The following is a 72089-nucleotide window of genomic DNA, read 5'->3' as shown; positions in this document are numbered from 1 at the left end:
CATCCTTCATACCGTGCTCAATTTCCAAAACTGGCGTAGATACTTCCGGCGGTGGATGGATCGATGAATTCCCAAAAACAATGGCTACTCCCTTTCCATGGGGGTATTTCACCATTTGATGCAAGGTAGAAGAAACTGCCTTGACTTGATGCAGCCACGGTCGCTCCAAGAGCAGATTGAAAGTGGCGGGAACCTCTAGGATGTGAAAGTCAATTTCATGCAGCCCTGGCCCAACCTTGGTCTGAATTTTTGCTGTCCCCATGACTTCTCTGCTTGTGTTGTCATATTCCCGAATCACCTGGACAATTGGCACAAAGTCCGCGGTCTTCAAGCCGATTGCATAGGCAGTCCTTGCTGGATATACATTGATGGCGGACCCTGTGTCGACAAGCACCACGGGTATCTATTTATTTCTGCACTCCACCGAGATGTAGAGTGGCTTGTTATGGTTCGCACCCTCAGGTGGCAGTTCTTTTTCAGAAAAGGTCAACATCGGGGTAGCTCCTCCCAGAAAAATTAAGCCCACCAGTTGTTCGGGCGTGGTGTCTATAGAGAGCTTGGCCTTGTCCATGGCCGATAAGACAGCTTGTCGATGCACTCGCGATACCATAAGCAGTCCCCAGATAGAGATGTCTGCTTGTATCTTCTTTAACTGCTTCAGTAGAGCCTCTTCTTCGACTTGTTTCTCTTTCTATCTCTCAACTTCCTTATCCTTTCCAGATGCCTCCGGCTGGTCTAAGTGTGGGGGCTTGAAATACCGTCCGCTTCTCGTCACATAATCGACCTCACCGATATACCAGGTATCATCTGGCTGATTACTCCCCCAATCCTCATTCGTGTGGGTAAGACATAAATCAGCGTCCTCCCACCACATTCCGTTGGCAACCAACAGACACCTGTCTGGCTCCAGTTCAATTGCACCCACAGTACTCTCCGTCCACATGCTCACAACATTCTCTATCTTCGTGCACACAGCACTCTCAGTCCCCTCAGGGCCCTTAGCTTTCCTAATTCTCTCGGCATCCTCCAACCTTTCTTGTTCCAGCTGCGTCAGTACAGCTGGCTGTTCAACAATCCCCGCATTCATAATGCCCAAGTCTCGAGCGGAATTCTTAGCACCGGCGCTCTCCGGCGATTCATTCTGATTTCTGGCCCTTCCAGCCACCACTGATATACTTGCCCCTGCTGGGCCCTGTTCTAACTGCGCTTCGTCAACAACGTCTGGCAAGTCATCAAGCCACCCAGTAGCCTCTGCTGATTCCTCATAATCAAACCAGTTGACTGCCACGTCTCCTGGATCTTGGTCGTTGAAAAACTAGAGGTTGGCCAACTCCTCTTCCACAACCGTCAAACCATCTGTCCCCTGCTCAAATCCATCTTCTCGGATCACACACAGCTCTGCCCTATCTGGCAATTCAATATTAGGCTCAAACTGGCCTGCTGGCAGAATGTAATCACTCGGATCGTAGGCTTCCCCAGCGACACTCTCAGACTGCTTAAACCCTGATTGAACAATTCCTTCCTCTTTTGAAATCTCCTCTGTCCTATCTTTGCCAGTCACCACCATTGGCTCGGGTTGGGTTCTGGAGATGTCCAACATGCACAAAGAGTCAGTGCAGTCAGGAAGGAGCACCTCCAACTTAGGCAGGTAGGAAGGAGTGATATATATGCTGGGATCGTAAGACACGACCCCAGTCTGGATGAAGTTGATTCTTTTGGGAGGTGGAGCTTGGTTGTGCGGTGGAAGAGGGTTTGTTGTGACATTGGGTTTTTTTGGAGGTACAATCACCTGCTTGTCAATGAGGTCTTGAATCTCATGATGCAATCTATAACATTGGTCAGTGTCATGACCCTGTTGTTGGTGATATGCACAGTATTTTGCCAGGTTATGAGAAGGAAGGAGTGGATTTGGCAATGGCCTCGGCTCCAGGGGCTTTAAGTGCCCTTTCTTGATTAATACCCCTAGAGCCTTGGACAGGGGCATATACAGTAGGGTGAAGGTTCTTTGGCCTCCGGGTTGGAATCGAATGGTTTGTGTGTTGCTTCCGGACGTGCCACTTCCAGACATGCCGGAGAAAGGTGTAGCTGCCATGGGTCTTGGAAGGGGAGGAGGAATGGTGGTGACCATGCTCACCTCCGAAGCTCTTGCAGTTGCAGCGCCACTTGGGCCTGTATTCTTGTTGCGGTTAAAGGTTCTTCTGGGTTGCTCTCTATCTTGGTCAATCAGACCTTGTTTCATTGCATCTTCGATTTGTACCCCCATTTCATGTAGATCTGAAAAAGTGGGAAAGGGGAGCACAATCATTTTTTGCATCAGTTTTGGCTGGAGATTGCGCACAATCATCCTGATTTGGTCTTTGTTAGTAGGCCTCAGGGTCATCATCGAAGCCTTCGCCCTCCACCGAGTTACGAAATCCGAGAAGCTCTCCTTAGGCTCCTGCCTTGTTGTTTCGAGATCTCGGGTCGTAATCTCGATTTGGGTATTGTAAGAGTATTGCGCGACAAAGGCCTCGGCCATTTCATCCCAACTCCGCTTGACATCATCCTCTAACTTCGCATACTAGATAGCGGCCACACCTGACAGGGTCCGGCCGAATAGTGAAAGCTTTTGTGGTCTGGTGAGGCCCATTGGCCGTAGTATATCTGAAAATAGCCGGAGATGCACCATGGGGTCTCCAGATCCGTCGAAGCGATCAATTTGCGGCATTTTAAACCTATTCGGTAGCGTAACAGCCACGTCGGTATATCCGTCCTCGATATCCGGGATAGCCTTTACCCCTTGGGATTTCTTGAACAACTTCTCAGCTTGCTCAATTTCAGTGCTGTATGGTCTACCTCGAACTCGAAGGGAGAGTCCGGTTGATTGACAAGCATAGGTGTCTTAGATAGCTGGGGCAGAATTGGGGGCAAAGCTGGCCCCGTTGGTATGTCTGTATCTGCCTGGACATTTGGTGTCTCCCTGGGTGCCGGGACTCCTCGTGGGGGAGGAACTGGGTGTGAAGCAGATGCCCTAGTTTGTTATTGTAACCTGGTAATTAATTCTGCCTGCTGGGCCATGATTTCGGCCTGTTGTTTGGCAAATTCATCTCGGCGAACTGCATCTTGCTGCATGGCTCTCATGGTGTCCTGCATCTGACGCATCATTTCCTCAACTCCTGTCGGTCCCGCCATATTGCCCTGATCTGTCTGAACTACTGGCAGGTCTATCTCTATAGCAACAATTGGGATCTTAATCCGACTGTCCACTGATGGGGTAATCCGCTGCTCTGGCAACCTCTGTTCGGATACATTGCATCTTTTCAACCTCTTTCTGATAACCGGGGGCAGAGAGTGGAACACTGGTTGTCCGTCGACCAGATCCTCAGATCGATTGAGAGTGCTTGGAGAATATCTGCTTGGTCTGAAGCAATTGTGCTAAATTACCTAGCAAAAAGATAAATAACGCAATAATAAGGAAATAAACGAGCAGACAAACGGACAACATAACGGCGTAAATAAACACAACACACAGTCGGGTATAATTAATACGCAATTGATACACTGTTCTCAAAGACCGATCATTATTCCTCAAATCACTATTCCCAAATCACTGTCCCCGAAGCTGAATCTGATACCCGCAGATAACTGATTCCGAAAATACTGAACTAGTGCCCGCAGGCCTGATACCCAGAAATACTGGACTGGTGCCCGCAGGCCTGATGCCCAAACTTGCAAACTTGCAAACTGATACATGCATTCGTATAGAGACGCACTCTAAAAGCACATAACAAACAAGTAAGAGGCAAAACACCCCTATGTTGGGGTAAGGTTTCCCTGTCCTATTTTGTCAGGAACTAGGGTTTCACTACGCATGCAGCGATTTCAAACAACCTATAAACGGGTAAGCAACCTGTCCTAGTTTGGAATGGTCGCTATGGATTCCGAATATGCACTAGGTCGAATGGTCAAAAAGGGTGCCCCGGTAAGACCGGGGTTTGTGTTCCCGTCGTAGCAGAGCCCGCAACCGGTCAGCCTTATGGCACGCTTCTCGAAGTGAGCCTCCGGCAAACCGTTCAGGAATAGCATATGACAAACACAGTGTCCTAGGCGCACCAATGCAAATGTAATGCAAAGAAATACATAAGTGTAATCAAAACAAGATATCATGAGTTCGATTCAAGTTCTCTAATTCCCCAGCGGAGTTGTCAGAAAATGTAGACGTCCCCGAACGTCACGGAAGGGAAATCCCGTGTTGTTCATTTGGGGTCACTACAGTTCAGGACTCAATGTCACGGTCCTGTATCTAATCTCGCAGAGTGCAATGCAAGACCGATGAATCATCAAAGAGTCTAAATCCGGCAAATCATTTTTTAAAACAGATTTTCTGAAAGAAGTGCCAAACATGGACTGCTTTGCCAGATACAGAGTCGCCACCTAAATATTTTATTTTTGGGAAATTTAGGAAACCCTGACTCGTTGCCTAAGGCCACGTGTCCGTCATCACCAAAGTTGCCTCGGCTCGGGAACTTGGGTACGATTGGGGAAGGTCACTTCGTGAGCACCCCCGCTCGCCCGATCAAAGATCGGCCTCTACTAACCATGATATCAAGCTTTGAAAACATTATGCGTTCTTATTCCGGTTATTAGCCTAGATTTACTATGTGATGCACACAGCATACAAGTATAGACTGGGTCGCCTGAATTGGAACGAAACATCTCATGTTTGTTTTAAAAAAACGGTTTGTACTCGCAAGTAGGTTAAAATGTGGATTTGCCACCCTCAGGTGGGCTTAGAAAACAAGATGATTTGCTACTATCTAGTGGGCTTAAAACTCGCATTTAATGAATTGTTCCAATTCGGATAACCCAACTTTCACCCACAGGCATTCAGGCAGGTATATCATATAAGCACATAGCCTCATGGTAAGCATGCTATCATGGCAGTCACTCACACACATGCAAGGATGCTAAAGCATAAAAGCTTACCTAGTACTCCAAGCCAAAACAGAAACTATGTTAGAAATCAATGCATGATCCTAACTATGCTGAAATGTCTAATGCAACACATGCAAAATGCAACTAAGATAGGCTCGGCTATTCTAAACATGGCATATGATGATGCTACAGCTAGCACATATTCAATTTGGAATTTGAAATACAAATGCAGTTAGTACGATGCGCCGAGCCCGGTGCATGCAATATAGATGAATGATGCAAACATGCTATCATACAGTATGCTAATTGAAACATGCCTTAATCTAACCATCATAAGCTGGTAAATAAAAAGGAGAAAGACGTGGGGTTAGAAAACATACATCACACACACGCACACTTATTACAATTGTTCCCTCACTCGGAGGGTCCGAAAGAATAATACAGTCCGAAATGAATAATTAAATATTACAAAACCCTAATTAATTAACAAATTAATCTAGGAAAGCGAGTAAATTAGCATGCAAGCCTATGGACTGCCTCAGCTCTGTTCCGAATGATGGGAGATGCATGCTTGAGTTGCCTGGCGCGGAAATCCATTGCGATGCCCGATTCGCCTCTGTTTGCAATTAATGCCGGAATGCTGTGCAAGGCTTTAGAAAGCTACTGATTTCTGATTTGCTGCAACAGAGAGCAAGAAAGGGGCATGGCAAAGTATTTTTACATATGTATGCATGACTACTCTTCAAGGAGTGTAGTCCTCGATCCTCGTGCCACCAATCACGCATCTTGATGCATGATGGCCGAGAAGTCGAATTGCACGACTCGATGTGAAATGAATGCACATGAAAACATAACAAGACCTAGACTCCATCATGGGTAATCCGGAGTGTCGGCGACCGGGAATTGAGACACGTTCCGTCACTCAGAGTACGAAACGTCCCTCGTTTCCCGTGCTTGGGCTAACTCCTATCCCAAACACAGTGCAAATGAGATGGCATATACAATGCGACTAACATACAACCTAGTATACGCAATGCTATGAAATGGCATACACAATGCTCGATGTAACATGGCATACACAATACTCTAACATGCAACCTAGCATACGTAATGCTATGAAACGAAACGGCATACACAATGCATGATGGACTTACACCAACATGAGTGGACCTCGGCTACACTCACATCAGTGGCCATTATATGAAAATGAGACGATCGAAATACGTGCACACATGCACGCATACCGAGGACCGAACCTAAGACATCAAATGCCACTCTACCAAAGCATGGCAAGGGATGAAAGATGGCCTATGAACATGTAATTTCCACCACTAAAATATGATGCTAAATGATCCCGAAACATGGAAATATGGCACCCGATGCATGGAATAAGCCCCGAAACTCAATACTAGGCACATGCATTGAGCCACAAGTATACAAATCAAGCATTATTTGATCATGAAGTCAAAATACAGAGCCAAGGCAATCCCAAAACATACACATTTATAGTTTAGAGCATGGCCAAAAGATGCTAACATGATGGACTAAAATAGCATGTAACATTGGCTAGTAAGCATGGTTCACATGGCATGTATATGAAGCAAATGAGAACTCATCAAACCAGCCAAAAACTGTGAATAAAACATGCCAAAATATGCCCAAATAATCACTGAAATGCAGCCAATGCATGCAAAAATGAGGGGCTTCTTTAGAAGGCCATTCAAGGGGTTGTTAAGCACATATAAGATAGACACATAGCATGACCAAACCAACTCTGGAAATGAGTTATGACAGCCCTAAAACTCACAAAATTGGCCCTGAAATCAGTCAAGGAAACATGCAAAGAAAGGCCCCTTTGAAAGGCCTTGGATGGGATTGCTCTACACATGCATTGTAGACATAAAACATGGCCAAAAGGGCCTTGGACAGAGCCGAGGTAGACCCCAAAACTCACAGAATGAGGCCTGAAACATGACTTCGAAGCATGAAAAATAGAGCCCCTTTGGAAAGCCAATGATGCTAGTAAAGAAAATGAGGGGTGAGAGGGTCACCCCTCTATGATTTTAAAGCTCAAAATCTCATCAAAGCCACTGAAAATCCCCTGGATTTTAGTGGCTAAGAGGCCAAAACAAGTCCAATGCGAATGCTCTAATGCATAGCCCTAAATATGAAGGAATGAAGCATGCAAGGTAGGAGATGACTCCAAACAGAAAAGTGACCTCAAGAAAACTTAAAGAGGAGGTCAAAACAAGGCTTTTTTCAGTTTATAACAAATCTCGAAAAAGTTCACAAGTAAGGCTAAAGTATGATGCAAAAATGGCCCTAAAAGAGAGATAGAGAGTAAAGGGAAGTAGATGACCTCAAACAGCAAAGTGACCTTAAATAAAGTTGAAGAGGAGCTCAAAATATGACACTTTCTAGTTTATGACAAAGCCCAGAAATACTTGCAAGTGAAGCTAAGTAATGAAGCAAAAAAATGCAAGTTTAAGGGAAATAGACACTTACTTTGAAGGGCCGACCTCCAGCAGCTTTTGGACCAAGTTGGTGAGCTTTCAACCTCTACAAATGACTTCCAAGGTGCTGGAATGGATGATGGAGGTGTGGTGCTAAGGGTTGTAGTGCAAATGGACCAAGAAAATTAGGGTTTTGGAGCTTTGAGTAGTAACAATGGAGGATGGAGGTTATATGCCTTAAGAAATTTTGTTCAACCCTTCAACAAGAAGCCAAGCCTCTCTTTTATAGAGGAGAAGCTTCAAAATATCCAAAAAGGTCCCAAGTATCCTCCATACACGTGTATGGAGGATACACCAAATGGTCTTCAGCTGGCACAGTTGGACTACACTCAAAAGAAGCAAAAAGCAAGAAGCAGGCTGGCCAGTTCAAGTGGCCGGCCGGCCACCCCCCCTGGTCGGCCGACCAGGGGTTAAAATGGTCAACAAAATTGTTGGTCGGCCTACCCAGAAAGGTGGCCTCCTAGATGAGTAGAATACAGCTGTGCAGAGAAAAACCAGAAAAAGTGACCTAGAAGAGAGAAAAACTAGGTTTTAAGCAAGGTTCAAAAAGGTCAAGATGAATTTCTGGCCGGCCTACCCATATTGGTGGCCTCCCAGATGAGCACAACACAATGGTGGTATGAAAAGCCAGAAAATGTGGCTCAAAAGTAAGAAAAATCAGTTTTCTGTCAAAAAAACTGACTTTTGGAGAGAGAAAATGAGAAAACTGGCTTTTCAAGGGAAAAGGTGGCCAGCCACCATCCTACCACCTCCCTAGCAATGAAAATAGGGTCCCTACCAAAAATGGACCAAAACGGGTGCAAAACGAAAGTTCGGGGCCCCGAAAACAGGCTGTTAGGCACCGGAAGTGGCGTATGACCACGAAAGTGGTCTCCCTGGCCACAGTGTCTCTCTAAAGGGAGGAAATAAAGTGTGTGCCAAAAATCGGAGCAATCGGAGGCAGTTAAGCTGTCCCGAACCGAGGCACACGGCCGACGACTCCGAAAACCAGAAACTGGGCTCCAAACGGAAAAAATGGCCTACGACCACGAAACGTAGCCTACGGCCATTGAGAGATGGTCTACGAGACCTCTCCCTCCCTTCGGGAAGAGAAAGCAAAGAAAACAGGACCTGGTTCGCAAACCGAGACAAAGTACAAAAGAGCCTCGAAGTCCGGAGGCAAGGCTCTCAGCCGAGACTCTGAAACCTCAGATCGAGCACAAAATGCAACATCACCGAGCGCTCAACTGGTGACGTCTGAGTCTTAAGGTCGGTCAAAAATGGGGTGTCTACACCTTCAAACTCCGAGGTGCCAATCGCCGAGAAGAATTTTGATCAAACTTTTCGGGAGATCGATGCTGAGCTCGAGGCCGAGAAGGCTGTTGAGAAGTCTTCCCAACTGTCTTCTATATCCTGCCATTGATGCCGAGTAGTTTTGTTTCCTTCTTTTACTCATTGTGCCTTGTACCTTGTCCTTCTTTGTATGCTTTTAATCCGGCCGACGTGCCATTTTTGTAGTCTGAATAATTTATTTTTTAATATTCAGGCCGAAGTGCCTTCTTTCTTCTTTAAATACATTTCTCTAATTTCTTGTTTGAATGAATGTCTTCTTTTTTCTGCTCTTGTATGATTCTACACTTAGAATAATTTGCATGTCTTCAAAGTACACCTTGACTGTGCAATCTCTTCGGGTAAAATACCTCTGTCACAACTTCTAATCTTGCTCATCTCGGCCTTGTCCAAACACTTGAAAATATTGTAACAAATATTTTCACAAGTGTTGCTTAGGACTTGTCACTTTCTCAATGTCTTCTATCAAGACTTCAGTTTTCCATATTTCAAGTTTTGACAACCTGGTAATCTCGGCAAGTACGCAGATATTGCTTGAGCTTGACTTTAACTTGTAAATTTTTCTCAAAAATTTCAACAAGTGTTTTAACCATCATTCTTTATCATAACCTCGGCTTAACTTCAGCTTGTAAATTTTTCTCAAAATTTCAACAAGTGTTAAACCATCTTCCTTTCGATACGACCTCGGTTTAACTATAACTTGTAAATTCACACAAAATTTCAACAAGTGTTTAAACCAATTTTCTTCCAATACGACCTCGGTTTAACTTTAACTTGTAAATTCACACAGAATTTCAACCAGTGTTAAATATCACACCGGTTTAACTTCAACTTGTAAATTCACACAGAATTTCAATAAGTGTTAAATATCACATCGGTTTAATTTCAACTTGTAAATTCACACAGAATTTCAGCAAGTGTTAAATATGACATCGGTTTAACTTCAACTTGTAAATTCACACAGAATTTCAACAAGTGTTAAACATCATCTCGGTTTAACTTCAACTTGTAAATTCACACAAAATTTCAACAAGTGTTAAATATCATATCGGTTTAACTTCAACTTGTAAATTCACACAGAATTTCAACAAGTGTTAAACATCATCTCAGTTTAACTTCAACTTGTAAATTCACACAGAATTTCAACAAGTGTTAAACATCATCTCAGTTTAACTTCAACTTGTAAATTCACACAGAATTTCAACAAGTGTTAAATATCACATCGGTTTAACTTTAACTTGTAAATTCACGGAGAATTTCAACAAGTGTTAAATATGACCTTGGTTTAACTTCAACTTGTAAATTCACACAGAATTTCAACAAGTGGTAAACATCATATCGGTTTAACCAACTTGTAAATTGCTACAAATTTCAACAAGTGGTAAACATCATATCGGTTTAACCAACTTGTAAATTGCTGCAAATTTCAACAAGTGGTAAACATATTCTTTTTCTCTCTGCCCCTTGCATGGCTTCCACATACTCCTTTGCGAACCTTATAAAAGGTCTTCAACCTGGCTAGCTGCAGTCCAACCTTATGTGTTTTCTTTTTTTATCTTCTGGGATCTGAGATCTGCTCACTGAGCTCTTCTCTTCTCGGACTTAAGTGTCGAGATCTTGTCTGCTAGAATCTTGGATCTGCTCACTCAGGTTGAGCTCTTCTCTTCTCGAACTTACTCATCTAGGCCGAGATCATGTCTTCTAGGATCCGGGATCCAGGATCTGGAATCCGGGATCTGCTCACTTAAGATGAGTTTTTCTATACTTGAATGTTATCTCCTTAGGAGCGCTCATGCCCCCTGTCTTTGCATCCCTTCTGGAAGGGTCTTCGTTCCTCCGCAGGTATCTATCCTTCCATACCTGGAGGTCATCTTTGTTGTAGTATCCGCTTCGATCTGTTGTCTTTGGTGCGTCACCTTTCTGGCCGACGTCTTTCATTCCGTGACTTTGGTCACGAGTTTCTGTGTTGCGGTCGTCCCCTTCAACGTCGAGGTTGATAGGTCTCCCACTCCCAGCAGGAGCGTTGTCTCCAATCTCAGCAGGAGCGTTGTCTCCAATCTGATCTTTCTGTCCATCATTGGCCATCTATTATTCTTTCTTTCATTGGCCATCTATTCTTCTTTCTTTCCCACAGACAGCGCCAAATTGTGTGAGTGATTTTCTGACCACACTGCCCGCTTAGTAACCAGCTGGAGAGCACTGGCAGAATAGATGGCGCCTAGCTGACCTGCAACAGAAAGAGAAGATTCCGGTGGTGGTTCGTCCACCCGGGGGTACTCCGACGATCAAGTCAGTATATCTCTCAAAGATAAATCAAGTGCTAAACTCACAAGCTTGAGTATCAAAAGGATACCTTAGACCCATGGGGATACCTCTCTTTTATAGCCAACATAAACCTAGTCCCAATAGAAGCCTAACTTCTACGGACTCAGGATTGCTGCTAATCTTGGACTCCCAGTAAGATTAGGATAAACTCTCTAAGAGTCTTATCTTAATACAAACTGAAGTCTTCTCTCATTCTAGGACTTTTGCCCCTTATCCGCTTATCTCGGATTCCGATATCTTCGGAGGTAACCTCGACCTATCCGAGATGACCTCGGCATAACAATCAGGACACGTGGCACCTCGGCTGACACGTCGGCGTCACATTGACCACGTATTGATACTTAAAAAATATATCCTCACATAGGCATATATATAGACATAGAGATAGAGAAAAAAAATAAAAAGAAAATATAGATGGAGACAAGATACATACAAATTTATTACAAAGGTCAAGAGGGACTGCTGCTTTGATCCCACGACTACAGCTAGCCTTTGTTGTTAGCATTAACTTGAGAAAAAAGGTTTGAATTTGGTCAAAGTCAAAAAAGATCTCCAAATTGCACATGTTGATAATAATGAATACCATAACTTTAGGAAAGGAGCAAGTCACCGTGGGCTCCTCTCAAAAAAAAAAAAAGTCACCATGGGCTATATTTTGGATTTGTTGAAGAATTGAATTTTGTTCGTGAATTTTTAAATTTTTTTTATAAAAACACCCGTGAAAAAGTAAGAAGAATAGGTTAGCCTGCGTTTGGTTCTCTTTTTAAATTATAATTATAATTAAAAAAATTAATTTTTTTTAAAAAAATTTATAACTACGTATATAATTTAAAATTATTCAAAATTTAATTTAAAAATTATTTTAAAATTTACAATCGAACACATAACTTAAAACTCTTTTCAAAATTTAAAACCAAACTCTTTTTAAAATTTTATTTTAAAAAAATTCAAAAAATATATATTTTTTTAAATTATTTTTAGAATCATAATTTGAACGTGGAGTCGTATTTTGAGTTATGAGTTTTGAGTTAAATTTTGAAAAGAGAAATATGGTTACGTTTGGTTCTCTTTTGAAATTATGATTCTAATAAAAAAAATTTCAAAACTCATAACCAAATACACAATTCAAAACTATACAAAATTTAATTTAAAAATTATTTTCAAAACTCATAACCAAACACGCAATTTGAAACTTTTTTCAAAATTTTATTTTAAAAAAAATTAATTTTTCAATTTTGTATTTTAAGATTATTTTTATAATCATGATTTGAGTGTAGAGTCATGTTTTATGAGTTTTGAGTTGAGTTTTGAAAAGAATTTTGAATTATATTTTGAGTTTTGAGTTGTAATTTGAAATTTTTCGGATTTATTTTTAAAAATTTTAACAAATTTCGTAATTTTATTTTTTAGGGTAATATTTTATATTTTAAATATTTATTTATTTATTTTAATGTGCACTATGTTTCATACTTTTGTGTGATGTGTTGTTTTAAAATGTTAAAAAATTGAAAAAAATTTATTATTTTTATTTCAAAGATATAACTTTTATTTTATAAATATGTTTTTAAATATTTTAATTTTTTTGCTATGTGTTTGGTTACGATTTGATTGTGGAGTTTTAAAAGTAGTGTGGAGTTTCGACTTATGTGTCTGGTTATGAGTTTTGAAAATAGCTTTTGATCATAAGTTTGGTTACGATTTGAATATGAATAGGGATATAAATTTGGCCCGACTCAACCCGGCCCATGTGGGGCCTCGCTGGCTCCTACCAAAATTCGGGTCCGTTCGAACCAATCCACGGGCCAGAGACTTAGGCCCAGGCCCAAGCTCAGGGGGTATTCGAGTCTTGGGCAGGGCATCGGGCCTGGGCCTAGGCTCAAGCTTGGGTGAGTCTGAACATTTTTTTTTTCATTTTTTCTATCAAAATTTTATTATTTTCCACAAAAAAAAAAAAAAACACTAGGCCTCGGGCCAGGCCTTACGCGGGTCTGGAGCCGGCCAGAGACCGGGCCTACGGGTTGAATTGAGCTTCAAAATGATGGGCTAGGCCCAAGCCTAGGGTCTCGAACTGGGTTTGGGCCTAAACGGGTCGGGCCCACCCAGACCGTAGGCGGGCTTCAAGCCGCCCACAATTTTTACACTCCTAAGTGTGGAGTTTTGAAAGTAAGTTTCGAGTTATGTGTTTAGTTATGAGTTTTAAAAATAATTTTTGTATTGAGTTTTGAGTTATATGTTTGGTTACGATTTGAGTGTGAAATTGTATTTTGAGTTTAAAATACTAAAATTAAATTTTTTAAAAATATTTACAAAATAAAATAAAATATTTAAAATAAAAAAATAAAAAATATTTAAATAAAAATTATATATTTAAAATAAAAAGAATTTAAACATTTTCTAATATTTTAAAAAAATAAATCCAAAAATTTTCAAAATACAACTCAAAATTTGGAAACTCAAAACTCAGAATACAACTTAAATTTTTTTTTTTCAAAACTCAAAACTTTTTTCAAAACTCAAAAATTCTTTTCAAAACTCATAATCAAATAAATTTTCTCTTTGCAAACTCAACTTACAATTCATGCTTAAATCACAACTGCACACTTTATAATTCCAAAATTAAACCAAACGAAAAAAAAAAAGTTCATTAATTTTTTGATTAAAATATTTAATTCCTTAACATATCCAAATGTAGCCAATGTACTCCTAAAACATTAAGTAGGTTTGACATCACCTAAAAAAGTTAAAAATTCAATAAGTCACAAAAAAAAAAAAGCAAAAACTTAACACTATTCATATGTTTAGGCAGGAAATAAAAGTTTGAATAGACGGAGGATAAAAAGACATGTATGCCCTTAGTACACTCCCTTTCTAACAGTGCACTTTTTGGTGGAAAAAAAAAATCAAAGTAGTGCAGCACAGTGCACTGATGCGGCTGACGTACAGTGCAGTACATCACACTCACTGATGCACGGACACTGCTCAGAAGGGTATCAAAGTAATTTTGTTAGTTGATACAATATTTTAATACACATTTTTTCGTAAAAAATCAAAAAGTTATTCTAAACATACATCTTTTTTTTCTCTACTTTTTTAACCAAAAAGTTAAAAAGTACACTTATATAGTTCATCACAAACAACCCTAAAGGTTGGATTTGAATTAAAAATTTATGTAGAAAATAGTGGAAGAAAAGGAAAAGAATTTAATTTTAATTTTAATTTTTGTTTTTTTACATATTCTTCCAAAATTCTTAGGGTAAATTACATTTAGCACCCCTATACTTTATACTAAATATCACTTTAATCCCTATACATGAAATTGTGACAATCAACCCTCTGCAATTCTATTTAAGTGTCATTATTCCCCTTTTTTGTTACTCCACCGTTATATGTATTTAACAGATATCAGTAATGTGACAAGCATATGACTACAAAATAAGGTAAAAGAGGAAAATCACCACCATTTGTGCCTATACACATTTGGTCTCAAAACTTACATTAAACTATAACTGTTTTTGGCTAAAACAAACGTAACTGGTGAACGATTAAGGACTAAATTTTATAGAAATTGGAATCACAAAACTCTATTTTTCATATTAACACAGTTTTTCATCTATTCTTCTTATTCTTTTCCCTTCAATTTCTCTATTGCCCATTTTTTTAATATTTATTTCAAATGCTCCATTTTCTTACTTTTTCATCCCTATTGTTAGCATATCAACGTATACGTTTGTGTGTGTGTATATATATATAATCCTTATATATTTATCACGCAGGATAAAGTATGTATTAGTGGAAAATGGGAATGGATTTTCTCTCTTACTTTAATTTCATAATTATATACTTGTCATATGACTAAATTTTGTTAAAGACTTAAACAATAGAGTAACAGAAGGGAAATATTGACACTCAACCAAAAAATGTAAGGTATTGACTGCTACAATTTCATGTGTAGAAACCAAAATGAAATTTGGTGCAAAATATAGAGATGCAAAGTATAATTTACCTAAATTCTTAATATAAACACATCTTTGTGGAACAAAAAAATAAATAAAAAAACATGGGGCTAACATGTTTCCCTTGTCCCATAATCCTTTTCGACACATAAGGTAATGCTTTATTTGTCGGAATGATGGCAATGCATCAAAGAAATTCTTTCACATACTCACAAATCTTTTTTTTTTTTTTTTGGTGAATAACATACTCACAAATCTCTCTCCAACAACAACCGTATCAATACAAGGAATGATCTTATAATGATAAATAAATAAGTAAAATCTTGTAATAGAGAAAGGATCAATTTTTGTCATGATTGATCCTTAACCTTTGAGTTAGAATGAATAAAATTGTCTAATCTTGAGTCAGTTCAAACTCAAGCGCTGCCATGAGAATTTGGGGTTGGGCCAATGGTGGTGGTCTAATAAGAGAGATTATAATGGTTCTTAGATTGCTGGTTGAAAAAATTGTAAATTTGTATGATTAACTTGAATTTAAAGAGAAAGATTGAAGTGAAAATTGATGCAAAATTTGATATAAATTTATTGGAAAAGCTTATGCATATGCATCCTATTATAAATTGGTGTAACGTTACACAAAATTTCATAACATTAACTACAGAATGCATAATCTCACCATAAATTGGGGTAATAAAAAATATCATAGCAAAGTCACAAATTTTTGTAATCTCACTACAAATTAGCATAACAAAATGTCTACAATTTTGTGATTAATATTTCACAAGTTTATGACATGGTTACAATATTTTTTATTACGCCAAGTTATAATAAAATTAAACATTTTATGATAAAATTACGCCAAGTTATAATAAAATTAAACATTTTATGATAAAATTACGCCAATTTATAGGCAAAAGATATGTATACTTAAAAGGGGTGTTCATAGGCTTTCCCAAATCTACTAAACAGGGCATATTTCTTATCATATTAGAACAACTCCAATCATTTCACTAGTTAAAATATAAAAAAGATATATTCTTTATTTTGTCTAAATTATTTATTTATTTATATACTTTAACTCTACTCTTTATCTTACCTATCTATACATAAATTGTTTAAAAAATCTGCCAAGACTCTTCAAATATAGTTAGCCTTGATTTTATTTATTTATTTGTTAAAATAACTATTAAAATAGCTAACTTATTAGAATAACTAAAATATAATAATACTAATTATGATAACAATATACCTTGTGTTTAAAAAATCCCCTAGAAATACTCTTAAGCCTCGTTTGGCAAGTGGCTGTTTTAGCCTAAAAGTAAAAAAGTTACTAAAAAAATCAAAAATTTAACTTGTACCAAAAAGTCAAAGATTTCCTTTTCTCTCTACCTTTTTGTACATCTTTTCGTAAAAAGTTTAAAAATCATCCCAAACATACTATTTTTTTTACCTCATATTTTAACCAAAAAATTAAAAAAATTCTAAAATAAGCTGTTAGTAAAGCGTCATTCTTAACTACAAGCACCTTACGGAGGACAAGCTGGGCATATCCAGGTATTAGACACTACACTACTATCCAAAGGGGAATCATGCACAAATTTGATGGCCAACCCAATGTGTAATTCCTTGTATTGCTAATCAACTAATACTTGGGTAATGTTTGGTTAATTAGAATAAAATGATTATTTCATCAAAAATATTCATTTTAATATTTAATTGACTAAAACAATAATAAAAAATACATTTAAAATAAAATCATCAATCACTATTGTAAAAAAAATATCATTCCATAGGAGAGTTTAAAAAATGATCATTCCATTTCATTCCATCTCATTCTACTAAACTGTATAAAATAGTAAGTAGATGCCAGAGGCTAGACTTGTAATGGTCTTTCACCACATAAAAGAGAACCATATGAAAATATTGAATGTTTGATAAAAAAAAGAACAAAAAAACAAACACACAAAAATATATTTTAGAAGTCCTCAATATATATATATATATATATTTAAAAAAATTATTTTCACCTCAGAAAAGAAAATCATATGAAAATGATGAAGGTTTTTTATTTTTTCATTTTACTCACCAAACAAGGGTTTTTTTTTTTTTTTTTTTGTCTAAATAAGAAAAAAGAAATAGAAACTGATTCTGAACACAAAGCCAAAGAAGCAATATCTCCATTGAGTATCAAGCATAAAAATAAGACACTCGAGTAAATAGTGTTACTTGCAATCAGCCGGGATCCTCAACATGGTGCAAAACTGAGATTGACAACAACTAGCCAAAGTTTTGTACCCTTTATCTGCAAATCAAGCCCGACTCAAAAGATGGTACACAAGCATTTTGCCAAATAGATATAGCAACTTGGACATCAAAATTATTGAACAGGAGCTATTTTCAACCTTCAAAATACAATACATACATGCACGTATTTTTTGGCAAACTTGCCGAAAGATTTTACTTGCCACAGCAGCAACAGAGCCTTCTGTCAAAAATAAGTGCCACTCGCAGCCCATTTGTGAAGTATACAGACAAAATTACTGACTTTTTTTTTGTTCTCATTATAAAATTCTTGCCAATTTATGAGGTATACAATTTTGCTGGATGTATACTACCATATACATTGAATGAGACCAGGCTGCAAAACTTGCTGCACCAAACAAAATCAAATATCACATCATTTTGTATACTATTAATATAATGCATAATATGGCCCTTTCACGGAGAGAGAGAGCAGCCAACCTGCTATAGTCGACAACTGAATTCTATCTCATCTTCTTTCCACTAAACTTTGGATTTTTGCACATACGGATGCTTAAGGGTGTAACCTCCACAAGTTCATCTTCCTGAATGTACTCTATGCAGTCGTCCAGGCTATAATCCAATGAGGAATCAAGAACCACTGCATCCATCAAGGTGAGAAATTTCTCGTTATCAAGTCTAAGAAAGCAAAGCTTACTGCTCCAAAAATTACTTTTTAAATGCACATTTCGCTTCTGTTTCTTGGGCTTCTGAATAAAGTGCAAGGTCAATAGAACCTCTGAGGTGCTTCTCAAAAAAGTTGAATTTCAGCTCACTCCAAACTGTTTTCAAGTTTAACAAATGCCTCATTAAAAGCTTTTGCTTCAATAAGCTATGGCACTGCACATTTGGGAACCCCAGATGGGGTTAAAGAGTGGGAACCAACCAGAGTCTAACCAATTTAATATATAATTAAACCTAACAACTTTATGACTAACACCATTTTCATGAATACTAACAATTACAATCAATTCATTTTTTCATATTTCTGTTTTCCTTTTACACGTTTTTTTATACCTATAATTACTAGTCACTACCTATGTTAGGTGGATTCGAGTACGTGTGTGGAGGTCGGGTACGTGTCCAAGTGTATGATTCATCTAACTCAAATTACCACGTTGTGTTTGGATCTTGAATTTCTGGAGGAAAAAAAAAAGAGGAAAGGAAAAAAAGAAATGCAGAAGCATTTTTTTAATTTTTTTTCCTTTTTTTTTCTTCCTCCACAAATATAAGATCCAAACATAACATAAAGAGATTTCTGAATTTGATGATGAAAAGACCAAAATTAGAAGCTTAGATTGTATATAAACTAAAGAAGCCACACGAAGCGATTTGCCAGTAATTTGATTGAGCGACATTTGTTTCCAAACAAAAATTGAGCAGTGTATTTGAGCAATTCGTCACCTGTTTGCTCTTTGTTGGAACGAACATTTGTTGCAGCCTTTTTCTTGCACACGTTTAAGGATAAGTCACCAGGCCGCTGATGAATGCCTATTATTTGGCCTTTATAAACATCAACTCCAGGACCAACAAACATTTGTCCCCTATCTTGTGAACTAGATAGAGCATATGATGTTGTGGTTCCATCTTCAAATGCAACCTAAAATCAATCCACTTTGTAAACTTTAGTATAACCACTGCGGGTGAACATAGCATCCTTAATGTAATAAATTCATTCCAACTGAAAACCATTTTTGTTAATGAGCAAGTCTGAAAGTATAATAAGAGATCATCTTCCAATAGAAATAACTATAAAGCCACTCTTGAGCTAAAAGCAGATCCCTCAGATAATGCATTAAAGAGATTTATGAAGGCAGAAAAATGTACCTGTAAAATTCTACTATATATAAATATATATATGTCAATAGTGCTTTTAATATACGTAATATGTTTATAACTTAAATTATTTATCAAAATGATAAATTGAACCTAAACAGGGATAATATGGAGGCCATGTAACTACCACTTTCATGATTATGACAACACTGGCCCAGGGCTTTCATCATCATGACCAGTGAAACCTGGAAAAATTAAATTCAATTGAAGTGAGAAATTTACCAGTGATCCCTGATCACGGGTGGTAATGTCACCAGCCCAAGGTCCATAGCTATCAAATATTGTATTTAGAATTGCTGTTCCTCGAGAAGCAGTTAAAATTGCATTCCGCAAACCAAGGAGCCCACGAGTGGGTATCTTATATTTAAGGAAGGTTGTTCCTTCTGACCTAGTGGACAAGTGAAATTAAGATTGTCAGAAAGATGCGAAAAAGAATAACAATAATTAAAAATTATATTAAATTAAAGAGTAATAAAGAAAGTGGCATAGCCCAAAAAGAACTTCAAACAACTCAATTAGATTTAACATTGTAAGAATGATAAAGACAATTATTGATGCAATTTTTATAAAAGGGGTCACAGAACCTTAAATTTAACACAAGAAAAGTTAATATTGAATGCATTTGGAAGTCAAGGAAACATCATTGATTCTTTACATTTATGTTGTATTATGCCATCACAAAATTCATTAGAAAGTTGGAACAAACAAGAACCACATAAATGCACATTGGCAACAAGAGCATTTCACATACCCTAGCCCTTGCATATCAAACATCTGCCCACGCCTTTTACCAAGAAGTTCAACAACTGGTCCCATGTGTTGTTCTGGCACCTCCACAGTGGCAATCTGTTCAAAACACATGCTAAGTTAGTCCTTTCATCACTAAAGCCTTGAGACCAAAGTTGATGACATCACAAAGGCCAGCATACAAGATTTTGCTAGGATTGGAAGATCATGTCCTCTTCAGCTAGTGTAATCAAAATTGTTGCTTTGATTGGTTGATTATACAAGAATAATCATATATGTGCAGAGCAATTGGTACGTTCAGCCATTAATAGGCCATTAGATGATACCCGATTACTTAAAAAAAAAGGCGATTAGATGGGCCTTCAGAGATATATAAACACTACTGACTTGAAGGTGCCAGCCAAGCACTCTCTTACTAGTTATACTGGACACTTGGGATCAATTCTGCCTGCCTCCATCTAGGTTTTGAAATAACAGAGAGAAAAGAGATAAGAGAGAACTCTCCGGCCTGTTCCCTAACATTGAACATAACCATTTGAAGTATTCTATAAACTTTTTAAAGAGGAAAGGAGGGAAAAGACAAGCAACATGAACACACAAGCATGCCGTTAGAATAACATTAAAGCATATCAGTATAAAGTTTGGGAGCATACACATCTCTGTCCTTTTTTATATTATTACAAAAGAGAGAAAAGAAGAAAAATCACCTCATAAGGTTCCAGCAACTTGTCATCCACCCTTTTATTGATCACTTTTGGTGGGCCCACCATGAATTCATAACCTTCCCTTCGCCTGATAAGCAACGTTATTATACAAAATATGCGAGTTCAGAACAATACAAATAAGAGTCACAGCATAGCTTATACTTAGAACTTACATGTTCTCTATCAATATAGTAATATGCAAAGTACCCCTTCCACTAATAATGAATGTATCTGCAGTTTCACCATCTTCAACTTTCATGGCCAAATTTCTCTCAAGCTCACGATAGAGACGATCTCTTAAGTTTCTACTAGTAACATACTTTCCCTGAGAACAAACATTGAAAATACCAAACTGTCAATGCCAGACCACAATGAGGAAATGCTTATTAACTGCAAATGTTGATAATACAACCTAAGTAAGGCACATGAAGCAGTTGGGTTCTTATTGCCACAGAGAGAAATAGAAGAGTTAAAAATTGAGAAAAATGAAGTAAAACATGATTAAAACACACATAAGGAATGGGAACCACCAAACCAGGAAGAAATAAGAAATTATATTAAAAGTTTAAAAGAACCTACTGAAAAGGTTTGATAAATAAAATGGAACACACAAGAACTATAATGATAAGTCCAACTAAGGGAACAATTAAAGAATCTTGTAAAAAATGTCATGTATCATCTTCTCAAAAAAGGCTTCAAGACCCTAGAGAAAAAGAAAACCCCACTAACTACATATCCCATAATTTTTTTCCCATCTTTTCCTAGCAGGTCTTTTTTCTTTTCTTCTCAAAAGTTCCCAATGAATTTTCCTGAAGGTTCTAGACATTTCTAAAATGTTCCCAGTGGTTTCCCCTAAAAATTTTAGGATGTTCCATTATATACAAAGGTGAAATAGTAAGAGAGTTTTGTACAGTCCTATGTAACTGTTAAAATCCACCTACTCTCCACCTACTTCACCCACTTAAACATACTCCACTAAACCTAACCCACTACACCACTACCACCTCACCTACTACACTAAACCTTCACCCACTTAAACCTACTCCACTAAACCTAACCCACTACATCACTACCACATCACCTACTCCACTAAACCTAACCCACTACACCACTACCACCTCCACTTCACCTACTCCTTACCTACTACACACTCACCCTCTTCTATATATAGGAATCATGAATCATTGTAATAGATATCAAAATAAATCAATCAATAATACAATTCTCTATTTCTCTTTATACATTAAATTTCTACATGGTATCAGAGCAAGGTTAACAACCTAGTCATTCTGCTTCACCGGCGGGCGGCAGTCTCGCCTTGGCCGCCCGCCGGACCTCAACACATACCTCCTCTCCTTTCACCTTGGTCTCACCTTTCCGATGCTCTAGTCTATACCATTGAGGTGCCAAAGGGCTATCTGGTGGAACCCTTGTAGGCACTTCATTCATGTCGAAAGTCACTTTTGCTATAATATCATCACCACCTTCATCGGCGTCATCCAAGTCGGCAACGGCAGCTTCGAAAGCGTCCTCTTCACAATCATCCCTCTCTACTACCCTTTACTGGGTACACTCTGGGCACAGTACCATGCCTGACCGGTTCAGGCCCTTGACCAAGGAAGCCCCAAGCCCACTTGTTAGGTGGCCTTGGTTTATAGCTCTTGCTTTCCTTTTGTATGCCTGGAGAACAGTCTTGTGGGAGTTGTCCAACTGGAAAAAGGTTTTATCAAGTATTACCCAGTTCGTGGGATACCTCTTAAAACTTGCACTGGCCCTTATTTTCCATTTCATTGGTGATCCAGTAACTTCTCTGATCAGAGGAATAGAAACTACACTTTACACCATTCGAGCTTTCTACTCAGCAGTGATAGCATATACTCCTATTCCAGAGCTGACTCTGATCATCGTGCTGGTGTCTTCCGTAATTGCCATTGCTGAAGCTTCTGTTCCAGACTCTGTAGACAGCCAACCATACCTTCTTACAGTAGCTGGCTTAATCGGTTTTGCAGCCGTGAGAGACTTCATCTCCGAGCTGTCCTTCTGGACGCTCCTATTGGGATTGTTTGGTTTTGCTCGGTTTGTTAAGAAGAGGGATTATGTTTCTCCTGTGATAGCTACTCCGAATCCAGATGTTCTCATCTGTACACTGATGTTTTCCATCGCTGAAACAAAGTTTGGGACGTAGATTTTGCTGTACCACTTGGCATATACCACTCCACTTCCTTTTCCTCTCATCTTCTCCGATACTCAGATTCTCCAACCAATATTTTTTCCTTTTTTCTTTCCACACACTCTTGTTCCCCACTCAACTTTCTTTTTCTTTTTTTTTATTTTATTATTTTACTCCATCTTTTGAAAAGAAAACGAAACACAAATTGATTCTTTTTCTTATATATATATATATATATATATTTCTTTTTCTTCTTTCCACCGCCCAACTTTTCCTTGAACCTCAACTTTTTATCTTTTCTTTTAAAAAAAAATATATATATATATATATATATATATTCATTCCCTCTCATTTTTTCTGCTGAGTCTTGTAGCTTCCAGCCATTCGGATTTGCACAATACACCCATATTTTATTCATCTCAGGGATCAACCCCGATCACAATTTTACACACACACAAAAAAAAAAAAAACAAAACAAAACAAAACAAAACAAACAAACAAACACCCACCCACAGTGGGATTTTTCTTCTCTACTCTGTCGCCGGTCTTTTCTTCTTGCCTCCGTCCTGGGCGGCCCTTGCCGGTGTTGCCTCCGTATTTCCCACTCCACTGGGCATGATCATTACTCCCTGCTCCTCCACTGCAGAATATGGCGGACCTCCAAAACGGAACATCACGGTGGCCTTCCGCTTCAGCTCCTTATTTTCCGCCTTTAGCACACTTATCTCTGCTCGCGCATCCTTATACATGCGTTGGAGCAGAGCCAGCTGGGAGTTTAACTGCTGCACCTCATTTGCCCTACTCTGCAGCCGGTTCGACAAGTTTGTAACCGCAGGTCCGCAGTCATGGTTTCCACACATGACTTCAGAGTATACTGATTGGCCTCAATATCAGTTTGCACTGCCATTTTTTGCTCCACCGACCGCATCGGAAAGTTCAACGGAGCAAAACCAGAGGTGTTTGGTTGAGGTTCACGGGCCACCGCACCTGTTATCTCTCCTGTTGACTCGTTGAGGTCGGGAAAGAGAGTGAGCAGACCACGGGAAGATGAGGCCATGTTCTGGGTAGCTGAACGGGAAGAAGAGGCCATGTTTTTTGGGTTGCTGAGTGTTTCCGAGAAGGGTTGGATACAGAGTATTTACAGATTGTTTCAGAATGACAAGTTCAGAGGTTTCAGTCTGGTTTGGTTTCCTCCGCCTCCGCATTGGTTTATATTGACACTGACGACGCGGCCGACACGCCGCTCTGTCGCTCACGTGCCTCGCCGCGTCTCCGGCTCACCTTTTGATGACTCGACGCTTTCTGTCGGGCACGACTTTTGATGAAGTGGGCGCGCCTTTTGAGGGCGCAACTTTTGATAGCACGCCTTTTTATGGATTGGACACGCATTTTGATGGCACGCCTTTTTATAGATTGGGCACGCCTTTTGAAAAATTGGGCACACCTTTTGAGGGTGCGACTTTTTAAGGGTCCGACAAGACTCTGTAAACTGTCCCGACATTGATTCCGGTTAGCTCCTTTATGGGTCCGACAAGACTCTGTAAACTGTCCCGACATTGATTCCGGTTAGTTTCCACAAGGGTCCGACAAGACTCTGTAAACTGTCCCGACATTGATTCCGGTTAGTTTCTACAAGGGTCCAGCAAGACTCCGTAAACTGTCACCACAACTGTCACAACATTGTCTGCTACAACGGTCCGACATGACCCCATAAACTGTCTTCTACATCGGTCTGACACCGCCATCCAGTGTCCTCTACACCGTTATGACACTACCATACAGTGTCCTCTACATGGTTCTGACACCCCCATACAGTGTCCTCTACAACGTTATGACACCACCATCCAGTGTCTTCACCAATGGTCTGACACGACCATACAGTGTCTCTTATCCTCTTTTATTTTTATGTATTTTCTTGTTTTGTTACTCTCTCCAAACTCAAGTTGGTTAGTTCCTATCCCCCTTGAGTTTGCGGGGGGCTGTTAAAATCCACCTACTCTCCACCTACTTCACCCACTTAAACCTACTCCACTAAACCTAACCCACTACACCACTACCACCTCACCTACTACACTAAACCTTCACCCACTTAAACCTACTCCACTAAACCTAACCCACTACATCACTACCACCTCACCTACTCCACTAAACCTAACCCACTACACCACTACCACCTCCACTTCACCTACTCCTTACCTACTACACACTCACCCTCTTCTATATATAGGAATCATGAATCATTGTAATAGATATCAAAATAAATCAATCAATAATACAATTCTCTATTTCTCTTTATACATTAAATTTCTACAGTAACGTTACATCAAGGCTGTGTTTGGATCAAGCATTTGAGGGAGAACTTGTGAAGGGAAAGGAAAAAATAAGGGAAAGTGAATAATATAAACTCAATTTCTGGATTTGCTGTTTCTAGATGAGTCCCGTAACTCTGTTTTGTTGGTTTTGCACCATATGCATTTCTGGATTCATCAATATTTATTATGTAATTGTTAACTAACATCATAGTAGATGAGTGGCCCTCATGTTCTTTTTACAGTCATATTTTTATAATTGTATATTTGATTTATTTTATGGATCCATTGTATTTTGCTTGATAATTCGAATTTGTTAAGATTCTTTCTACTTTTCTTGAACCTCAATCATACCAATTGCTCCTAGACATTGACCAAGAGAGAGACTTTGAACCATGATGGCTGTAGCATGTTTCAGCTCTCGCCGTGGCATGAATTGGAAAAATTGTTTTCTTGTGTCTATGCCGTCTAATTTTCCAAAATCTCAATCACAGTAGTGCTTTGAACTGCTGTAGCATTTGTTAAAGGGATAAGTATTAACAAGAAGTGCCCTTCTGTCCAGAAAAAACTTTGTTCTCTATTAGTTACCAATAGATATAGTTGCTTTAAAAATTAAGAAATCATGACGCTTGAGCTTCACTCATGCAGAGATTTCAATAGCGCGATTCACACATTCATGCTTGGTTATTCTTAGGACACTGATGCACACTGAAAAGTTCAGATCTAATATAAATTTTATGAATTTGTAAAGTTGAAAAAGAAATGTGATACCAGGTTTTGAGGATGACACAGAATATAGTGTATCAAGAATATCTTATATTGTTCATAACATGCAACAATACACTTAGGGCATGTTTGAATGACATGATTAGATCATGGAATTGGGATTATTAATCCGTGAGCCCAATAATCCTGTGTTTGTTTTGAAATTTTGTTTCAGGATTACTAATCCAATGGATAATTAATCCAACAAATTTGTAAGATTATTAGTAATAGGGTAGGGGTGGGATTATATATCCTGAGTTGGAAAATAAAATAAAAAGACTCTTTTACCCTTGACTAAAAATTAAAACACTTATTATTTTTATATAATTTTATATTTTAGAAGGCTAAAAATAATTTTTTTAAATTTAAAAATATTTTTTGATATTTATTTTATCAAATTAATTTATATTTTAAAAAAAAAATTAAAAAACAAACCAAACATGGCCTTTGTATTTTGTATTTTTCTTTTATTTATTTATTTATAATTTTTTTCAAAACCACGTTTATGAAGAAATTTTGATAAAGTAAAGATTGTGAAGAAACACTGATGGAGGGTAATCGAAAAAGAAGATAAATATAGTTGTAATCCTACATTCATATATTTTCTTATCCAATGCAAATCAAACAATGGACAAGGGGATAATTTATCCTACTAATCTAATTGGATAGTAAATACCACACTAATTTGATGAGATTATTAATACCTTCACTATTAGTCTTGTGAATCAAACACGGCCTTAAGGTACTGTTGCAAATTCTCTGGGCTTGTCGCATCATTATCAAGTAACATTACAAAAGATCCATCCAGAAACAGAGGAACACGAAAATTTCAGATTTCCCAACTTGTCTTTGACAGAGGGACATGACCCATGAATTAGGAAGAGGTCACATGAACACGAGAATCATGCAGTAAAGACTTACTAGTATCAATGGCTACAAACTTCAAGATAAAATTGTTTTGATGATTCAATCAGTACTAAATTGTGAATCTAGGGATCAAAATTTCTAAGTCACCATTTAATAACATACCTCTCTTACCCAAAAAATAAATAAATAAATAAATAATTAAATAAAAACATACCTCACGGCCAACAAAAGGTGAAGTATTGATAGAAAAAGCCATTTTCACTGTAGGTTCTTCCACCTTAATGGCAGGTAGTGGCTTCCCAGAAATTTTGTCAGCAATTGTCTCACCAATCTAAGAAAAATAAATCAGTTACCACGATTTCAACAAAGAAAATGATTGATACAAATATTCATCTTACAAGTACCGTTAGAGAGAAAAAAATTGATCAATACAAAACAAGTTTTTTTCTACCTGAATATCATCAATACCACAAACAGCACAGATATCACCAGCCTCCACAGCCTCTGCAGCAACCCTACTAAATTTCTCATACACAAAAAGTTCACTGACTCTTACATATCTGCATGTCTCCTCCGTTGTGCATACCTTCAAAGATTCAAATGATTAAAATTGTTAGATTTTTTTCTATTTCCACAGAAAAAAACCCATAAATTATGGCAGAGGCATTTGCTTACTTAAACATGGATTACATATCCAAAAAAAAGAACACAATAAGAACTTCACTCTATACTATAAGAAAACATAGAAATTCTAGAGAAAATCTTCAGATTATAGAATGAAACTCATCTGAGCATGATGTTTCTTATCACAATATCTAAAGAGTAGCTTCCCTTGTCATGGATCCTTCATCATTTCACAAGTCACAAATTCAAGAATAGCGCATACAACTTAAACATCATAAGAGTCATGGAACAGACACACACACTATGTATGCATGTGTGTGTATGTGTGTACTATGTATATTTGTAATGCAAAATCATATGTTGATATAACATGCATGAGAATCCGTTAGTTTCATAGAGCATATCAGGACAGACAAGAGAAACATATGACATCATCCATTTTGGTTTCATAATATGAAAGTACGACCTAATATTGAATAGGAAGATGGGTAAGACAAGAACTGCACCTCCTGTTGCAACAAAGATAATTAGTCATCATCAACTTACACTTACTGCACCAAAAATTGCAAGTGCTTACTCATCACACCACTATGAAATACACCCCATTTATGTAACATTAGTCCTGAATAGGACGAATTCCTGATTAGTATTTAACACATATGTTTTCCATTTCTTTTTTTATTCAAATAAACATAAATTTTATATAGGATCTTTTCAATTGTTTGAGCCTTTGTAGATCATTAATAAGGTCTCTCACTTATAGACCATTACTCCACCTAGCACAGCCCACCTTGCACAACCCGGCTACATAACATGGCAAAAGTCCAGATAGGAACTTCAAGGGAAAGCCAAACAAGATAACAAGAGTGTGTTTTCTTTAAGAGACATCATTTCAAGAAATTCAAATTAATTGATAATAGTAATCTCATATAACAGTGATGATGATCAATGATTGTCATGTTAAAGTAATCAGAATACATAACACAGTCCGCCCTTAATATGATAATTCTAAAAATTGAATAAATGCCATATGGAACAGATGTTAGCTCCAAAGCATACTCACCTGCACATCCAATCCTCTCCGCAAAACACCAGCATGCAAGCGCCCAATGGCTATCCGTCCTTTATGTTCCTCGTACTCAATATTTGTCACCTAGAAGTATGTCTAGCAGCAATCAACTATAGCATAATAATATGATATTGAAATTTGACAAGATAATACAAAAGAAAAGTTCCTTCACAAGTAAATATCTAACATAACTTTTTTTTTCAAATTACATGACCAGATACCATGGAGCTATAATATATCATGTCAAATAAGAACTTGAATTCACATATGTAATTTCTCTTATTGCAGGATTATCTCTATCTTTCAAAATAGGGAAATTTGGCCATAAACCCCTCCTAACCTCCTTTTCTTGTTAAAAGGACAAAAAAAATTTAGTACTTTCAAAGACCCCCTTATAATTATAAACTTCTGTATGAAGGACAAAATTTGTTATTTGAATATTTACCCTCTCTTTCTTCTCTTTCTTTTACAACACACACACTCTCTCTCTCTCCACCAACTCGATGGTTGTTTATCATCTCCACCATCTTCATCGTCTACTGGCGTTGCTCATCCTCACCGTCGTCCGACAACCACCATTTTTACCGTCAAACCACCACCATCTCAGATTTGATGCCTACGAACTCATATTTGAGATCAATAACTTTAGATCTGAGATAATAAAAATAAATAAATAAAACTTAGATTTGATAGAAAAATGAGAAATCGAGATATTGCAATGAAAAATCAAGAGTTTTTTATTTGTTTGTTCATAGATCTAAAAGTAAAATTTGACTCTAGTTCGTTCATTTATTATGTACTTTATTTTTTGTAACAGTAAAATTTTATTCTGGTTAACAACATATTGATTTGCTTAACGACAATAAAAATCATAATAAATTTTACTCTGATTAAGTAAAATTTTACTCTTTTTTTATTTATATTTTTTATTACAGAGTAAAATTTTACTCTAAATTAGAGTAAAGTTTACTATAATTCAAAGTGAAATTTTACTCTGAAACAAACTGCGATGATAGCTTTATAGAAGAGTGTTGTATTATGAACCAGAGTAAAATTTTACTATTCGAAGAACAGAGCATCATGAGAAGAAGAAAGAAAATAAGGACACAAAGTTAGAAAATAGAGGATCATGAGAAGAAGAAAAAGAAGACGAAAAAGAAGAAGAGAGGGAGAGAGAGCATGAACCATCAGAACTAGAGAAAGAGCGAGTGAAGGATCTCAAATCTCATATCTCAGGTTTGCGAACCGTCGGGAATCGTCATTTTCCGGCGACGACAACTATGAATGATCTCAGATCTGAGATTGTGGATACAACAAGTGACGGTGGCAATGAAGACACTCAAGAAAGAGTTCCATGGTGAGCGGCGGTAGTGCTAGTGGATAGCAGCAATGGCACCGATGGAGAGCAACAGTGATAAGAGCGAGATAGAGAAAAGAGAGATTGAGATGAGAGAGAGTGATTGCAATTTGATACACATACACACATATCTATGAGGGTATTATAGTAAAAGAAACAAGTTTTAAAATACTAAGGGATTTTGAAAGAATCCATATAATTCTTATCCTTTCGAAGGATAAATTAGACACTGAGGGTTCTATCACCAAATCCCCCTTCAAAATATATATATCTAAATGTATAATATGAAATTATAGGATCAGTTTCACATTGGAATATATGTAAGTTTAGTTTACAATTTTAGAGTTTAGTCCAAAGTTAATTATGCTTCCTTTTGAATAGATATCATTAACAAAGCTAAAAGAAAATTTGGCCAAAAAGCGAAACTGACAACTCAGTTACTGATCATCGCACCTGATCTGCAGGTATATGCATTAGTTAGAAATGGAGCTATACTTCAGTTTATGGCTACATTACTGAAGGTATAGCTAATTATAAGGCGTACTTCTAGGCCGGAAGTCTCTGAAATGTCAAATCTACTAGAAAGTGTTCCACATGTTATTATTTTGGTGATCTGGCAAAATAGCTTCAGCTTCAATAATTTAGAGTTTGCACATCCTTACGGGTATTAATTTCTTATATACGAGTTACACTAATTCAGACTTTAATTAATAAATTATACTCAACTATTTTCTAGATTTTTTTTGATAAATTACTCAACTATTTTATAGATGTCATAATAAAGAGACAAATTATCAGATAAAAGGTCTAATACCCTATTAATGGTACACAGTAATACTCTGTGGCTCCAACAAATAGTTGTCAGGAATAAAAATGGATAAGACAAAGATTAATGAGATGAACAACATAACAGAAGAAAAAATTTACATAAAAGAGAACCACTAACAAGCATTTGGAGTGCACCATCTTTTTCAATACTCGGGCCTGGTATGCATCTAATTATGGACTCAAAGAGGGGGCCAAGATCATCAGCCAAATTATCAGGAGAAAGTCCAGCCTTTCCCTTAATACCACTTGCATATATTGCTTGGAAATCACACTGCACATGGAATAAGATCAACTGGATAGTAAACAATAGATCGCAACTGCTAGTAACATCAAAATACCTCTGAAGTGTCAGAGATGGACACAAAGACAAACAAATTAACAATGCCTTGGAGGGATAGTCTTTCAAGCTTGCTAGCCTGGCCCTCATTTAACAGGATTTTGGAACAGTTCCCCGGGTTCATATATGAGATATTACTAGAAATCAGAAGCCATCCCAGTTTACCAAATAAATGAACATAAAATCCTCGTTCATTAAACACTCTTGTTCCCTTTGTATAATGCCAGACTTGTGACTGTTCCTGCACTCACTCACTCACTCTCTCTCTCTCTTGTTCCCTTTGTACTATGCCAGACTTGTGACTGTTCCTGCACTCACTGCACTCTGTGTGTGTGTGTGTGTGTGTGTGTGTGTGGGTGACTCTGTCAAACCAAATGTATACCGGATAATTTTTCACCATTAACAGCCTCACAGAAGTACCTGTTCATCTGATGCATTCAGTTCAATAAATAGTTCAAAAGTGGAATTGATGACGTAATCTGGACGAGCAGAAGGTCTATCAATCTTGTTAACAACAACAACAACAGCATGGCCAAATTCTAGAGCCTTCTTCAAGACGAATCTTGTTTGTGGCATTGGACCCTCAACAGAATCTACCTAAAAGAAATGCCATATATGTTTGTTAGTAATATAATCACATGAAAGAAGAAAGAAGCTATTGAGATCATGTCATTCAAGACATCGCATAAGGAGGGAAATGTAGCAAAAGAAGTCGCATAACTCAAATGAGGAAAAAGAAAAACAAAACCAATAAATCAAAGTTCAGAAGAAAAATTAATCTGGGTGTGGATTTAGTATTAGAATAGAAGAAAATACAAAGATGAAGATTGATTCTTTAAACATTTTAACAGAATAAAAATATTATTGCATTCAACAAAAGAGATCACCGAGTTTGAATTAAACAAAAGTCAGCATTTGAGAAGTGTAATTGTTCTAACAATGAAGTTATAATCCAGCAAAGTTTCTGTTCATTGTCAAAGTGCTCACAGTTTAATTTTGTAATATGACAATGATGTTGAATATGGAGAGATAATAAAGATAGAAAATAAAAAGAAAGAACACAAAAGGTTAACATGGTTCAGCCAATTTTGGCCTACGTCAACACACAAGCCCTATGGGTTACATCTTTCACTCAGTCAACTTGATATTCTTTTTCACATGATACACCATATATATAGAGTGAAAGATACAATCAAATCCTTTCAGTTAATAGATTGAAAAAAAAATCAAAGATACAAAAAATCATGATAAACATAAATTATGAGATCTCCATATATTCTGATATTTTTAACAATATATTCTTATCTTCACACTCCCTCTCAAGTTGGAACAAGGAACGGTTGAAGTGAAGTGTCCAACTTGAACTCGAAAATAGGATGATCATCACAAAAATTACAATTCAGTTGTCAAAAAACAACAACAATTATAATAATTCCCCTCAATGACAACTTCAGAGAACATAGGTAAGGAATCAACATCTTGAATGTATATGGAATCAGTCATGATGGCAGCAAGAGCAACAAACCCAGAGAGAGAATGTAACAAGGCTGAAACAACGGCAAATCACCGCAAACAAAAAGGCCAGAAAAACAACGGAGCACAAAACAAACAACATTGCCAGAGAGGTGGCGTCCCACAAAGAATGCTACTGAACACACCTGCAGCCCCAAATATGTAAAAAAGCAAAACCGTTGCTTAACATATCAACAACCAACCACCTGAAGGGTTACCTAAGGTGAATGAAAATAATGGAAACCAACGAGTTGGAAACTCGGCATATTGCAAAATAATGCTACTAAGCATACCAGCAACCCTGAGACAAGTAAAAATCACTGAGTTTGCTTACCGTATCAACAAACCAATGGTCAACTCAAGGAAGAGGGAAAAATACCTTGATAACCAAAAATGTGGTATGAGAAAGCACTCTAAAGAGATAGATGCCTAGGGTTTGGTAGGCTTGATACAAGTTAAATTTTGTAATATTACAAATAACATTGAATATAGAGAAATAATAAAATAAAAAGAATACAAGAGGTTAGCCAATCTAGGCCTACGACACAAAAAACCCTATAGACTACATCTTTCATTTGTTTATATGATACGCCATACATACAGAAAGGGAGATACAATCAAATCCCTTCAATTAAAGGAATGAAATAAATTAAAGATATAAAAAATCATGATGAGCACAAATCATGTAATCTCCATATACTTTAATATCTTTAACAATATAATCTTATCTTCAACACTCACTAGCTCCAATATTTTGAATACACCAGAGAAATAAAACTTTCCAAGTATTTTCACCTTCTATTACTAGTGCATACTGTTAAGGTGACGATTATTAGATGATAGTATATTCTAGAGATAGATAAATATTTTTTATTGTCATCTTAGTCATTGCTTAAAGACTAGATTGATTCTTCTATGTAGGGTGTTTAGAATATCAGTAATAAACCAAAATACATGCATTGGCTTTACGCAATTAAGCACATCGAAGGTTCTTTCTTACCATTCAAGCATTTTATGTCTGATTTCATTGCATAGAGCTTGTGCTCTAAGTTGGATGAGGAAAGAGGGTGGTTTTTAGGTTGACTACCAGGAAATCCACTACATAGTCATTGATTAAGATTTACCACACCACATTATGAAATCCTATTCAGCGGTTTAAATGGACAATGTGTTCATTTTTACGAGCATGAATTGGGAAAATAATAGGTCCTCAAAATAATGGAGACAGAAACAGAGATGGTAAACTCACAGAGTCACAGCAGCATTTGAGAAGAACATTCTTGACTTGCTGCTCTTATAGGTTTTTGATCATTTTCAAGGACAAAAACTATGGATAATGTTCCTGATTCATGAAAATCATCTAATAGGAAAAAGGAGAGATGAAAGGACGGGAATGTGGACGGGATAGAGCATATAAATTTGAATCCAGTTATTTACTGCGTCCACTTCATCTTTTTCTTCCTAGTCTTTAAATTCATTATGAATATACTTACTGTTTTTTATTCAGAAGGCTGGATTACTTTCAGTATCTACACATATTTGCTTACGATTTTGGGGATTAAAATGGCTATTGTGCCTAAAAGTGCTTCTCTTCATACTTAGAATCATACAAGCACCAAGAAAATGGCCAAGAACACAAGTAATAAGATCCATCAGCACACGAATTGCAAGATTACAAGTAACAAAATTGTTAGGGAAGTACCACTAGAAGAACTCCCTCCACCATGTTGAGGACGCGCTCCACTTCCCCACCAAAGTCAGAGTGCCCTGGAGTATCAATTATATTTATTTTTGTATCTTTGTAAGTGATTGAAGTATTTTTGCTAAGTATTGTAATTCCCCTTTCACGCTCTATATCATTCGAGTCCATTATCCTTTCCCGTACAACTTGATTCTCACGAAATACCTGCACAGAGGAGTATTTATAATAATTAGTTTCATCGTTCTACCACGATCACTTGCAAAACAAAAAAGAGGTGATAGCATAGTTAACAGTAACATTAAGTTTCATGATTGTTAGTGATAATAAGTGGTAGCAGTACAATAATTTTTGGAACTGTCCTAGTTGGCCTTTTAATGGAATAAAGCTTCTTACAGATTTCTAACAATACATTAATGTATCTCCATAAACTGCATATCTAGGCACCATCTCTCATAAGTTCATCAATCAGAGTCAGCATCACAAGACACAGATAAACTTGGTCAATAGAACATCATTATATGACAATATCACCAGGATCTATCAATGCAAGAAATATTTGTAAGTCCTATTGTCTGAATATAGATTTCATAACTAATCTCTCTATCCCATTCCTTTTGTCCACTATGTAAGATCCAACCTTTAACGAGGATGTTAAACCTGACTAATATAGGATGAATTTTCAAAACTATCCATCTATTTTACTCTACTAAATGCATTTACAAAAGAGGATAACATCAAGTATCTTGAATTTTCAAAATGGACAACCATTTTGGAACATCTCAAATTAAATTAGTGGAGAAAATGAATGGGGCAGAGGGAGTACAGAAATTAAAGAAAGAAAAGAAAAAAACAGAAATGTCATTGGCATCATCATACGAGCTAATTACTATCGTTAGTATTATTGTGCTACCGTTGGAGTTAGGAACATTAATTTTAGTCCACAAGTTCAATTCATTTAAACCATATATCTAAATTAACCATGGTGCGTGAAGCTTTTAAAATTAGTATGTTAGGCAAATGTGCTAACTCCAACTGTATGGGCCCCCATTTTTCTAAATTGTAAATTATTAAAAACCAAGTTTCAAATGAAGGAGTCGTAATATCTCTAACAGCATCATATTATCTTCCGGGAAAAAATATTTAGTGGTAGAAATCTTAGCAATTGCCGCCCAAACTCCAAAAAAATTATGTCTACGAGTACACCATATAGTTTTGGATACTTTCCTAAAAAACATCAAAGCATGAATCCACTGTTATTAACCATATGCAAGTGGAGGACTAGCACATGCAACCTAGGCAATCAGGTATATAATCTCTAATTATAATTTGGGAAATGTTTGCAAGGAAAAACAATTAGATAAGGAATTTGTTGAATTATACCTTTGCTTGTTTCAACATTGCATCCACCAATGTCGTTTTTCCATGATCTACATGAGCAACAATCGCTATGTTCCTTATGTCACTTCTTCTCTTCAATTGGCTTCTTCTCTCTAAGGCAATGTCACAAAATAAATTATTAGAAAAAGGTTAAATAATACGCTAAGTTCATGTAAACAAGGTGTCTACTCATATATTTTAGAAAATTTAACACTATAGAAGCTAGGGTGCCTGTTATTTATTAGTAAAATAGTTCCTTTGAAGTTTTGCTCATGACCATATTACATATTCACACAAATGATCTTTGAGCAATTATCAAATCTCTAGACAAAGGCGTTTGTGTATGTATAATATATATTATATATATATAGGAGCGACGCCACTCTTGGATGAGCAATGTCACCTGAAGCCCCCGAAAAACAAAAAATATATATATTTATGACATATAAATTTTGTTTTAAGAAAATTCAAGATTGTTGTCAACACCGAAAAAATAGGTTTGAACCCTCGTATATTTATACTACATTTCACAACAACTTTTGAAAATGTTCTGCCTATATTTCGTTAGAACATGAACATCTAAGATATTTACAATTGTCAAATTTGTTGGCCCAAATTTAAGTTTTTGCCCTTTGCAACAAAAAATCCCTCAAACAATGTCTTTCTATCCTTTACTTGTGTGGTTTCATTTTTCATTTGAAAAATGAAAATTAATGAGACTGAGCTTGTCATCTATCTATTTATGTACATAAACTTCTTTTTCTCTCTTTAGGATATGCTCACTTTTGCCATAAAAAAATGCAAGCATATTTGCTCTTTATATGGTCTGATCATGTAATTGATGGAAGCGAAGCATAATGGTAATTTTAATATAGGAAGAAAATTTGTTCAAGTGGTGACTTCTTATTTTAAAACCCATTTATTTTATTTTTTATCTTTAATTTGTTGTTCATTGATGGGGTGCTCTATTTTGATTTGGTTTATACTTAAGAATTGCTCACAAGCAAATTGATGAAATAATTTACCGAAATACTTCTTTATTTTGGCTTCTAAGATATATGTAAGCTTTGAAATCATCATTGCGCTTTATACTCTTTGAATTTTGGTTTGTAGGTAGGCAAATTCAATTGGCTGAAATATAAGGCTTTGTTGAATTAAGAGTTATTTTCTTCATATCTATGTTTGCCAACACTAGTTTTACTCATTAAGATTGAAGAAAGAGTACCGGTCTTTAACAGATTTCTATCCGGCAAAACATCATCTGCTTGAAAGAGCATAGTCAGTGGCATTAATTTAGATGGCTAAGGATAACAAATTGAAGCTTGGGTAACCAGCTTAGGGTATGATGAGATATCACCCCTTATTTATAAATGAAGATTTAGGGTTTACAAAGAAGACAATTACAAGATGATCCCTGAGTGCGTAAAAAATGATTACAAATCTTAGAGACTTTCGGCTAATATAATATGCTAAGTGCCTTTCGGTGATTATAATATGTCAACACTCCCCCTCAAGCTGGTGCGAAGATATCTTTCATGCCCAGCTTGCCTAATATGTCATGAAACGGTTTATTCCCAATTCCCTTGGTGAGAATGTCAGCAAGTTGTTCACCAGACTGAACAAAAGGAGTACAAATGATACCACTAGTGAGTTTCTCCTTAATGAAGTGGCGATCAATCTCAACATGTTTTGTCCTGTCATGTTGAACGGGATTGTGAGCAATGTTGATGGCGGCCTTATTATCACAGTATAACCGCATGGAGTCCGTCTGAGCAATACCTAGATCACTCAACAATAATTTGATCCATAAAAGTTCACACACACCTTGTGCCATAGCTCTAAACTCAGCTTCTGCACTTGACCTGGCAACCACATTCTGTTTCTTACTCCTCCAAGTAACTAGGTTGCCGCCGACAAATGTGCAATACCCTGAAGTTGATCTCCTATCAGTTACTGACCCAGCCCAGTCAGCATCTGTATAGGCTTCTACACGAAGATGATCATACTTTGAAAAAAACAGACCCTTACCAGGGGCAGACTTCAAATACCTCAAGATTCTCATGACAGCCTCAAAGTGAATCTGATGAGGAGCATGCATAAACTGACTAACTACACTGACAGCAACAGCAATATCAGGACGGGAGTGAAATAGGTAAATGAGCTTACCAACTAAACGTTGATAGCTCCCCCTATCCACAACTTCTCCTCCTTCATCATCCCCCAATTTCTGATTGGGTTCCAGTGGGGTGGCACATGCCTTGCAGCCAAGCATCCCAGTTTCCTTCAACAGGTCAAGCACATATTTTCTCTGTGAGATAAATATCCCATCCTTAGAGCGAGCAACTTCAATTCCCAAAAAATACTTCAAGCTTCCCAAGTCTTTGATTTCAAACTCTTTGGCTAAATATTTCTTCAACAGAGGTATTTCCCCACTATCATTGCCTGTAAGAACTATGTCATCTACATAAACAATAAGTGCTGTAGTCTTACCGCATGAGGAATGTTTCACAAATAATGTGTGATCTGCCTGACTTTGTTTGAAGCCATATTTAAACATAGCCTGAGTGAATCTCTCAAACCAAGCCCTTGGAGACTGTTTTCCGAAGTTTGCATACTTTCCCTTCTGTTTGATGATTCTCAAAACCCGGAGGAATGTCCATATATACTTCTTCTTCGAGGTCACCATGGAGAAAAGCATTCTTGACATCAAACTGATAAAGCGGCCAATCTAGATTAGCTGCTAGAGAAAGAAGTACTCTGACTGAATTCATTTTAGCCACGGGTGCGAAGGTCTCCTGATAATCAATGCCATATGTCTGAGTGAACCCTTTTGCCATAAGTCTTGCCTTGTAACGCTCAATAGACCCATCTGCTTTGTGTTTCACAGTATATACCCATTTACAGCCCACAGGTCGTTTGCCCGTAGGTAACTCAGTCAATTCCCAAGTGCCATTCTTCCTAAGTGCTTTCATTTCCTCAATCATGGCTAGTTTCCACTCAGAGATAGCAAGAGCATCCTGAAAATGGTTAGGAATGCTAACAGAGGAAATATTGGACACAAATGCTCTATATGAGGATGACAAATGAGAGTATGATACAAACTGTGAGATAGGATGTTGAGTACAAGATCTCACACCCTTTCTTTTGGCAATAGGAACATCAAGATCAATGGACTCACGAGATTCAAAATTACCTAGACTCTCATCAGAAGCAGGAGATGGCAGTGGAGTAGCAGAAACGGTCCCGTGTATCCAGTTAACTTGTTTTCTGTCGATGTCCCGGATATAAACATGTCCATCCTTATTCTTGGTGACAGTGGGTTCTATAGTTCCAGTAGAAGAGGGTGGTGCAAGAACAACTGGTTCTATCATAGGAGGCACAGGACTCACTTCTACCATAGGAGGCTCAGGACTCACTTCTACCATAGGAGGCACAGGACTCACTTCATACCAAGGCTCCCCCGGAAGGGAGGACGGGGACACCGGAGAGGACAAGAAATAGGACTGGGACTCAAAGAAAGTGACATCCATGGACACAAACCACTTACGAGAAGAAGGGTGGTAACATTTATACCCCTTTTGAGTAGGAGAATAACCAAGGAAAACACACTTGAGGGAGCGAGGGTCCAACTTACCACGAGAGGGAGAGTGATTATGGACAAAACAGACACAACCAAATATTTTTGGAGGAATAGAAAACAAGGACTGAGAACCGAGGAGGACGTGAAGCGGAGCCTGTTTGTCCAAAACCTGGGTAGGGAGACGATTAATAAGATAGGCAGCGGTGAGAACGGCGTCGCCCCAATAGGGTCGAGACACGTTCATAAAAAAACACATGCACCGAGCCATGTCAAGAAGATGCCGATTCTTGCGTTCGGCCACCCCATTTTGTTGAGGGGTATTGGTACAAGAAGTCTGATGGATAATGCCATGAGTAGAGAAATATTGTCCTAACCCAGAATCTATGTATTCCCCGCCATTATCAGAACGAAATATTTTGATAGTGGCCCCAAACTGAGTACAAATCATCTTATGAAAAGTGCGAAACACAGAGAAAACTTCACTCTTATCTTTCATGAGATACACCCAAGTAGCACGAGAAAAATCATCAATAAATGTAACAAACCAGCGATGACCTTTCACAGACAGAACACGAGAGGGACCCCAAACATCAGAGTGTATTAATGAAAAAGGAACTAAGCTTTTATTCAAACTGGGAGCAAAAGAAGCTCTATGTTGTTTTCCAAGTTGACAAGACTCACAAAGAAAGTCAAATACATGATGATTTGCGAAACTAGAAGGAAATAAATGCTTAAGTAAATGAAAGGAGGGATGCCCAAGACGCCGATGCCACAGCCAGACATCAGCGGGTGTAGGAGAAGACGGGGTGGAAGAATAAGCAAGTTTGTCCGGTTGATCTAGGAAGTAGAGACCATTTTCTGCACTACCACTGCCAATCGTCCTCCCCGTGACAAGGTCCTGAAAAAGACAATGATCAGGAAAAAACGTCACACAACAATTCAAATCCTGGGTAAGACGACTTAAGGATAACAGATTAACAGAAAACATAGGAACATGGAGAACAGAAGATAGATGCATGGTAGGAGTGACTTGGACTAAACCTTTTCCAGAAATAGAAGAAACAGTTCCATCGGCAATCCTAACTTTGTCCTGACCTGAAGAAGGCTTATAGGCAGAGAAAAGATCAGAGGAGCCAGACATATGATCTGAGGCACCAGAATCAATAATCCAAGGCAAAGATGTATGACACAGGAAAGCACAAGGAGAAGGTACTAAGTTACCTGAGCGGGCAAAGGACGAGGAAGCGGGACTGAGAGCAGTAGAAGATCTGCGGTCCAACAATTGGCGCAAAGCATCCTCCAGCTCAGTATCAGAAGAGTGGGTAGCAGAAGTGGAATTAGAATCAAGGGTATCAACGGCACTAGACTGATGAGCCCGGGAATAGGAACCACGTCCTCGAGAGTGGCCTGACCGACCGCCTCGAGAACCCGACCGATCACTTCGACCCCCAGATGGAGTCCCATGAAGCTTCCAACATGTCTCACGAGTATGCCGCGGCTTTTTGCAATAATCACAGAATACAGACTCCTTAGCAGTAGACGGAGGAGACAGGCTGAGGCTATCTCGAGGAGTGGACAGTAATGCGGAACGGTCAGTAGAGACAGGGGACATCATAGCAGACCGACGACTCTCCTCATTTTGGACATAGGCAAATGCCTCTTGCAGTGAAGGAAGAGTGTCCATACTCAGAACTCGACCCCTAACTGGATCATACTCCATATTTAGGCCAGCCAAAAATTTAAAGACCCGTTCCCGTGCGATGAACTTCTTGTACCCGATAGAATCAGTAGGGCAAACGGGCTTATAGTCTTCCAGGTGGTCAAGGCGTTTCCAGCCGTTGGTGAGGAAAGTGAAGTACTGAAGAACAGTCTGCTCCCCCTGAAGTGTGCTCTCAATAGAGCGACGCAACTCAAATGCCTGTGAAAAATTTCCTTTGTGGGAATAGGTAACAGCCACAGCCTCCCAAATGTCCTGGGCAGTCTCCATAGACAAGTAGCCCTCACCAAGTTCTGGAACCATCGAATGGATAAGCCAACTCATAATCAAAGAGTTGTTAATCTCCCATTGGTCATAACCTGAGTCAGTGGTACTAGGTGCCTGTATCCTGCCATCAACATACCCCATCTTCCCTCTGCTCTTTAAAAACAAAGTCAAACTTTGAGACCATGCTAGGTAGTTCTGACCATTAAATAGAGAGGTGGTGATTTTCAGACTAGGGTTGGGGTTCTCAGTCATGGTAGTAGGTAGAATGAGATTCTCACTTTTTGGTGTTTGAGATGAAGGGGACACACTAGTGGAATCTGTCATGGATACAATACTACCAAACCCGCAACAAATTAGTGGAAATCACAAACCCGGAAGGTGATAGTGAGATAACAAGCACAATGATCACTATAAAGACATACAAAATACAAAATTAAGAAACCATACACAATACAAACTTAAGAAACCATTTTTTTTTTGTTTTCCTTTTTTTTTTTTTTTTTTTTTGTTTTTTGTTTTTATATGTTGAGTTATTTATATATATACATGTATTTATATATAAATATATATCAGGCTATAGTTATATATATATATCAGGATATATATATATATATATATATATATTATATGCACCTTGGTTTGAGATCAGAGGACGACGAGGACGAGGGCTGAGACGAGCGACGAACTGCGGGAGAAGATCGACGAGCGACGAACTGCGATGAAGATCGACGAACTGCGATTGATGAAGACGAGCGACGAACTGCGGGAGAAGATCGACGGGCTGAGACGAAGACGAAGCAGATGATGATGAGGGCTGAAGAAGCGGAATGATGATGATGGCAGAGACGAAGAAGAAGCGGAATGATGATGATGGCAGAGACGAAGAAGAAGCGGAATGATGATGATGGCAGAAGATCGATTCAGCAGATGATCCAACTAGGTATGCTTTTAACCCTAGCCCTGGAGGTAATGCTCTGATACCATGAAGCTTGGGTAACCAGCTTAGGGTATGATGAGATATCACCCCTTATTTATAAATGAAGATTTAGGGTTTACAAAGAAGACAATTACAAGATGATCCCTGAGTGCGTAAAAAATGATTACAAATCTTAGAGACTTTCGGCTAATATAATATGCTAAGTGCCTTTCGGTGATTATAATATGTCAACACAAATCGCCATAATACTTTGTATTTTTTTATCAATAACTTGTCCATGCAGAAGTTAGGAGGGCATGATAGCTGATGTGTGATTTATTCAAAATAGAACCTAAATTAGATGGAATTTCTTTTCACTGTGCACAAATTGATTGTATATATGCATCAAAATGACTATGCTGTCTGTGTTTTTTTTTTCCCCATTAGTTCTACAAGATGCAGTGAGGTTGTTATGCAACAATTTCATATCAGGCTGTATATATGCAAATTTGTTAAGGTCAGTTGTAAAAGTTCATTTACATGTCTTTTTTATAAAACAATAGTATAAATAAATTACAATTCTCATTTATTTATTATTTGAGAAGTTCAAATTAGTTTCTGTTTATTAGAAATTGGAGATGGATATTGATAAGTGAGAACTTTTTAAAGGATTTGTAGAATTTAAGTTAAAAATACTTGAAGTTGCCATTGCTAACATACATATATGTAGCCACATGAAAGCAAATTCAGAATATGGAGAAATTGAAATTACCAGGGATGGCTTTGGTAGCTCTGGTGAGGAGCATTTGACTTAAGTGTGAATTGAATTTCTGGAATGGAAAATGAATGGCGTTTTGGTGATTAAAGTTGGAGATAAAGCATGGCCAAAGAATTGGTTAACGAGGAGAGGAGAAAAAAAAATTGAAGCTCCTCTTTGACATGAGAAAAGGGACACTTTTTCACTTAAATGTTTTTATAATGGATCCCAAATCAATTATAGATCAGTTCTATCACCATATGTGCTCCATCTCAACCCTCAATTGATCCAATCTCGCATAAATATCTCTACTTTTTGGGAGATCTTTGTTGCTTGCTACAAACCAATGGGTCTTATTATCTATCTCAATCCAGCTACAACCTGCTTCTTTACTCAACTTTAAGTCATTCATTACAGTCCTTACCCTGGAAGCCTCATCGAACACATCCTCTCCAGTATACATATTTGAAACAAGTATGTAGGACCCTGCTTCTTTTGGTTCCAGATCAAGCAAACATTTAGAAGCCATCTTGCCAAAATTGAGATCCCCAAATTGCTTACACACATGGGCCAAAGTTCTCCAAAGAAGTGGTGAGTCAGAAAAAGGGCTTTCATTAATAATATCCACGGCTTCAGAGAAAAGGCCAGCTCCCCCTAAAAGATCAACCATACAAGCAAAATGCTCAAGTACTGGTCTAATCCCATATTTCATCTCCATTTCATTGAACAAGCAAAACCCATAATTTCATAAACTGGAGTAACTACAAGCTTGAAGAACAGCCAGTACAGTAATCTTGTCAGGAAGAAATCCTTTACTTATCATTTCTTTAAAAAGAGAAACAGCTTCTTTCCCTTGCCCATGGAGGGCATGAGTGATAGGCCAGCAACTAGAAGTGACGCTGCTGCCATGGGCCAAGACAAGGGGCTTAATTTAGGGCTTAATTTAGGAGCAGTGCACAGTGGTTTGGACAGTGGGCTGGACTGGAAGATGGGCCAGACAACAGACCCAGATAACCCAGATAACAGATCAATTACAACTTAGTGACTTGGTGCGGGATTAGCGGAAGCTGTTAAAGTTGTTGAGCGGGATTAGGGGTAGTTGTTAGAACTGTTGAGAGATATTGTATAAGAAGGGAGAGAAGAAGAGAGGAGGGGAATAATTTTTGTAATGAAGCTTGGGATCTAACGTTTCCCAGAGTTGGAACCTAGTTTCAAATTAATATAATTTTCCATTGCTATCTCAATTTCAGTCTCAATCTGTCTTACTCTTTTCTCTCAATTCCCATTTTTATTACCCACCTTATCAATGAGCAGAAGCCATCTAATCTGTAAATCCAGTTAAAATTGCATTGAATGAGGTAGTGTTTATGACCGAGAGACCATTATTGAGAAACAATCTTGCAGATTGAAGGTTCTTACATTTGGCATATAAATCAATTAAAGCAGTGCCCACATTAACATTAGAGACCAAACCAGGTGATGAAGATCATGGAAAGAAGAAAGAGAGCAAATCTAGAATTTCACATGAAGCACATTTAGGGCATCAAGAATTAAAGATTTGGAATCATTTTGAATCTTCATGTCATTATAGTAGGTTTTAGTAATTAAGGGTATAATGGTAATTTCAATAATTGTTGGATATGGGTTGTAGGGGTCACCAATGGGTTTTATTTTGGGTCAAGTAATTAAATGAATCTTATATATGGGTTTTATTATGTTTAAAACAATTTTTGTAGTCGAAAGTCTAAATTTCCTATTTTGATATTGAAGTAGAATTAGAAGTCATTAAAGTTTCTTATTATAATTGAAGTATAATTAGATGTCATAGTTGGTCTAAAATATTAATAGTTGCTAAATATTTTTAGTTTCTAATTTGAGTAATAGTCCTTATAGAATTAGGAGAGTTTTTAGCCTATAAATAGATGTGTAAATTCAATGATTCAATAGTAGAGTTAATATGATGAAAATTTGAGATTGTGTGTGTGATTGTGTGTGTGATTGGCCTGTCCCTTGTGAGAGTAAACACCTCTCTCTCTCTCTCTCTCTCTCTCTCTCTTCTTCTTCTTCTTCTATCCAACAAGGTTACTGTTCACAGTGCTTAGAACAACCACCCAACTGTCCCTAAACACTTGTGTTTTTATTCCCAAAACCTTATCCTTTTACAAACCCTTAAATTCTTATTTTTTTAAATACTTTTGCAGTCACAAAATCCCACCAAATCCAGCCTTACAAGTCTACTGTTGCTGCTGCCAGTATACTTAACCCGGGCTCACTACTTGTAGGAAAGTAATCCCTACTCGTCCTACATCAGTTTGGTATCAGAATTTCAAGATCCTACCTTGTACGTTATCAATCTTTTGATGAAATTTCTTTCTTTATTACAATGTTGACAAGCATTGAATTAAATTAGAAGTTTGAAGCCTCGTCAACAAATTATAGAGCTACTAAGAAAGATGTGATATTAAAGGAGGATTTTACAATAATTAAGAAGGATGTTACAACAATAAAAAGTGATGTGCATACTATCAAAACAACCTTGAATGGACTGAAAACTTCCATGGAAATATTGTTGGTTGCTGTTTTAGAGAAGACTAATATTCAGGAGCAAAAGAATGATAGCGTTGAAGATTTTGAACTATGAAAGAGAAAGATGAACATGTTGCTAATATTGAGGATATTGAAGAAACGAAGGCAAAAATTAATTTGCTTACTAAAGAAAGCATGAAAGATCGTCATGATCAAGGTTCTAAAGCCAAGGAAGCCACAGAAAATGATGAAAATGCAATTGAACTTTCTGCTTTTCACAAGAAAATGAAGTTCATATTGAGTTTATTATTTCTAAGAAATTCGATGTGGTCAATGGAGTGATGACAACATTGAACTTTTTGATTTTTCTCATCATTCATTCAAAACAATCAATTTGAATGGTTGCAAGTGCAAGATTCCACAATCTTTATACTTCAACATTATAAAACTCGAGGTCGAGTTTTTTTGAATCCAGGGAGAATAATGAAAATTGTAAAATATATTGATGTATATTATTGATTGATATATATGTTATATATATTACAATGATTCATGATTCCTATATATAGAAGAGGGTGAGTGTGTAGTAGGTAAGGAGTAGGTGAAGTGGAGGTGGTAGTGGTGTAGTGGGTTAGGTTTAGTGGAGTAGGTGAGGTGGTAGTGGTGTAGTGGGTTAGGTTTAGTGGAGTAGGTTTAAGTGGGTGAAGTAGGTGATAGGTTTTAACAGCCCCCCGCAAACTCAAGGGGGATAGGAACTAACCAACTTGAGTTTGGAGAGAGTTACAAAACAAGAAAATACATAAAAATAAAAGAGGATAGGTGACACTGTATGGTCGTGTCAGACCATTGGTGAAGACACTGGATGGTGGTGTCATAACGTTGTAGAGGACACTGTATGGGGGTGTCATAACGTTATAGAGGACACTGTATGGTGGTGTCATAACGGTGTACAGGACACTGGATGGCGGTGTCAGACCGATGTAGAAGACAATTTATGGGGTCATGTCGGACCGTTGTAGCTGACAATGTTGTGACAGTTGTTGTGACAGTTTACAGAGTCTTGCTGGACCCTTGTAGAAACTAACCGGAATCAATGTCGGGACAGTTTACAGAGTCTTGTCGGACCCATGAAGGAGCTAACCGGAATCAATGTCGGGATAGTTTACAGAGTCTTGTCGGACCCTTGAAGGAGCTAACCGGAATCAATGTCGGGACAGTTTACAGAGTCTTGTCGGACCCTTAAAAAATACACTGTATGATGGTGTATATAGGCTGCCCAAATATATATATATATGGATATATATAGTGAGCCCTCAAAAGTCGCGCCCTCAAAAGGCGCGCCCACTTCATCAAAAGGCGTGCCTGACAGAAAGCGTCGAGCCATCAAAAGGTGAGCCGGAGACGCGGCGAGGCACGTGAGCGACAGAGTGGCGTGTCGGCCTCGGCTATTTAACCAAGGTTGAGGCGGAGGTTGTGCAAACCAGTCTGAAACCGCCGAAAAACCTTTGAAAAAAACTCTTCCGTTTCTGAGAAAGAGATTCTAGAACACTCTGTTGCCATTCTGTAACCAACCTTTCTCTGAAACACTCAGCAACCCATAACATGGCCTCGTCTTCCCGTTCAGCTACCCAGAATATGGCCTCTTCGTCCCGTGGTCTGCTCACTCTTTTTCCCGACCTCAACGAGTCAACAAGAGAGATAACTGGTGCGGTGGCCAGTGAACCTCAACCAAGCGCATCTGGTTTTGCTCCGTTGAACTTTCCGATGCGGTCGGTGGAGCAAAAAATGGCGGTGCAAACTGATATTGAGGCCAATTAGTATACTTTGAAGTCATGTGTGGAGACCATGACGGCGGTCACAAACCTGTTGCACCGGCTGCAGAGTAGGACAAATGAGGTGCAACAGTTAAACTCCCAGCTGGCTCTGCTCCAACGCATGTATAAGGATGCGCGAGCAGAGATAAGTGTGCTAAAGACAAAAAACAAGGAGCTGAAGCGGAAGGCCACCGTGATGTTCCGATTTGGAGGTCCACCATATGCTGTAATGGAGGAGCAGGGAGGAGGAAACTTGCTTGGTGGTCTAGGAAGCACGGAGGCAACACCGTCAAGGGCCGTCCAGGACGGAGGCAAGAAGAAAAGACAAGCGGCAGAGTAGAGAAGAAAAATCCCGCCTGTGTATGTGGTTGTTTGGGTTTTGTTTGTTTGGTTTTTTTTTTTTTTTTTTTTTTTTTTTTTTTTAATGTAAAATGGTGATCGGGGTGAGGCCTGACATGAATAAAATAAGGGAAGGTTTGGTGTGCAATTCTGCCTTTTTTTTTTTTTTTTTTTTTTGTGGTTGAAATAATAAGAATAATAATAATATATAAAATAAAGTGTTGTGCCACGTCTTGGGCAGATCAAATACTTTGGAAAAAAAGTTGAAAGAAAAGTTGAAAAGATGAGAGGAGAATGGGACAAGCCCATGTGAGTGTGAGTGAAAGTGGGGTTTAAAGAAAGTGAGGTTGATTAAAAAAAAAGATAGTGGGTTTGAAGAGAGATGTATGCATGTGTATCAAATCGTTACAGTGCTTCATTGTCTTCAATCCTTCCCTGTTTCCTGATTCAAAGCACTGTAAAACTTTGGATCTTCAAGTGGGTTGAGAAAACTGAGTGGTTTCATGCCAAGAGAAGAGGATTGTGAGGAAGAATACAGAGTTACGATCTCTAGGTAGAGAAAATGCCAGAGATCGTTGATGATTCCGGCAATGTTTTGCCTCCGGCGACGAACCTGTTCGGAAAATATGAGCTCGGAAAGCTTCTCGGCTATGGAGCCTTCGCGAAGGTGTATCACGCTAGGAACGTCAGGACAGGCCAGAGCGTCGCGATCAAGGCCGTTAGCAAGCAGAAAATTCTTAAAGGAGGCCTCGCGGCGCATGTTAACCGAGAGATCTGTTTGGTGGTGCTCTGGACCAGCCACAGCACAGAGCATATCGGAGAATGAAGATGGTGAGTGCGAAGGTTGTGAAACTCCTGACGGTGTTGATGATGCAAATATACTTGCAAACACACTGCTGCTACTGCAATTTGCACCATTACCGCTTGAGCTGGAGGAACCGCTGGCTGTTGCGATGGTTAAGTTGGCCGCCACCGGTTGTTGCGGTGGTATTCCGGAGGGGTTTTCCGGCGCTTCTGAGCTTTGAATGGACAGAATAGAGAGGTAAGAGAGAGGTAAGAGAGAGGTAAGAGAAGTTACAGTCTGGGTATGTGTAGAGGTCCGGCGGGCGGCTAAGGCGAGGCTGCCGCCCGCCAGTGAAGCAGAATGAATAGGTTCTTAACCTTGCTCTGATACCATGTAAAATATATTGATGTATATTATTGATTGATATATATGTTATATATATTACAATGATTCATGATTCCTATATATAGAAGAGGGTGAGTGTGTAGTAGGTAAGGAGTAGGTGAAGTGGAGGTGGTAGTGGTGTAGTGGGTTAGGTTTAGTGGAGTAGGTGAGGTGGTAGTGGTGTAGTGGGTTAGGTTTAGTGGAGTAGGTTTAAGTGGGTGAAGTAGGTGATAGGTTTTAACAAAAATCATGGAAAGAAAAAAAGAACAAATCTAGAATTTCACATGAAGCACAGTTAGGGCATAAAGAATTAAAGATTTGGAATAATTTTAAATCTTTATGTAATTATAATAGGTTTCAGTAATTAAGGGTATAATGGTAATTCTAATAATTGTTGGACATGGGTTATAAGGGTCATCCATTGGTTTTATTTTGGGTCAAGTTATTAAATGAATCTTATATATGGGTCTTATTATGCCTAAAATAATTTTCGTAGTCAAAAGTCTAAATTTCCTATTTTAATATCGAAGTAAAATTAGAAGTCATTAAAGTTTCCTATTATATTTGAAGCACAATTGGAAGTTATAATTGGTCTAAAATACTAGTAGTTATTAAATATTTTTAGTTTCTAAATTTGAGTAATAGTCTTTGTTAGGTTTTATTTATTGGCAATCCCGTTTGACAAAACTCCTTTCAGTTGTATTTATTTTCGCACTTTTTATTTCAGTGAGGCTATGAGTGTTTAGATGCGAATCCAACCCGAAATGTACCTTTTCAGAGAAATTTGTGATGCTAATGCTTTCAAGATTGCCACTTCGCTGATTATGACGGGGATCGAGCTGCCCGGTCAGCTCGCGGGGGTCCAGGGGGCAGCGCCCCTTGGCGGGTCCGGGGCAGCGCCACGGCGAGGTCGAGGGGCAGCGCCCCCGAAGCAAAATGCAAAAATGCATTCCAAGTTGCCTGTCCGCTCGAGCGAACATTACCCCGCTCGAGCGAAAAATGCTGGGTTTCAGAAGTTTGTCAGGTCTGTAAAAATACTGGAAGGTGTGATTTCGCGTTCGAGCGGGTTCTCTAGCGCTCGAGCGGACCTCTGTTATATCACGCGCATATTTTGCTGAAGACGCTCGAGCGGGCTGTTGGGCGCTCGAGCGGAGATCGCGGGACAGATTCTATAAATTCGCGTGTTGGGTCAGATTTTAGGATTACTACTCCAGATCTTCTTTTTGGGTTCTAGGGTTTATATCTGGGGATACTTTGTGAGTTTTCTTTGATGTTTTGATTGAGTATTCAACTCATGTTTTAAAGAGTATACATCAAAGGTCTTGTTTGTTCTACAAGTTCTACAAAAGAGAGAGTTGTTCTTCGGTGGATTCTGAAGAATTCGAGCCTGAAGCTTTGGTAGATTCCGAGGTGGCTCATCGTAAAGACAATTCGGAGGTGAAGACAGGTTGGAAGAGGCACATAGAGGTTGGTTCAATCAGGTGTGGATTCGCTAGGTAATTGAGAGTATACCTGTGTAATTCCTTTGAATCTTCTTAGTGGATTGTTTTGTGGCTGTTGCCCATGGTTTTTTTATCACAGTTGGAGGTGTCCAATTGTGGTTTTTTCCACGTAAAATCGTTGTGTCTCTTTGTCATGATTGTTTGATTGGGATTGTTATATTCTGCTTAAAATTGATACAAAATCACAAATCAACATCTAGGGGATTTCTAGATTTTTCAGTCTTTATAGAATTAGGAGAGTTTTTAGCCTATAAATAGATGTGTAATTTTAATGATTCAATAGTAGAGTTAATATTATGAAAATTTGAGATTGTGTTTGTGTGATTGATCTATCCCTTGTGAGGGTGAAACACCTCTCTCTCTCTCTCTCTCTCTCTGTCTCTCTCTCTCTCTTCTTCTTCTTCTTCTATCCAACAAGGTTACTATTCATAGTGCTTAGAACAACCACCCAACTGCCCCTAAACACTTGTGTTTTCATTCCCAAAACCCTACCCTTTTACAAACCCTTAAATTCCTATTTTTTTAAATACTTCTGCAGTCACAAAATCCCACCAAATCCAGCCCTACAAGTCTACTGGTGCTGCTGCTAGTATACTTAACCCGGGCTCACTACTTGTAGGAAAGCAATCCCTACTTGTCATACACCACCAGGCTTTATCACAAATCCATGGATTTGAAGTCCAAAGTCCAAATTCTGGCACTCTGAACAGCAGTCAAGCACACAAGATAAACAATTAGAATCCAAATTTAGTCCTTGGTTAACCATGTCTAGGAACCCAACAAACACCTTGTGAACATGGCCATTTTTCACATATGCTGATAGAAGAGCTGTCCAAGAAACCAAATTTCTCACAGCCATTCCATGAAAAATACACTCAGCCTCTTCAACCAACGCATACCTTCCATATATTGTAATAATTGTGTTTCCAACAGAGGTTTTACCCGTTAAACCGTGCTTAAGAGCAGGTCCATGTAGTTGCCTGCCTTCCTCCAAGCCTACAGTTCCATTGCAAGCACTTATTACATTGGTAAATTTATAATCATTTGGTTCCAACCCAATACGAAGCAAATCAAGAAAGAACCAAAGTGCTTTCTCCCCATATCCAGCATTCCCATGTTCCAAAATCATCAAATTCAGACACCGAACATCTACGTACGTCAACTCATTGAACAATTTATCTGCATCATCCAAGTGGGCACTTCTTGAATACATAGAAACTAAAGAAGTTCCAACAAAAATATCCTCACAAAACCCACTTTTTATGAAAAAACCATGCATCTGTTCACCACAAATCCTTTCATATGGTGAATCACATGCCCGCAAAATTACTGAACAAGTGTGCTCATTAAAATCTTCATGAGATTTATGCATATGATGAGTCATTCTAGTAACAGATTTAAAATCATTAACCTGTGAATACCCATTAATAAGAGAGGTCCATGTGATTGTGTTCCGATCAAGCATTTCATCAAATACCTGTTGTGCATCATCCAATCTATTGAATTTAACAAGCATGCGTACAAGATTGTTGCCTCGCAAGATGTCACTTTGATAACCAGATTTCAATAAAAATCCATGAATGGCCTGACCCAGAAGAAAATCACCCAATTGAGATTTTGAGATACTGTGGCCAGTGATCAGTCAAGAACAGGGATTGCTCACAACCTAAAATGCCACAAGTGATTGTTTTGCAATTAGGGTTTTGTTTGCTATGTAAAAGTTTACAAGATGGATAGAAAGCGTCATTGACTAGCTTTGTTTTAAGTGGAGGGAAGGGCAGTTGATGATTTGCAAAGCAAGGAAACGAGGTAGTAGGAAAGAGGGCATACATGGAATTTTGTCAAATGTTAAATTATTGGGCCAAAGGGGCTCCAACAAAAAGGTCTTAGAGATGGAAGTTTCTACATGCACCTCATAATTTCTCATTACACCCATCGAATATATTAATAAGTTTTATTTTAAAAAAAATATATATTTATCTATGAAGCACCGACACGTCCCTAGGCCTCACGTACGAGTGTTGGACACGTGTCGGACACGGACACGCAGTAGACACGTGTCCGACACTCTCTCTAACGTATCCCCCTTTTTTTTTTTTGAAATTTTCCAGTCGGACACGCCATGGACACGCCGGGACACTCTCCAGACACGCGTGAGTGGATCAAAGAAGCCCTAACTGTTGCAGAGGAGACAGAGGAAGAGAGAAGGAGATCGATGGAGACAAAGAAAGAGAGAAACCCTAACTGTTGCAGAGGAGACAGAGAAAGAGATAAAGAGATCGAAGGAGACAGAGAGAGAGAGAAAGAGATCGAGAGAGGAGATGAGACAGAGAAAGAGGGAAAGAGAGAAAGAGATTGAGGGAGAAAGAAGCCTAACCTGTCAATCGAAGAAGCTGAGGTGATATTCTCCTTCTTCTTCTCTTCGTCTTCCTCCCTTTCGTCTCTGCATTTCTTCTCCTCCCTTTCATCTCTGCTTTTCTGATTCTCTCTCTCGCTCTCGTCTTTGCTTATCCCTCTCTCTCTATCCTTTTTGTTAAAATCCACCTACCTTCCACAGCCGTACCTCTGCAAGAAGAGAAGCTTCGCTCCATCATTTCCTTCCACGAATCTTCTTCGTGGCTTTCGCACTCTCTCTCACTCCCTCACTGTTCGCTGCCAACACCACTCCATCAAGGTTCACCGCCGACACCACTCCCTCACTGTTGACTACCGACTGGCAAAGCTCGTGCGCCATTTTAGCGAGCAAGGTGGTGTCGCAGCAGCAAGACACCACCGTGAAGAGCGGCACGCCGACAACATCACCGCCGTTAACGGCCACCAAACCCTAGATCTCGTCACCAATCGAGAACTCCCTCGGTGGTAGCATCCACCGGAACTCCGATCTCCTCCTCCGCCTCAAAGGCTTTTGGAAGTTCATGCCCATAGTGAATCTTGTAGGGCCCTTCGATTCATCAACGAGGGTCGTGCAATTGTCACGGGGTCTCCGGATTGCTCCATTCTTTCGACGGACGTTGAAACAGGATCTGCAATTGCTCGTCTTGAAAGCTCTCATGGGGCTGCTGTCAATCGAATAATCAGCTTGACAGAGTCAACCATTGCATCTGGAGATGATGAAGGGTGTATTAAGGTTTGGGATACCAGGCAGCGTACTTGCTGCAACTCTTTTGATGTTCATGAAGAATACATTTCAGATATGACTTTGGCATCTGATTCCATAAGACTATTGGGAACAAGTGGAGACGGGACTCTCTCTGTTTGCAATCTTCGGAGCAACAAGGTTCAAACTCGCTCTGAATTTTCTGAAGACGAGCTGCTTTCTGTGTTAATCATGAAGAATGGTCAAAAAGTTATATGTGGGACGCAAACTGGAACTCTTCTATTATATTCATGGGGTTTTTTCAAGGACTGCAGTGACCGCTTTGTCGATCTATCCCCAAACTCTATTGATGCTTTGTTAAAGCTTGATGAAGATAGAGTTATTACTGGATCTGAGAATGGGCTCATTAGCCTGGTAGGCTATGAAGCACGGATACTTCAAAAAGGGTGACGTATCCGTATCGGATACTTATCGGATACCGATACTCCTCGGATACTCGCGGATACGTATCGGATACTTCTTAAAAGTATCAGATACTTCTTAATTAATTTTTTATTAATTTTGAAGTATCGGATACTTAATTTTGAAGTATCGGATACTCGAAGTTATATATTACTTATAATATTTTGTTTAGTTCTTTGATAAGAAGAATATAGTGAGAGTTAAAGTAATAGAATTTGTCAAATTGATGTATCCTTGTTGTCTCTCTCACTTCTCTCTCTCTTTTTCACTCTCTCACGTTTCTTCTCTCTGCTCTCATTCTTTTTTTGGTGTTGGCATATAAGGATGATGTTTAATTTGCATTTGCATTTGCATTTGCTTTTGCTTTAGTTTTGGATATTTTATGAATGTTTGAGCACTTTTAGGTTAATAGGAATCCCTCTCCTTATTTATTAATTTACTTTAAGTTTTATTTTCATACATATTACATTATTAAAATTATATAAAAAAAAAAAATTATGAATGTATCCCCGCTGTACCCGTATCGTACTTTTTTAAATTTTGACATATCGTCATATCCACATCCCCATATCACCATATTCGTATCCGTGCTTCCTAGGCTATCATTGATGACTTAAAAAAGTATATTTGCTGAAATTTTTATTTAAGAATGGTTTTTTGGCTTTAGCTAAGGTCTTGTGATATTCAATGATGAAGGGGAACAAGCTGAAGCTATTGACCTTGAAGACTCTTAATTTTATAGGAATCTTTCTTCTTTATCAAGTTGTCTTTTGCTTTAGGTTTTATTTTTATGCATACTGCATTACTAAAAATTGTTAAAATAATATTTTTTATGAACGTATCCTCGCCGTACCCGTATCCTAGTTTTTCAAATTTTGTCGTATCGCCGTATCCGTATCGTATCGTATCCGTATCCCGTATCTGTATCCGTGCTTCCTAGCTGGTAGGCATATTACCCAACAGAATAATACAGCCAATTGCGGAGCATTCAGAATATCCTATCGAGCGTCTTGCATTTTCTCATGATAAAAAGTTTCTGGGCAGTACACCACGTGATCCCCTTTCTTTTCTTTTCTTTATTTTCCACTTTCAAGCCCTTTATTTTTTTATTCTCTTTGATCACCCCCATGTCTGACCAAACACCACTCTTCTTTTATTTCACACTTTTCTTTTATTTTAAGATATATATATCTATATTTTTATTATAATATATTTCTCCTATCCCTCCTTTTATTTTATTTTTTCTATCTTTCTTTTTCCACCAATATTTCATTATTATACCACTCGTTAGTGAGCATCACTATTTTTCCATTATCTTATTATTATTTTTTATATTCCACAAAAAAAAAAACAAAAAAAAAAAACCCAAAACCATTTACCAATTTGCACAACAAACCATATTTTATTCATCTCAGGGGTTCACCCCGATCCACATTTTACACCACAACCACAAAAAAAAAAAAAAAAAAAAACAAAACAAAACAAAACAAAACAAAACAAAAACAAAAACAAAAACCACACAAGATTACCATCACCACAACAACAGATTTGTTTTCTTTTCTGCAGACGGCCACCCACCGACTTACTCTGCCGCCGGTCTCTTCTTTTTGCCTCCGTCCTGGGCGGTCCTTGACGGTGTTGCCTCTGTGTTTCCCACTCCACTAGGCACGATCACTCCCCCACACTCCTCCACTGCAGCATATGGCGGACCTCCAAATCGGAACATCACAGTGGCCTTCCGCTTCAGCTCCTTGTTTTCTGCCTTTAGCACACTTATCTCTGCTCGCGCATCCTTATACATGCGTTGGAGCAGAGCCAGTTGGGCGTTTAGCTGCTGCACCTCATTTATTCTACTTTGCAGCCGGTGCGACAAGTTTGTGACCGCCGTCATGGTCTCCACACATGACTTCAGAGTATACTGATTGGCCTCAATATCAGTTTGCACCGCCATTTTTTGCTCCACCGACCGCATCGAAAAGTTCAACGGAGCAAAATCAGAGGTGTTTGGTTGAGGTTCACGGGCCACCACACCAGTTATCTCTCTTGTTGACTCGTTGAGGTCTGGAAAGAGAGTAAGCAGACTACGGGACGAAGAGGCCATTTTCTGGGCAACCGAGTATTACAGAATGTTTCAAGATTTGCAGCTCTTAGAGACACTCTCTCAGCAAAAGGAACTATCTCTCTCAGCAACACGAAGAGTTTTTTTCAGAGTTTTTTAGCGGGTTTTCTGCCTCAGCCTCAGCCTCCGCTTCGATTTATAAAGACCTTGACGAAGAGGCAGACACGCGCATCATGAGTCGCTCGGCGCTCGCCGACAACTTGGCACGCCTTTTGATGGCAAGCCTTTTTATGGATTGGGCACGCCTTTTGATGGCACGCCTTTTGAAAGATTGGGCACACCTTTTGAGGGTGCGACTTTTTAGGGGTCCGACAAGACTCTGTAAACTGTCCCAACATTGATTCCGGTTAGCTCCTTTATGGGTCCGACAAGACTCTATAAACTGTCCCGACATAGATTCCGGTTAGTTTCTGCAAGGGTCCGACAAGACTCTGTAAACTGTCCCGACATAGATTCCGGTTAGTTTCTACAAGGGTCTGACAAGACTCTGTAAACTGTCCCGACATTGATTCCGGTTAGTTTCTACAAGGGTCCAGCAAGACTCCATAAACTGTCTTCTACAACGGTCCGACATGACCCCATAAACTGTCTTCTACATCGGTCTGACACTGCCATCCAGTGTCCTCTACAACGTTATGACACCACCATACAGTGTCCTCTACAACGTTATGACACCACCATCCAGTGTCTTCACCAATGGTCTGACACGACCATACAGTGTCTCTTATCCTCTTTTATTTTTATGTATTTTCTTGTTTTGTTACTCTCTCCAAACTTAAGTTGGTTAGTTCCTATCCCCCTTGAGTTTGCGGGAAGCTGTTAAAATCCACCTACTCTCCACCTACTTCACCCACTTAAACCTACTCCACTAAACCTAACCCACTACACCACTACCACCTCCACTTCACCTACTCCTTACCTACTACACACTCACCCTCTTCTATATATAGGAATCATGAATCATTGTAATAGAAATCAATAACAAAAATCAATCAATAATATACATCAATATATTTTTTTACACTTTTTTTTTTTTTTTTCTATTTTCTCTTCCCTCTTATTACCATGTCTGTCTCTCCCCCTTTATTCTTTTTATTCTTTTTTTTCTTTTTTATGTCTTTCTTTTGTAAATAAATAATATAAATAAATACAAATAATATATTTATTTTTTAATTTTACATATAATAAATAAAATAAATAAATAAAATTAGTATATATTTTTTAATTTTACATATAACATATAAAAAATATATATATTAAACGTGTCCCCAGCGTGTCGTGTCCCCTATTTTTTAAAAATTTGCATTTTTGCATGTCCGTATCGTGTCCGTGTCGTGTCACGTGTCCGTGTCCGTGCTACATAGATATTTATGTATGTAATTGTAGTGAGAAATTTGATGAGTGTTTTTATAATAGCAAATACAGATATTAAAGTTAAGTTGTACAGTCTTGTGTAAAGTAAGGTGTTATATTGGTTTATATTATTGTTTACAAAATATATTTACCCATGTAGTTCCTCTCTTGTTCTAAATATTATGCTTACCCATATTCATAATTTATTAATCAATAGAAAACTTACTTTATAATTTATTGCACAAATTAATCGTCAAGGAGTTGGATTCTTTCAAAGCTGCCTCTTGACATGTGTATGTAGTGCTATTGAGTTTAGCAACTGTTCGCAAAAGCTTAAAAACTTAATTTTTGGCATTTATATGGGAAGAAGCTACATGGCCAAGCAGCGCCCACGATTTTAGCCATTTAGGCCAACCCAGCAGAATAGAAAAGCTCAGTGGCAAAACGCCACCCTGACTTCCCGAGTTGTACGACAGCTCGAAAGAAGAACAACTCCCAAAGGGGACATGGTCTGAGAAAGAATGATAGTTCCCCCAAAAAAGTATAGTTGGGAGGAAGAATAACACCCCAAATGAACTATGGTTGGCACAAAGAATAACGACCTTTGGGAGCAAGATCCTACCAGCATGAATAGAGCAGGTTACTAGGGGAACATTACCGGAATTTAGCCTTGCAGAGAGTGTAAGGATAATCGGTTTGTCAACTAAAAGTTACTTAACCACTGTTGATACTCTTGGAGGACAAGACACTCAAATCTGTATCAACAATGGTTGATACACTTAACCATTGTTGACTTTTTGGCAAAAACATTTTTTTTTAGCTAAAATAGCGAATAAGACAAAATGTCACATTCTACACATCAACCAATCACTTTTTCTCTCACAACCATCTATTCAACTACAAAAAAAAAAAAAAAAAAAAAAAAAAAAAAAAAAAAAAAAAAAATCACAAATCATCCCAAACACAACTTCTTTTCATATCATAAAATAACCAAAAAGTCAACTAAATAGGCAAGTTCCCAAACGAGGCCATACAGGTTGATCCTACAAGAAAGGATACGCCAAACACTCTTAACTCACGAACACTCTTGGTTGTCTATCTCATTTTCTTTGCAAGCAACTAACTTAATGATCAAAGTGCCCCCCTAGCCAAAGCCACCGGCTACGCAATACTAATGGTGTTTGGGGTTTTACAAAAGCTACCGATTCATGGAGCCTCATCTAGTTGTCTCTATAGAGTGAGGATTTTTTCCATGCACAATTGTCTTTTTTTAAATAAATAAAAAAAAAAAGTTTGTTTGGCATGGACTAAAAATCTCAATAAAAGACTTAAAGATGGCTTTTTACTAAATTTTAGCCATTAAAAATTTAAATTTTTACTTGGTTGATAGGTGCTTCATTTTTTTAATCACAAGTTCACAACTTCCACTAAGATTTTTATAGCTAAAAAGTTGGCAACTTAGCATGTTCATCTCATGGGTTTTTTTTTTGAGGTCGCTCATGAATTGGTCTAGGTAGTTAAAAAGCCTCCACATCATCATTACCTTGTAAGTTGTAACTAAGATTGTTGCACAAGTAAAAAAAAAACTATAAAGAAAATGCTAAGAAATCAGGGTTGTTCATGGGGCGAGTTGATTCACGTTTTCTGTCAGACCATTAACTGAACCAACCTCTTCAGGTGGGAAGGAAATTCATCCAATTTGAACCAAGTACTGTTTGAAACCGCATAGGATCAGATCACTGTTTTCACTATTGGATCGGTCAGTGCGTGACATAAAGGATATGCAAACATCTGAGAGAGAGGGAGGGAGGGTTGATTGGTTAGGGGGTTGGTGATGTTACGAATAGACTCTGTTGGTGCCTAGATTAAATTCACCAATAAAGACAGGACACATGGCAATGTAAACATCCTCTGAATAGATGGAACCACAGCTGGAGACACGTGGATAGCAACTGGAAAAACAATTCAAAACAAGAGACAAGCTGGAAGACGAGAACAATTGGAAGCAGTAATTCCAACAGTTGCTGAAGGAATTTGAATTCAAATAGGAGGAAAGCACACATCAATGTGGAAGACATGAAGAAAGATTATGGAGTCGTGTGAAGTAGTTTTTACCCCTTGGATGGTTACCAAAATATCAAAGGAGTGGCTCCGTCTATAAACAGCAATTCAAACAAAAAGAGAGCCCTGATCAAAACCAGAATTCAATTTCTTTTGTTTCTCTTATCTTGTCTTGTCTTTCCATTACAAACAGGACTAAAAGTAAGTAACATATGAGTGGATACTAACACTTGTACTTTATCAATAGCAAGAGCGAAAAGTAGATTCTATTTATTTACTATTTGTGGGTTTATTAGAAATAGGTGATGATATTGACAAGTGATAATTTTTTGTACAATTTGTATGATTTAAGCCTTTTAATGTACAAAAATTCATAGAGTAGCCACAGTTAATATAATATGCATACATATATGTATGAAGATGAAAGGAAGCAAATTGAGATTGATGAAGAGAGGAGGGAAAGTAGTGTGGAAAAAACAGAATGGAGAAATAGGAATTACCAGGGACGGCTTCTGTAGCCCCAGAGACGGAGCATTTGAGTGAAGTCCGAATTGAATTTCTGGAATGGAAATTGAATGGTGGTTTGGTGGTTAAAGTTGAAGATAAGGTACGGCCAAAGAGTTGATTAACGAGGAGAGAAGACGAAAAACTGAAGCCTCTCTTAGGGTTGGGGTTTGTGAGGGATATGAAAGGAGTGGGAGAGCTGTGTAAGGCTGTGGCCATCTCCATTGCTATAGCTCACTCTCACAGCCGATGCACAGAGAGAGAGAGAGAGAGAAAGCAATGGAGGATGGATGGGGCAAGTGAGAGGCTGTTGTTGAAACTAGGAAAATTTGAAAACGTTGATGACAATGAATAGAATAGAGAGTATAGTGTTCGCTTGGCTGTGTAAACTCTGCTTCCTAAACTGGATTGCGTAGCCCTCTCCCACTCTCATTTCCAACCCAAACTATGAATACCCCTAATAGTCGGAATTAATTTTTATTAAGTCTTATTAAATATAAGTTTTATTAAAATTATCGTTAAAAATAATTTTTTTGTGATAATTTTTTACATACGTCGTTAAAAATTAATAATTAATAACTTTTTTTTGTCATAATTTTTATAAATTGTCTCTAAAACTTCTAATTAATAACTTTTTTTTATGAAATTTGTTTCTCATAGGACTTATTAGACAATAAGTTTACCTATTAAGACTTACACGTAAGTACCCCAATAAACATAGCGTTGTTCTATTTACACGATTACTTATTTCTTTACATTTTTAATATATGATGATTTTTTTTTTAATATATGATGATTTTTTTTTTTAATTTTTTTTTATCTATATGTGAAATTATCTTTACGTTATATTTAATTAAGCGATTTGAAAACAAAAGAAAAAAACGTATGAAATTATATGAAATGTAAATATATTTTATTCACATTTTTCCTACATTTTCTCTTTATCTTTCTAATTCCCTTAACCAAACACACCGACAAAATACTACAATTAAATCTGTTTAATTATCTCCTTACACCCCTTACTCTTCAAACCCTAATCATCTTCTTCCATTCTCAATTTTCTTTTTTTTCACATATCTCTTTTAAAAAAATGAGAATCATAGTCTTTTGATCGTGGAAGAAAGCAGTGGATGAAGAAACGGTGGTGAAAAACCATCAAAAAAATAAAATAGTGAGTTTTTTTTATTTGTTTGATAGGCTTTCGTTTTTTGGGCTGTTCTTTGACTTTTGTTTGATGTTTCGAAATCGAACAAAATAAAATAATCCGTCATCACATTGCCGAACAAGAAATATATATCTGGTAACAAACTGCTGAATAAAAGATGCATTTCCAATAACCCAAGGCCGAATTTTTTAAATTTGTTCGGCTACTCATTACTATGCATTTCCAGTCTCATTTTTTTATATTTTTTATTTTTTTACTTGGAAGGATTATGCTTCTACTCATTACAACAATGCAAGTACTATATTGTTAGTGGACTACAGTCAGGAATTCATTACAAACAAGGCTTGTTTAGTTTTTTTACGAAATATGATTTATTCTTATTTTTAATTTGTAATAAGTTTTATTAATAATTTGACATATAAATGTATTTATTATGTTTAGATTTTTAGTAGTTGACAAATATTAATTAAATGGGCTTCTGAAGTTGAGATGAAGATTGGATTTGTCATTGTTATAAAGATATCAGATGCGGGAGGTAATGGTAGAAAACCAAGACTTACACTTGTTTGTGAAAAAAGTGATTACTATAGAGACACCATAAAAGATCAAAGAGGGACGATTGAGATTAACAAATTCTAAAAAGTGCCGATATCTATTTCTATTAAGGGAAACATATAATTGTTATATTTTTGAACATATACAATGCTTAACTAGTAGAATTGATTGAATGTAAATAAAAAAATAAATAATAAAAAAACCTTTATTAAAAACACACAATTAATAGCATAGTTTCATATTATAATGAAATTATATCTTAATCATGATTATTAATGTAATTAATTATAATTGAAATAAGTAATTTTTTCTAAGACAAAACTGCTATCTCATCCAAATATTTGATTAGATAATACTAGGAACCATATTATGTGTCATCATATTCCCGCAAAAAATAATTAAATCCTGATATTTCATTCATGACATTACTTATGAAAACATTTTCGGAACAGCAATGCTAGGGATCATGAAAAACTTTTCTTGAAAATAATCATGAAAGTTTTGTGACCTTTGGATTACACTTAGAATAAAGCACTACACACTAATCAAGGTAATCCAAGGATCATAAATCTTTCATGATTATTTTCATGAAAAAATTTTCATGATTCCTAACTTTTTTCTTTTCAGAAAGTCAAGTATGTAGGCCTTATAATGGATTTTCTTAAGAAGTGGGAACTTTGCATGACAAGTATATATGAACATTCTCCAAGAAGGCTTAAGATGGCAAGTTCAGTCTAGGCACCAGATTCAGTTTTGCGAAGATCGCTGGATTCCATCTCTCAAAGGTTTTCATCTCATAACCTCCAAGCCCATTGGCAGTCCTGTTTGTTTGGTGGCTGACATCATTGATCCTACCCTTCAGAAGTGGCAGTTGAGTTCTCTTCAGCACATCCTAACACAGCCAGAAATTGATGCTATTTTGAAGATACCAATTGCAATAGAACAGCGTGACGACCTTTTAGTTTGGCATCATAACAAATCAGGCCTTTACTCTGTTAAATCTGGTTATGTGGTTGCTAAATCCCTTCCTGGGAAAGAATCTACAGTCAGGGCGTCATCCTACACTACACTAGGCGAAAATTTGTAGAAGTCTCTTTGGAAGCTTAACATTCCCCCAAAACTCCGGCATTTTTTGTGGAGAGTGTGCCATCATTTGCTAGCAACCAAGGTGGGTCTCTACAAGAGAAAATGCGGGTCTTCTCCCATTTATCCTATTTGTCTTTCAGATGCAGAAATTGTGGAGCATCTTCTGTTTGACTGTCCATGGACACAACCGGTTTGGTTTGGTAGCGCTTTAAATCTCCGAATTAACAGAGGTTCCATCCCAAATGTCACTAAATGGACAAGTAACTAGTTTGTCCTACATCATTCTAAGACCGAGGCTCAAAATTTCATGGAGTATGTGGTTATTATTGGATGGTTTATTTGGAAGTCCAGAAACGACTTAGTGTTCAATCACAACCCCGTTGACCCTGCTGTTACTCTCCACCGGATATCCCAGTTCTGGGGGGATCACAATCATTTCCACTCAACCTCTGTTCTGTCAGATCAGTCTCCAGACCCTCATGAGTCGACGGCAATCGAAGGTTGGTCTCCAGCTCCCTACAACCTTCTAAAAATCAATTGTGATGCTGCTTACTGCCCAAGGACTGCTAAAGTTGCTATTGCTGCTATTCTTCGGAATTCTTCGAGCCATTTTATGGACGGCATTGCTAGGACCATTGTGGCATCGCCAGCCTCCCAGGCTGAGGCCTATGCAGCCCGTATGGCCTGCCTTTTTGCTCAATCCCATAGCCTCACACATGTGGCGATTGAAAGCGACAATCGACAAGTCATTTAGCTTAGTGCTTCTGAAAATGTCCCTCCGTGGGAGTTAAATGCTGTGATTCGCGATGTCAAAAGTTTGGCCTCTCAACTCCAGCTTTCCTTCTCTTGGACTCGCCGTGATAACAAGAAGGTGGCTCATTGGGTTGCTCAGTCCTTAGCCTCCAAGTCTCTTCCCCCGCTTTAGAGTGTATACCCTCCTGTTTCTTTTAGTTCTTTAATTGCTTCTGATGTAAGTTCCTTTCAGTCTAAATGCATTGCCTTGACAGTTCAAAAAAAAAAAAAAGAGTATATATGAACATGGTGTAATTTCAATCCATATTTTGTAGGAAGAGATTATAAGCATTGTACAACTTGAGAATAGGAAATGACGTGGAATGGAATATAACGGTTCCGGTTTAGACCCAACCATTTTCATTTTCTTGAAATCCAAAATTCCATATCTTAGTTGTTGTTGGTATCATCTTCATCTTGTTATTGGTTGTGTTTGAAATAGGTTCGGACTTGCTGTCCATTTCTTTTCTTGTTCGCTCGAGCGATACTTTGGTCACTCGAGCGGTCTTTGAGATCTCCTAGTGCTTTTACAAGTCTGTAAAACTTCTGGGAGTAGGGTGATCTTCGCTTGAGCCCTTTCTTCACTCGAACGGTCTTCTACTGTCTGCAAAACTTTTGGGAAAGTGTCATTGTGTGCTTGAGTAATGTTTTTGTCGTTCGAGCAGTGTCACTTATTTGTGTTTTATGCTTGAGCGGTGTTTTCGTGGCTCGAGCAATCTGTGCGTTTATCAGATCGGGAAAAGACAATTTTTAATCACGTTTTCATTTCCTCTCTCTGTAAAACACTCCTAACCCTAATTTCTTCACTTTCTCTCTTTCTCTAGTTCTTACCTAAACAACTCTATACACCTAAATCCACTGATTTTCCACCATAGTTCCTTGGAGAAAAGGATAGAGCTCGTCGAGGGGTTCGTTTTAATCAGAGAAGATTTTGTTTTCGGTTTCATCAAACTTCCACACTTGCTCTCTTCTTTTTCTGCTCTTGAGGTCATGATTTCTTCAACCTTCTAGTATGATTCTTAACTTAGTTATGTGCTTCTTGTCAAGTATGGTGAATTGGGAGATAGGGGCTTTGATTTAGGGTTTGGGTTTTAAAATGTAAAATAGGGGTTTTCAAATGGGTTCTTTAGAAAGGTTGTAAGAGTATAAATATTGTTGAGTTATGTTAAAATGTAGGAAATTTCTTCTTTAAATGTGTTTTTTTGAAAGTAAAGAATGTGTGATTTAAAAATCATTGATGCTTGATTTATGAAATAAAAAGGAATGATGTTGGATTTTGAAAAGATAAAATTAATATATGTCTATTGATGATGAGAATGGAGTTAGATATGTATTACCACTTCCATTTTGAGATTTTGACATTTATACTTATTGTTGGAAATTATCTATTGAGCAGAGATATCTGTTTTAGGTTATTTGTGGAGGATAGTTTGACTGTTGTAAAATTGCATGAGGATTAAGTTGATTGAAACTAATTACTCATCCATTTTGCATTAAGCATTGTTTCATACTTAACATTGTAAATGTATTGTTTTGAGAAAAAGGAGTATATACCTTAGTGAATCTAGTTAGGGAGAATAGTTGTGGTTTATGTTGTTGGCCTATGTGTCCCTGATGAATGTCCAAAAACCCGCGTGGTTAGGTACCGATCCTTGCGGTAAGTACTGATAAAATCGTTTTGGTAGTACTTGTATAGCCTACTGGCAGATACATACCTAGAGATTCTTAGTGTTTTGTATCTGCTGCCCTGTTTTCTAAATTGAAAAGTTTTGTTTATTGAATTGATATACATATAATGGGGACATTGCATTGTTTTGAAAGAGAAAGCATAATGTTTTTGGGAAATGGCATGCATTGGATTCACCGTATGATTTTGTTAAGCTTCATATGTTGTGTTCAATTATCTCTACTGGGCTTTAGCTTACCCTATGTGAAAAATAATTTCCAGGTGCTAATGGTATGCCTCCACCAATGACGTATCTCTACCAGGCTTTAGCTTATGCGGAAAATAACTTTCAGGTGCTGATGGTTTGCCTCCACCATGGACGTATCTTGGAAGGACTTGGAGTTGAGAGCTTCTTTTGTTTCTTTTGTATAATTATTTTTGTACAAGCCTTAGGCTTTATATGTATTGATTTTAACTCACTTTTGTTTTATCTAAGTATTAGCTTGGAAAGATGTGGCCAATTGGGCATAAACTTACCTGTACTTCTTTTGTTCCAATTCATTTACAAATATCATATGTTATAGATTCAGAATCCAAGATTTATGAATGTAAACATGCATATATCATCTTTGTACGGTTAAAGAATATTGATGAAACATTAAATATTTCGCAGGTTTATACTTCTTTATCGAATATCATGCTATGAGTGGTTGCTATTATTTTTAGGGTGTTATAATTTGGTATCAGAACTACTGGGTTTGAATACTTTGGGATCGTGAGATGTGGTTTTTACTACAATAGGTTTATCTCACTAAATAATATCAAAAGTAGACCTAGTATGTTATATAATAATATGTTTATGTGACTAGATGAATATGAGAGTAGGTTTCTAAAATATTAAATGGATCAAAGAGTTTCTAGAAGTCCTATTAAAATAGCACTTGATCACTGCGTATTGTAATTGGAACTCTAGCTGTGATAACCCTGCCCCGTACTATGTTAATTAATCATGCTTATATTTGTAATTATGTGCTTAATTCGAATTTGGGTGTTAATTGCGTGATTATATGTGGTTTTGGCTTTGTATCTGTTCACCGTAGGGAAATCTATTAGAATCTGTGCTTTGAACTGAAAATTGAAGGCCTTATTGGTCGCAGAAACTGAAATTGATTACGCCATTGTAATTAGTGTAGTTTTTAGAGCCTATGGTGAAATTTAATTGAAAATTTATTCGGGTTAGATAATTAGATTCAGAATGATCAATTAGAGTGCCATTACTTAAACTTAATCAATATGATTAAGCAAGTCTATAAATAGGCTATACACACTCAAGTCCCTCATTGGGTTGAACTCAAAATCTGAATTTGCTCTCTAGAGAGAGAGTGTGTCGATTCTAGAGAGAGAAAGAGGGAGAATTGTGCATTTTGACTCAAAGATTGTGGATTAGGAAGCTACACTCAAGAATTAACAAGAATTTGTGAAGATTGAAGCTCATAGGTGAGTAAATTCACGAGTTTAAGTTGTGATTTTGTGAATTCATGTTAGATGATGATCAAGAACTTGAATTGAGTTAATTATGATGAAATTGAAGTCTAAAATGCACATGCATGTAGGAAATTGCCATGAATTTGCATAAGTTAACATGCATGTTTGATTAATAGAGATATGAGGATTATATGAAGTTTGAATGCATGGGTTTCAACCATACAAGAGAAATGTTGATTAATTTGAGAGTATGATTATGGATCTTGAATAATTGGCCTCATATTGCTTACATCCTTATGCTCTGTATTGTGTTTCCACGTTTTTGGACCAAAAACATGAATGTTGGACCTTTGAATATCAAGGTTGCACTTGAAGAACAATTTCGGAAAACCTAAAAATTTGCATGTCCGCTCGAGCAAGGAAAGCGCCGCTCGAGCGTAAAATGCTAGTTCCCAGAACTTTTGCAGACATGGACGTACGCTTGAGCAGGAAGATTCGCGCTCGAGCGGGGAGCCATGTAGTTTGACTCTCAGCTCGAGCATCTGAAGTCACGCTCGAGCGTAAAAATGAGGCAACCAGTACTTTTGCAGACCAAAGGGGTCTGCTCGAGCGGCGAAAGCTGCGCTCGAGAAGGGATCCCTGTTTCAGATATTTTGAAAAGTGGTTTTATGATTTGTTTTCCGTTCTCTTTCATTTCTAAGCACTCTTAGGCATGCATTGAGCATTGTGAATGAGTTAAAGTGATAAGAAAGAAGACCAAGAGGAATGTATGAATTAAGAACGGATTGAATCGTTTGTGACCCATATATGTCATGTAATGTGTAGGGTCGAGCTCAAGGGAAAATCCACCGGCGGAACACTGTGAGTAATATCTTAGTAATGATATTTTCAAGTACGTTACTTTCTAAATGCTACTTCTGTATAAGCTTCATGGATTTGTTAATTTAAAATGTGAATGAGTATTCTATGCGCCTAATTTTGTATAAGGCTGTTTGATACGTTTGATATATCTGAATTGGGCCTAAGGCCATTTGCCGTTTGCCGTTGATACATTCGATATATTTGAATTGGGCCTAAGGCCGTTGGACACGAATGATTGGGCCAAAGGTTGTTGGACACGAATGATTGGGCCAAAGGCCGTTGGGCACGAATGATTGGGCCAAAGGCCGTTGGACACGAATGATTGGGCCAAAGGTCGTTGGGCACGAATGATTGGGCCAAAGGCCGTTGGACATGAATGATTGGGCCAAAGGCCGTCGGATATGAACGATTGGGCCAAAGGCCGTTAGACATGAATGTAAAGATAGGCCAAAGGCCGTTTGAATGAAAGGGATCATGATCATGAATATGAAATACGCATGGATATGAATATAAAGAGAATGGGCCCAAGGTCGTTTGATACGCCTGATATGTTTGAATTGGGCCTGAGGCCGTCTGATGTGTTCGAATTGGACCAAAGGTCGTTTTGAATAGAGAGTTGGTTGGACCAAAGGTTGTTTCGTATAGATGGACCCGAGGTCGTATTGTTTTATATAAAAATTAGACCTGAGGTCGTTTTGTATATGGATATGATGTGTTAGACCTAAGGTCGGTTTACTTTGCTGAGATTTGTAAATCTGGTGTGAATGAGAATAGTGGTTCAAATATGTACATTCTAAGTATAATTCAATTATGAACGAATCTCATTCATTAACTTTTTTATTTTGATATTATTCACTGGGCGTTAGCTCACTCTCATTTATATGTTTGTAGGTGAGCAAAAGGACATTTAACCCCAGCCTTAGTGGAATTTAAGAAGGAACCCAAGTTTTTTGAAGTTAGCCCAGGTGCCTCACGTAAGAGGCTTTGTTTATGATCTTTTGTTATTTCTATTAGTTATCATAGACCATTTATATGTATAAGCTTTTGGTTTAGCTGACTATGTGTTTGAATGATCCTAGGTGTACAAGATGTTAACTACTGATGTGTGGTGTGAGTTATTATTAATTATATGTGAAGTTTTTTGACATGCCATGTAAGCATAACTCATTGGACAAAATTTTTAAGTCTGCTTCCATTTTGGCCCCTTCACTCTGTTGCTATATGTTTGTTTTGATTTGAGGTCGTAGGTAATCTCATGATTTTTGGTCGGTTATGACCTTAATCTATAGGGGCGGGTTCGGGTCATGACACTAGCAATGTCGCGAAACAATTATTATCTGGAAAGGAAATTCGTTTGTGAATGTAACTTGGTGTTTATGTCGAAAGAATTAATTGTTGTCCACTGTATTAGGACGTGAGTGAATTAGCTTCGGCACATTTGTAAATGTGGTAAACTATTGTGTTACCTTTATTAGAATATTAGGACGAGGACGTGGTAGTGGTAGGCATGTTAGGCCTAGGTGGTAGGAGGTGCCGATACCAGATGAAATTTCAGCACAGGAGAAGGGAGTTGGTCAGGCCAATATGGTCGAGGCAGCAAGTTAGTAGGCCATGGGTGCCTTAGCCTACGAAATAGCAGGAGTGTTGTGGGAATCCATGGACATTCTTAGGGCTGAGAATTAAGTCCAGGCCCATGTTGCTGAAATAGGGCCATTTTTTCTGAAGAATGAGTTTTTCCAATCTAATCCGGATGAGTTTATGGGTGATTCGAAGGAGCCATTAAAGGTTGATGAATGGCTAGAGCAGATGGTGAAGACGTTTGAGATGCTTGGTATAAAGGACAATGATTTGAGGGTAACCTTAGCGTCTTTTCAATTTAAGGGAGATGCAGGTCAATAGTGGAAGTATGCAAGGGGTAGTATCGGGGTGACTTGGGAGGCTTTTGTCAATGCCTTCTAAGATAAGTTTTTGCCACCCATATATAGGGAGAAGTTGCGGGAGCAGTTCTTGAAGCTCAAACAGTTGAGCACACTAGTGGCTGAGCTTGAGACAGCTTTCACAAGCCCCTCGAGGTTTGCACCGGAACTTGTTGCAACAAAAGAATGTCGTTGCATCGAGTTTGAGAAGAGATTAAGGATTGAGCTCCTTTTCAAAGTGGTCGGTTCTATAATTAGGGACTATGGTCGCCTAGTCGAGGCGGCGACTCACTGAGAGACCGTGATTCAGACTAAGGAAGAGTGGATAAGGGGCTCTAGGTAGATGAGGCAAGATGTTCAATGAGAGGTAAGGGACAACAAGAGGCAAAAGGGTTCCACCGCATAACAGTCCTAAGTTTCGCAACCGAGGTCCACATTTCTCATGCCAAGTTCTAGTTCAAGGAGAGGGAATCAAGGTGGATTCATGTGGTTCAGATGTGGTCAATTGGGCCATAAAGCTCTGGCATGCCCATAGAAAGAAGGAAGAGGGCAACGACTGGCGTAGTCTTCGACTCATTCTCAGAGCCAGAGTCAGCCACCTACTTGTTGTCAGTGTGGGCAGATTGGTTACTTAAGAAGGTTTTTCCCTCAGTCTAGTCGCACATCTGATGCGTCTGGTTTGAGACATACACAGAGCCATTAGCTAGCACACTTAGTATAGACCTCGAGTGCCAACCAGGTGTAACAACCCTCGTCACTGTTTACCGATTAACCACTGATTACTCCTAAACTGAGACTGATTATGATTGGTAACTGAATTGATTAAAGTACTGAACTGACTGACTAAAATCTAGAACTGAATTGATTAAGTATATCTGTTTAATTGTATGTCCATTTGTTGACTGTTTGATTATCTGTTCATGCCTTTGTGTTTAACTACAAATTGAAGGCCTTATCGGCGGCCGAACCAGAAATTGATTAGTGTTTCATGATTAGTAAAATTTATGTGATTTAATAGTGTAATTATCTGAAAATCGATTCGGTATGATTAAATTAGGTTAAATGGCGTTAAATTGCATAGTTTGACTTAATTACATTAGTGCCACTTAGTGGCCACTACCTTATACATTTTGAGACTTGCCTTCATTCTATTTTGTACATTTCATCAGCCTTGTTGAGTGTATAACTGGCTAGAGAGTGAGGGAGAGTGAGAGGAGTGAGTTCAACTTGTTTTCATCTTGATTTTGCTTGGAGGCTTAGGGAAATTGAAAGCTTAAGTGGATAATTGAGCCTCTAGACTTGTAATTGAGGAACCTAGGTATGAATTTCCTTCTCTTAATTGTGTATTTAAGTTCCTTCTAGCATGGATCATGGTAGATTAAAGAGTTAAGTCATGAATTGGTTCAAAGGTGTTGAATTGAAGCTTAATTATTGCATGCATGGTATACTCTTGCATTTTAGAGCTTGTTCTTCATAAATTTGCCACATGCATGTCCATGTTTTGATCATAAACCATGTTTTCACCTTGTCTTTGAAAATATTGGATCATTAGAGCATGAAATTGAAGCTTTGAAATGGTTTAAATTCATGCATGTTATGTTTGAATTATGTTCATGAAAATTGGTTTCAAATTGAGTTGAATTGATCTTCGTTTTGGGCCTTGATTTTACAAATTGAGCTTTGAATCAAGTTATTCTACGTATTTACAAATGTTTTCCAGGAAAAAGGGCCCAAAGGAATTGGTTTAATGCATTTGAACTTGGTTTGAGCTTGGAAGTTCAAATCTGGAAATTCCACATTTTGAACTCACGCTCGAGCGGGGTGACTGGCGCTCGAGCGTGAAATTTGTGCTCCCAGTACTTTGCACTGTTTTGATGTCCGCTCGAGCGGAATAATTGACGCTCGAGCGGGACATTGTATCTCATGCTCGAGCGGGTGTCGAGTGCCCAATCGAGCGTGATTTTCACACATCCAGTACTTTTGCCCTGTTTTGCATAACGCTCGAGCGGATACCTTTGTCTGCATGTACGCTCAAGCGGGTAAACCTATACTCGAGCGGGATCTCTGTTTTCTGAAAATTCTGAAAATGTTTTCTGAATGCGTCTTTGCATCCTCATCCCATCCTAGCCATTCTTAGGCATAGTTTAGGACATTTTAATGAGGATATAGATGTAGAACACACCGAGGCAAATTAGGGATTAAGTTATTATCTTTCTCAACTGTGTAGCTTAGTGCGTGTTCAATCTGTAACTGTGTAGGGTTGGCGACTGGGGACGCGCTCTAGCTCTACTGTAGCCCAGAACTCTGTGAGTAACAACTGTGTAAAGATATGTTCAAAATGATTATCTTATGAACAATTGAACTATACTGCTTTCTGAACTAATACTGTTAATTGAATGAATGTATGTCCTATATTCTGAACTGTATTGTGGCATCCTTAGCAACTACTGTTTACTGTTACTGTTACAGAGATCTCTGTCGGTTCCCTTGTTGGAACCACTACTGTTTACTGATTAATGGCCATCATTCACTGTTCGGTCTTTTAAGACCTACTGTTTACTGTACTGTTATGCTAATGGATGTACCACATATGACTGTTGTGACTGAATGACTGATATACTGAATCAACTGACTGTTTTCAATACTGAAAGGACATTCATTCTTAACCTCTTTACGCATTATGCTATTCACTGGGCTTTAGCTCACTGCTCATATATATATGTAGGTGTACAGGCACCAGACCGTGGTTAGAAGCGTCGGGGTAAGCTCCAGTTTTGTCAAGCCAACCACTGTGCCTCACTGCGAGGTTCCGAACCTGTCAAGTTATGGCTTAGGGGTGTTT

At 38.0% G+C, this 72089-nt stretch overlaps 1 protein-coding gene, 1 long non-coding RNA gene and 2 pseudogenes across 7 annotated transcripts; 1 reads left to right on the top strand and 3 right to left on the bottom strand.

The window, feature by feature from the left end:
* Window positions 1-17411: 17411 nt before the first annotated feature.
* On the bottom strand, window positions 17412-60180 carry LOC114306844 (putative elongation factor TypA-like SVR3, chloroplastic). 5 transcript variants are annotated; one of them, XM_082898325.1, is made up of 17 exons: window positions 59718-60161; window positions 43201-43430; window positions 42792-42849; window positions 35543-35652; window positions 34163-34366; window positions 31369-31545; window positions 30730-30882; window positions 28421-28510; window positions 27185-27319; window positions 26948-27064; window positions 20796-20947; window positions 20626-20710; window positions 19923-20017; window positions 19394-19559; window positions 18740-18935; window positions 17777-17936; window positions 17412-17684 (listed from the first exon to the last, which is right to left on the bottom strand). In XM_082898325.1, the coding sequence occupies exons 1-16, from the start codon at window positions 59944-59946 to the stop codon at window positions 17800-17802; spliced, it is 2334 nt and encodes a 777-aa protein (XP_082754451.1). In that variant the 5' UTR covers window positions 59947-60161; the 3' UTR covers window positions 17412-17684; window positions 17777-17799. The 5 variants fall into 5 exon arrangements, with proteins under 5 accessions (XP_082754451.1, XP_082754450.1, XP_082754453.1 ...); XM_082898324.1 differs by having other exon boundaries at window positions 17412-17936; XM_082898327.1 differs by lacking the exons at window positions 42792-42849; window positions 43201-43430 and having other exon boundaries at window positions 59718-60180.
* On the bottom strand, window positions 23020-25966 carry LOC145804450 (uncharacterized). Its single transcript, XR_014346169.1, has 2 exons — window positions 24888-25966; window positions 23020-24857 (listed from the first exon to the last, which is right to left on the bottom strand). It is a non-coding gene; the product is annotated as an uncharacterized LOC145804450 (long non-coding RNA).
* LOC145804449 (pentatricopeptide repeat-containing protein At3g24000, mitochondrial-like) lies at window positions 43437-53012 on the bottom strand (annotated as a pseudogene).
* LOC114272655 (WD repeat-containing protein 55 pseudogene) lies at window positions 52447-53921 on the top strand (annotated as a pseudogene). The gene is made up of 3 exons (XR_014345974.1): window positions 52447-52523; window positions 52683-52899; window positions 52989-53921. The product of XR_014345974.1 is annotated as a WD repeat-containing protein 55 pseudogene (transcript).
* Window positions 60181-72089: the final 11909 nt, after the last annotated feature.

This window comes from Camellia sinensis, chromosome 12, assembly GCF_055761805.1.
Source record: "Camellia sinensis isolate YWXY chromosome 12, ASM5576180v1, whole genome shotgun sequence".
Taxonomy (NCBI): domain Eukaryota; kingdom Viridiplantae; phylum Streptophyta; class Magnoliopsida; order Ericales; family Theaceae; genus Camellia; species Camellia sinensis.
The sequence above is the reverse complement of the archived record's forward strand: the minus strand, read 5'-3'. Positions and strand labels throughout refer to the sequence as shown.

Bases quoted from the DNA above. Each gene is read 5' to 3' on its own strand.
- LOC114306844 (XM_082898324.1), bottom strand. From the start codon at position 59,946: ATGGAGATGGCCACAGCCTTACACAGCTCTCCCACTCCTTTCATATCC. The intron at 31,546-34,162 runs GTACTTCCCTAA...CATTTCTTTTAG, and splicing joins TGGAGGGAGTTCTTCTAGTG to GTAGATTCTGTTGAGGGTCC. The intron at 18,936-19,393 runs GTAAATTTCTCA...GATTGATTTTAG, and splicing joins CCCGTGATCAGGGATCACTG to GTTGCATTTGAAGATGGAAC.